Genomic DNA, 72,089 nt, shown 5'->3' with positions numbered 1-72,089 from the left:
CTTAATAAGCACCCTCTTCCACTGGGCTCCATCCTCTGTCCTTTTTCACTTTTCAGTTTGAGACTATCTCAGTTTGATCCCTAGAACCAACATGCCAGAAGGAGAGAACTGACTCCTACAAGTCATCCTCTCACCACCACCTCACCTGCACTGTGCATGCACCCCCATTAAATAAATACAGAAAAGAGGGAAATGTGTAGAATGAGAGAATTCTTTCTTTTGCATCTTGATGTTCTCATCTAGGTTAATTAAAAAGCAGGAAATTATTATATATCTACTGGGTTCTGAATGCTAAGAGGGCTACAGAGGCATCCTCGAGGGCCTGAGTTTGAATTCCTAGGACTTACATAAAAAGCCAGGTGTCGCTACCACCACACCTGCAGCCCCGGAGCTGTAGGAGAGGAGGCAGAAGTATCACTGTACTGCAGCTTGCTGAATGCCAGCCTAGCTCCAGGTTCAGTGAGACACTGTCTCAATGGAATAAGACAGACAATCCTCCTCTGGCCTCCCCATGCAGGTATACAAACCCCCAAACTGGGGCCAGGAGAATGGTTAGAATAATTAGCAGTGAAGCTCGAGTGAGATATTGTTACAAAAATGATTGAACATGTGACAACATTCCCTTTTAAGGGGGAGAACATTGTTAGGCTTGGAAACAAGACCAAGGTAATATAATGCAAGGGATGTAGAAAGGAAATAGGGTCCAGGAGACAAGGGAAATCCATTAATGACCTAGGGATATGCCAACAAAACAACTTTATGGTTAATTTTCCCCTCTCAGCCTCTGAGACAATCAAAGTCATGCTGATCCTTTGCCATGCCATGGGCAAGGCCCTAATCCAATCCTGCAGCATTGCTACCGTACCTCGGGCAATGGTGGACAAACAGAGGGACCAGCCACCAAAGGTGCTCTCGTGTCTTGAGGTCCACTCTCTATTCATACATCTGATAAACTGCCATCCCAGGCCTAGACATCCAGGAAGACCCCTCCATTGTTCTCCACAAACTCTTCAGGCTTCCTTCCCAACACCCCAATCAGGGTGAGAATGAACCGGAGTCACTCAGCTCCCCACACCCAACTGCAAATAGCCAGTCCCTCTGGGAACCCTGCCAGCACAAAGTTGCCTCCATTTGAAGACAAATTATAAATTAGTAATAAAAAAGCTCAGACTCTCCTGTCTGCCAAAACATATCATTCACTGAGAAGTTCCTGAGAGGGATTCAGTGATATATTGCAAAGAAAAGGCCAATCCTCCAGCGCTCTTTCCACATTCTAAGTGCAGACTGGCTAGTCCTCAGCACGCACTGCAGTCCCTTCCCTGGCAGCAGCAGGGTTGTTCTTGGAAAGAGAACACTGTAACACCTTCCCGCTGCCTTGCCACCTGCAAGGCTCCTTCTGCAGTGCCCTCCATACCATCAATAATCCAGAGAGCAGGTTCATCACCTACAGCAAGGCTTAGGTTGCATTGTGGCTGTTCTGGGGTAGCAACCATGCTTGGCAGGACTTTTCAGAGTTGCACTGCTAAACTCATTGCAGGAAGCAGAGGGTTCTTGTCTATTGCTGGCTTTTATTTTTATTTTCAGAAACAAGTAAGTCAAGCATCACCATCCCATCAATTCAATTCCTGGGGAACATAAAAATACTAATAATCTGAGAAATGGGTTTCTGGGGACAGTGAAACTGATCGTACTATCCAGCAATTTGGGTTTCCTTCTCTACATAGAACATTCAGGATTTTAAGCACTATTAATTTCCCAGCCCTCCCTTTTTTCTGGAATGATCTCATCACAAACACATCTAGTTCTCCCAGGGAATGTATATTGAAACGATTTTGATCTTGCATGGCAGGTGTTGTATATTCCTTCATCCCATTCATTCAAATTTCTACAAGTAGCCTGATTTGAAAAGCCACACTTCTGCTGGTTAACCTGTACGTACAGTTCTGTGTCACATGACATTTAGAAGCATTGCTGTCCTTTTCCCCCCAGCACATTAGTAAGATGTAACAACATTGTGGAAGTAGGACAACTATGAGTTAGAAACTTCAGTAACAGGAACACACCCCCAAAGTTTCTCGGGCGCAAACCTTGTATATGGAACATGAAAAGCTTTTACTTACAAACACATCCATAAGCAGGTGCTCCAGCGTCATCTCAAAGTCGTCCAGTCTGGCTGCTAAAGTCATGGTCAATGTCCCAACCTGTTCTCGGGCCCCACAGAGCTCAAAGCTGCAAACTGTTCAGCTCACAGAACACCCTCAGTGTCAAATTCAGTCACAAGGCTGGGCTGCCACTAATGGGAAGTGGAAACTTTTAAAACAAAGCAGAACATTACAGATGGACTGGGAGGGCTTCCTAGCAGAAGTTATAAAGGATTTTAAAACAAAATTCTGTTATTCTAGGGGAACAAACTGGGCACAAAGTAAGAAGCTAGCCACTGCCTTTTCTTTACAACTTCACAGTGTGAGGAACCCGTCAAGTGCAGGGAACCTCCACAGCAGGTGAACAAGGAGACAGCGAGATGGGGCGAAAATGAGGCTCGGAGAAATGCAGGAAGCCTTCTGACTCTGATACTTATAGGGCCGCATGTTTTCAACTCGAGCCCATTTTCTCAGCTCATTTCTGACCTTTCATAAATGGCTACACACACTGGAGTGTATTGTCGAATGGGGGCAGTGGGTTCCGCAGAACTTGGCTGTGACCAATGCCAGGGCAATTCACACAGACATGCCATCAATGGTTCTTTGTGAAGAATGTAGCAGATCTTGTTCTTTACACCACGACAGAGAAGTGCATAGTCTTGTGGAAAACAAGGAAATGAAAGCTGGAGGGCACTACACTTTCCCCCAGAATATTATTAGCTCTCACACGCTCTTCTATCCTCCCTTGTTCACACCCCCACCTTGCAAGGGTAGATCATCATGGAAATATAATTACTGTGTCCAGTCCTCAGTGTCTTCCAGGCAGAATATCCATGAAATCTCGGAAACACAGACATTTAAAAGAATTGTGATAAAATAAGCGTAACAAAAAATTTTCATATCAACTTATTTTGCGTGCGTGCGTGCGTGCGTGTGCGTGTGTGTGTGTGTGTGTGTGTGCGTGTGTGTTGGCCAGAGGTGGACATCCAGTTTTCTCCTCTACCACTCCTTGTTATTCTTTTGAGACATGATCTCTCATTGAATCTAGAACTTACTGCATTTTTTTCAGTTAGACTGGCAATTAGCCAGGTCCCAGGGATCCTCCTGTCCCTGCTCCATCCACTCACCCTCACTGTGCTGCGGCTACAGGTAAACATGGCCACACTTTGCTTTTTTTATATGGTGCTCGCTCATCAAGCTTCCTTACCCACGGGGCCATCTCCCTACTCCCATTTCAGCTATGTTAATGAGAGTCCAGAGGAGTGAAGCACTCACACTTTTTCAGTTGTTCGTTGGTGCATCACTGCCATCCAATCCCAGAAACTTTTAGTTTTCCAAATTGAGCCCCCATACCCATTAAACACTTGTTCTCAATTTTCAATTGTTCCCAATCGATCTCAATATTCCCCCCTTCTAGCCTCCCTCACCCACCATTCTATATTCTGCCTCTGTGCTTCTGACTACTCAAGGGATGCCCATATAAGTAAATCATACCACATTTGGCTTCTCATGACTAGCTTAATTTATCAGAGTGTCCTCAAATAGAAGGCGTATTGTATAGCATTTGTCAGAGTTTTTCTTTTCTGCACATGTATGTGTGTGCCTTGTGCATGTGTGTATTGTATGTTTGCATGCATATGAATCCAAGTGAAGGCCTGGGGTTGATGTTAGATGTCTTCCTTCATCAGTCTCCACCTTATTTATTGGGGCAGGGTCTCTCTCTGAACTTAGAGCTCCTGTTTTGGTTAACTACTTTGTACTGGAGATTTATTCCATGTCTCTGCCTCCTATGTTCTGGGATTACATGTGGGCTGTCATGCCTGCCAGGCTTTTATATAGCTTCTGAGGCTCTGAACTCAACCCAAGTCCTCACACTTCTATAGCAAGCACTTTACCCACTGGGCCATCATTTCAGTCCAGAAAAGACTGAAATCATACATCTTAAGAAAGACCTCTACTCTGAATAACTTTTCAGACCTGAGAAAATCTCTTAGAGATACTTGGTGACCAAGACTCTAGTAGCCATTTGTGCTCTGTCTGTAAAACCAGACATGTCCTCCGAGTTATCCAAACAAGTTCTAGGCTGCAAAGTCTAGTCTCTTGACTCTGAACAGGGAAAATGACTTACCAACAGGGAAAATGACTTACCGCCTTACTGCTGTCAGACAAGGTAACTCACATGAACTCAAGGAGAAATGTGTAAAATCATTCTGCTCTAGAATAATTCAACTTTCTGTTCCATCACAGTTTTCAGAAATGTGAATACCAAAACTCTTAACTCAGTGTCCATCACAAAATTTCATTTTACCAAGGAAGACACACATGGAAAGGTTCAGTATGTAAGCACTTAAACAAAGCTACCATAAAAAGAAAAAGAAAACACTGATAAAAAGCATCAAATTATTTTAAAAGCAGATTTGGGGTCTGTCGAACTAGTTTAGCTTGACAGTGCATCATCAATCATACATAAACATTTAGCATGCTGCAGTTTCAATTCTGTTTTTAAGTCTCTTGTAAGGGAAGGAGAACAGATGCCACAGCAGGTGTGTCTTGTTAGGTGATAGCATCTGAGAAGGTGTGATGGTTTGAATGAAAATGTCCCCCTTAGGCTCCAAGTATTTGGACATTTTGTCCCCAGATGATGGCACTGTTTTGGGAGGTTTTAGAAGGTGTGGCTATCCTGGAGGAAACATGTCATTGTGGGTGGGCTTAGAGAATTATTAAGCCTTGCTGGATCTCCAGCTGCTCCCTTGCTTCCTGTGCCTGTGTGATGATGTGAGAGCTTAGCTTTTGCTGCTCCTGCTCCAGCCACCTCCAGACACCATGCCTCCCTGCCATGATGGACTGTCATTCCCCTGGAACTGTAAGCTCAAATAAACTCTTCTTCTATAAATTGCTTGGGTCAGTGTTTCTATCACAGCAACAGAAAAGTGACTAATATAGTAATTGGTACCAGACAGTGGGGTACTGCTGTGACAGGGCTTGGTGTTTTCAGGAGGATTGTGGAAGCATTTGGAACTTAGGGCTGGAAAAGCCATTGAGTGCTTAGAGTTTGTTGTCGTGGAGTTTAGAACAGTTATGCTGAAAGAGTTGTGAACAATGGAGGCCTGGCTTGTGAAGCTTCAAAGGGAAGCAGAGATTATCAGAGCTGTGATGGACAGTATCAGGGGCTGAGAATGTACAGAAAACATGTTTCCCTGACAGGGGAAGTGGTTCTCAGGCCTTCCTATCAACTGATATGCTAGAATATTTGACACTGATGCAACAACTACAGCCACATCAGCAACTAAGACCCAAAACAGATGACTTCTAGTCACACAGCTGCCATCCTGTGTTAAAACTATAGTTACTCTTTTTGTCACATGAGTTCTAGTCCTGTGGTTGCCATTTTTTGTAAAGACTATATCCACATTTCTCACTACATAGCTGCCATGTTTTTGTTAAAACTATAGTTTCCCTGAAGGTTCTCAAGGAGCCAGCTATCTCTTACCAAGCAGGACAATGATGTAGGGATCATTGACCATGTCACTGGGAGGACAGTTGTGTGTACCATGCAGTATTCTAGTCTCCAAGAAATCTCATGGGAATGTTCAGAGTAAAGTTTGCCTCAGTTTCTTCCTCTGTGAATTAAATTTGAAAAAAGTGCTTTTTAAATTTATTCTAGTGTGTATATGTGTAGGTTTTTGTACGTGTGGGTGCACATGTGTATGTGGGTATATACCTAAAGGTCAGAAGTCAATCTTGACCCTTGAGTGTTGTTCCTCAGATGTTGCCCACTTTTTTGTTGTTCTTGTTGCTTTGACAGGGTCTCCCACTAGCCTCTAACATATCAGTTAGGCTATGTGGGTGGCCAGTGACCCATTAGGATCCACTTGTCTCCATATCTTCAGTGCTGGGGTTGCAAATGTGCCACCATATGTGGATTCTAGGGATGAAATTCAGATTGTCATGCTTGTACAGTAAGCACTGTTCTGACTGAACTATTACCCTAGCACCTTCCAGCTAATTTTTTTATCCTAGCTTATTTTATCAGCCCTCTTTCTCAAATGAACAAGGAGTTAGTCAACGGAGAGTAGTTGGTTAATGTTAGTTAATATGAACTTTAATATTCCTCATTTAAGGAGTCAGCCTCCCAGCCTCAACAATGCATTTCACGGTTGTTTTATAAAATTGTTTGGGCTTGAAAGACAGTTTAAGGCAGTGATTTCCTTTTTAATATAAACAGCAAACTTCAAGGTCTGGGTAGGCAAGTGGTTAGTACTCTAGAGCAGAGGCATTAAAGAGGGTGTGTGTGTGTGTGTGTGTGTGTGTGTGTGTGTGTGTGTATTGTGTGGGCAAGTGCTACATGGTAGGCACTGAAGGTCAGAGGGTGACTTTCCAGAGTTGGTTCTTTCCTTTTACCATGCAGATTCTGGGGACTGAACTTAGGTCATCAGGTTTGGTGGCAGGTGACTTTACCTGCTGAGCCATCTCCCTGAGCAAAGTTGTCTCTGCTACAGGTTCCAAAATGGAGAAATTAACCAGAATGGAGTTAGCCTGAAGGGAAAATAGGAAATAGGTAGTAGGTTATGGATATCATCTAAGAGGTCATCAGAAGGACCATACTACTATTATGACCAAGAAACTATTGAAGATAACACTGTTAAGGCAAGTTCACTGATGGGTGCCAGGTTCAAGTTCATATGTATCAGTATTTGCCTATCTATGGGAATATGGTAACATAGAATATAGCAAAGGAAATGGCTTGAACAGATCAATTATAGAATTACAGAAGTTTTCTTTTCCTTTCTTTTTTTTTTTTTTTTTCGGTCTTTTGAGACAGGGTCTCCCCGTAGCCCCACCTGGTCTGGAACTTGCTATGTAGACCAAACTGGCCTTGATCTCATACAGATCTACCTGCCTCTGTCTCCTAAGTGCTGGGATTAAAGGCATGTCCCAACACACTCATGCATCCTTTTGTCACATACTTATTATTTAGTCTCTAGGCTAATTCTGGGACACATAATAGTGCCTGACAGGAAGATGAAGACATAGCGCCTTTAAGACCTTAAAACCTGAAAAAGTTGAGGTAATAATGATTTAACTTTATAACCTCTTTTCTTGGGGTTAAGAACATAGAATGTACTTTCTTCACAGGGGACTCAGTCTGGGACTTGGGGGAGGAGGGAGTGCTCACTGACTAAAAAGGAAAGGAGAATGTCACATCCATTGGAAAGGCAGTGAGCAGGAATGAACAGGGTGGAATCCATCTCCTTAAGGTGGGAAATGTAATCCATTGTGGGGACATAGGGTTGCGGAAGTGATGGATTCTAGGCATTCAGAGGCATACAAAAAATTGGGTTTCAAAGAGGGACCAGCCAATATTTTGACTATTTACAGACATCACTTTGATTGAATAAAGCTCCATTGTAAAGAGGTACACTTCAGCCATTGAGCAAAGCTTATTGGCCAACTGAGAAAGATCTGTAGTAACCATGAGTAATGAATTGGTGATTGATTAGCAGTGTATCTGTTATGGTGGGTAAACACTGAGAAACACTGTACACATTTAAAATAGTAATATTTGTGGGCATGTTTTCAAATCTAGAGAAATTAAAAGGTTCATTTTTTAGGGTTGGAGAGATGGCTCAGCAGTGAAGAGCACTGGCTGCTTTTGCACCCACATGACACCTAACAACCATCTCTAAACTCCAGTTTCAGGGGATCTGATGCCCTCTTCTGATCTCCATGGGCATGGCACAACATGGGTGCACTTACATACATGCAGGCAATACACTTAAAAATAATAAACAAGTCACGATTTATCTGAGAATATTTGTTTTTTTTTACCCAAGTTTTATCTACATAGCACACAGTAATTAAAAGTACCAGACTGGTAGAACCAGCCTTATTTGATGTTTAGCAGCCATACTTTGAGGCCTATACTAATCTGGTCAGAGAGACCTAAAGGACAGTTTTTGCCCCTTGCTGTACAAGGTCAACTAAGTTCCAGGGGACTATGAAGCATCCTTCAAAATGTCCTGTAACTGTGGTGAGTCACCTGTCCTCTTGTTCAGGGAGGACATGGAGACCCCATCAGATGGACTTGAACCAATGTCCAGTCTACAAAGAGGAGGGTCAACTCAGAGGAAACATCTCATCCATGCTTCCAAGTGAAGCCAGATATGGTCAAGCAGGACCTTTGACTTCTCTTCACATAGATGGAACTGGTAAAAGAAAGGAGCCAGGGGCTCCTCCCAAACCCACGTGACCCCTGAGGAACGGATCCACAAACAACATTAAGTGTAATAATAAATTGATTTATTTGGGCCAAATGTATGGTCTTAAACACCCAAAAGAAAAGTATGACCAAAGAGTAAAGTCATCAGTATATTTCTTTGAGAGTTCAAGGGATTACACTTTCCAGACATTAGGCTTAAGTCTATATAAAAAGTTATTTAGACAATTATTTCTCATTGATAATTTTGTTCCTAATCAAAAAGTGCTGCTCAGACATAAGACTTCAAATCTTGGTCTGTAATACTGTAGTGCTTACCTGTAGCTAAGGGGGGTAACCCACTATTGTTCTAAAATTATGGATAAATTTATTTTCTCCCCCTATCTAGAAACCTTTGAGAGGAACTGACACTGATTCTAACCACTCCAACAGCTATCAAAATATCTGAAAGCAAATCCTGAATCCATCTCTAGAGTCCAGCCTTGGCATACAAAATAAAAATGAGGAGGAACCCAGTAGAGGGATGCTGTTGGAAGCCCTTGTCAAGAAATCCCAGTGGACTCTCATATGAACATTTGAAAATTGCCCTGTTCTGACTTTTTCTAGTTCCCTGTCTAGAACTTGTAATGCTAATTTCTCTTGCCTTTACTTCTCCTTCACATCTCCTATTCACCAGTCAAGGTCTTTCTTTTTCCCCTACAGATAAGGGTTATGTAATTTGGGAGTCTTTTAGATAAACCCACTGAAGAGGTTCTACTCCAATTGCCTCACCCTGTGTCCCTGTTCAGCATGGAAGAAGCCAGAGCGTTCCGTGTCCCTATTCCCTATCCACATGTAGGGTAACCTCTTCAGAGGATGGTGTGATAAGAATAGGAGGTAGGAATTGGCTAGGCAGTTAGGGTAAAAAGACCCCAAAGAAAAGTAGCCAGTTTCTTGGCTAAAACTCACAATGTTCTTGGGCCTCTTAGCAACATACTCTGTTCTGAAGGCCAAAAGAGTCGAAAGTATTTGGGAGTTTTTTGTCTAATCCCTAAAAGATTTTGGGTTTACCTCTTCAGAGGGTGGAATGTTAGAATAGCAAAAAGCCCCATAAAAAAGTAAAAGAAGAAGAAAGAGTACATGAGTTATCAGAAAAAAGTGATGGGGAGATAAGGGAGGAGTTGGAGGGGAGGGAATGGGCATGGATGTGATCAAAACATCATATATGCATGTATGAAATTTTCAATAAATTATTTAAATAATAATAATAATAAACAAGGGGTTAGAGAGATAGCTCAGCAGCCAAGAGCACTGACTGTTCTTGCAGAGGACACAGGTTTGATTCCCAGCATCCACATGGCAGCTAACAACCACCCATAACTCCAGTTCCAGGGAAATCCGATGCCCTTTTCTGATCTCTAAGGGACCTTACATACATGCAGGCAATACACTCATAAACATAAAATAAAAATAACAAATAAAAATTTAAAATAATAGAAAATAAATATAAAAAATTTTGTTTCTTTTCCCCCTTTTGTGTGTGGATGTGTAGGTGTGTGTGCATGGTCATATGTGTGCACACGTGTGTGGAGAACAAAGATTAATCTCAGGTGTCATTGCTCAGGAGTTGTTTTGTTTTGAAAGATTTATTGCTTTTATTTTGCTTTAAAACCACCTTTATTTATTTATTTATTTATTTGTTGATCTTTTTAGAGACAGAATCTCACTATAGCCCCATGTGGCCTGGACTCACTATGGAGTCCAGCATGGCCTCTATCTCACAGAGATCTGCCTACCTCTGCCTCCCAGGTTAAAGGTGGGTGGCACTAAACCCAGTTAGATTTATTTTTAATTGAGCATATGAGTACGTGTCTGTGTGGGCATATGTACCCTGGGAGGCCAGAGGTATCAGATCCCCTAGAGCTGTAGTTATAGGCAGCTGTGAGTTGCCTGATGTGGGTACTGAGAACTGAACTCTGGTCCTCTGCAAGAGCACTGCATGCACTTAACTGCTGAGCCATCTCTCCAGCCCATATCTTGTTTTGTGAGACAGGAGCTCTGACTGGGACCTGAGTATCACTGAGTAGTCTAAGCTGGCTAGTCAGCAAGCCCTAGGGATTCACCGATATCCACCTCCCCAGTGCTGGGATTACAAGGATGCACCACCATGCTTGGCTTTTTACGTGGGTGCTAGGGATGGTACTTTATTGACTGAGCCATTTTTCTAGCCCTTAAAAATTTTGTTTCAGTTTTAATTTTGGATGCTTAGTTAATTTTCCTACATTATGAAACATCTCCCCAGGCTTATGATGCTTGGGCAAGTAAAATGTCAATCTGTAGAAGACAGAATTAGCTGAGGTCCCTATACAGACATGAAGTTGATCTTCCCTCAGTCCTTTTTCCTAGGACTAGAGGCAAGCTACTCTTTTAGAAAGCTCTAGAAGCCCTGAAACTAATCATCCACTTTAAATGCTCCATGAAGGTGAGGTCCTCCCATGTTATGAAAGCATACTTCAATATCTAGCAGCCCATTTCCATTATAGGCAACTGTGTGCAAGTCTTAGGCTGTGGGAGGTAGAGTATGCAAAAATATTTTCTGGAAACAGCTTACTCTCTATTCAAGAGCAGCAATTTTCTATTCAACTTCATTTATTTGAAGACCAAGTATAAAAGAGCAGATCAGATTCCCATACAACAGATCAGAATTGGTCTGTAAGATAACCTAGTAAACCATTTTATGCTTAGATTGGTGAATATAATTAATTTGACCCAATATTGGACAATAACTGACTTTTAAAAAAATGTTTTATTTATTATTTTTATTTTATGTGCATGTGTGTAAGTGCACCCTTGTAGGGCAATGCCCAAGGAGATCAGAAGAGGGTGTCAGATCCCCTGGAACTGGAGTTAAGGACTGCTGTTAGCTGCCATGTGGGTGCTGGAAACTGAACCCAGGTCCTCTGCAAGAGCAGTTAGTGCTCTTAACTGCTGTGCCATCTCTCCAGTCCCAATAACTATGGCTTTTTAAAAGCCAAATCACTGGCTTTATTTTCTCTCAATTATGACTCATACAGCTGGTGTATAATGCAATAACCCTCAACAATAAACTTTTTATACAGTTTCAACAGATTTCTATATATTTTGCAAGATAAAGTTTCAATTTCATTCTTTTGCATGTGAATACCCAGTTTTTCCAGTTTATGTGTTTATTGAAGAAGCCATCCTTTCCTCAAACCTGAAGGACATTGTGCTGAGTGAAATATGGCAGACAAGAAAGACAACCACCAATGGGTTCTCTATACAGGGAATCTGAAACAGTAAAACTCATAGAAGGAGAGTAGAATAGTGGTTTCAGGGGTCGAGAAGAGGGGTATGGGAAGGTGATGGTCAGAGGGGCAAAGCATTAGGTATGTAGGACGAAGAAGTTTGAGGGATCTAAAGTCAAGCAGTGTGACCACAGTTAACAATGCTGTATTGTCAGCTTGAAATTGACTGAGCTGGTTGAACGTGAGTCACTCAGTCAAGTCTTTCTCTCTCTCTATTTTACACACACACACACACACACACACACACACACACACACACACAAACAGGAAAGAGCTGGGCCTATAATCCCAGCACTTGAGAGAGATAGAGGCAGGAGGATCAAGAGTTCAAGGCCAGCCTTAGTTACATGGTAAGTTTAAGGTCTCAGGCTACATGAGAGACCCTATTTCAAAAAGAAAAGAAAAGAAAATAGTAACAATGTGAAATGATGGCTAGATTATGAGATAATTCTTTCATAACACATATATAAAAATACCAAATTTTATTCTTTACATGCATATCATTTTTATTTGTCAATTTTTCCTCTGCAAGGGTAGCGGTGGGATGGGAAAGCTCTTAACAACACATGGAAAGGTAACTGATGCTAATGGCCTGTTGATGACTTGTGTCCAATGTCTTCCTCACCTTACATCTACACAGTGAATGAAGTCTAGAGATATTATGTGTTAGTGAAACAGGCCTTTCTGAGAGCCATACAGACAGCTCCCTGTCTGGGTGGAGTTATAAAAGCTAGCCTGTCTGCTCTGGCCATCTCTGGGAGGACAAATGTGTTACTTTAAAGGCTTATGTCTATAGGCCCCCAGCAGGCTGGCACTGGCTGCGCATCAGGCTGTGGGGATCTCTTGGTGCCTGTCTTCATTTCTTCCCCCTGGGAGTCAGCTGACTTACACAGCCAACCTCGTCTTCCCCACTCACACTGCATTTTCAATTTTCATTGCCTCTCTGACAAGCACAAAGGGTCTATTCCTTTAAGTGTTCCCAGACCCTGCTGCCACCTCATTGCCTTTACCCACAGCCCCTACCCTCTCACAAGGGTGAATCTGAACACAAATGGGCAGTGACTTTAGTGTCAGGCACTGGTGGTGGTTCCCTGGGCTCTGATAGAAAGAAATGTACAATAACTTGTCTGGTCTTCTCTTGTACTCACTGCCTATCCTGTGCCCTTTCACTTGGAGTAGAGGAGGCCTGGAGGGATTCTGAGGTCACTAGCAGAAGGGCACATTTGGAAGCATGAACAACAATCATTTCAGATTTTCCATGTGGACTCTCTAAGGCACTTTGCTTTCTAGAGTTCAGATTCATATTGTGGAAACAGACCTTTACCACATTCTTCTGACTCTTCTACTGACACAGAGAATTTCAAGATTTCCATACCTTCCAGGGTGGTTTTGAGAGTGAACATGATTTTTCTGGATAAATTATTCATTGCTAATCTGAAAGAGACAGAAACTGCAGGTGCCATCTTTGAGTGAGGGAGGAATTGTTCTCTAGCTCTTTGCCAAAATGAATAAGCTGTCTGATGGTAAAAGAATACCTCAGTAAAACCACCATTCATTTCAAATAACCTTGACAGGTGTCTTTCCACTAGCACATTTCTCATAATGACTTACAATGATCAATGGCTTGTAACACTGTTAGAGCCAATAGTGCCCGGTCTAACAAGTATAGAGTGGATGTGTGTGTTATATGTATGTGTGCATGTGTGTGCAGGTACACTCATCTGTGCATGTACATGTGCATATAGAGGTCAGATGTCCACATCAGTGCCTTGCTCAATCACTTTCCACTTTATTTAATGAGGCAGAGTCTCTCACTGAACCCAGGGCTTACCAGTTCAGCTAGTCTAGCTAGCCAGCTTGTTCCAGGGATCCCGTCTTTGCGACAGAGTGCAGGGATGACAGATGGCCTCCATACCTTTCTGGCTTTATGTGGATTCTGGGGATCTGAATGGTGGCCCTAATGTTTTCATAGCAAGTGCTTTATCTGCTGTGCCATCTCACAGTTCCCACAGTCACTCTTCAACCAAATTCTGAAGATCAGGTATGAAACACAAAGATCCTGGCCAGCTCAAAAATTTAGAAGCTGTGAGAGCCCGTCTCTGGATTCTGATCACCTCTGAACTATAAGAGCTGCACTTACATGTGGCCAGCCTGCACAATTGACGACTGTGTTCATTCTCTGCAAGGTAGACAGCAGGGCCAGCATACACATAACACAGCAAAGCATTTTGATGTACACATGGCAAAAGTCATGGCTTCCTCAACTCTCTTTAGCGGGACCTTAGGGATCAAAAGAAAAAATACCCTAGTGCTAACAGGGAACCCGTGGTATTGGAGGACATGGTATCTCAGGAACACAGTGGAGATGGACAGATCTATCAAAGGTCCACATAGTAATGGCCTTCTGCCTTATTCTTGGGTTTGTCTGGAAATACCAGGCAAAATTACAAAGAATGAAAAGACTGTGTGAGAGTCCTACCACCTCGCTCTATTACAAAAATGCATATCCATGTATGCACACAACCATATGCATACTAAGCCATATTTCTTTCCATCCTGAATCTCCCTCATCTTTTATCACTAGGCAATCCCAAGGATGGTGCCCTCCTAACAGATGAGGTAAAGATGAAGGCCGGCAGCCACCTGAGGGGTAGTGGTGGGCAGAGGATTCCCGGGCAATAAGAGGGTAGGGTGGTGGACAGTGGGTGTGAACTGTGGGCTCTGCAGTTCTTTTTTTTTAAGCACTTACTTTCTTGGGAATGCAGCTGTTACACAGATCAAGGGGTAGCCGTGCTTTGTTCCAGTTGAAACATCACAATGATTTATTAATGTTGCAAAAACATCACCCTACCAATGGCAATGTTCCAGTACTACCTGAGTCTCTGACAAGCAGGCCGTGGAGAGTAAATTTTGTAGTTCTGGTATTCATAGTAATTAACCAATCCATTGTATTCCATGACTTCTATTATAGTTTTATTATATGTAAATAATAATAAATGTTAATTGGTGTTAGATTACTGTCTTTTTATTCTTGTTTTCGTGACAGAAAATTGCATCAATATTGTGGTTTTATTTATTTTTTAAGCATATGAGTATTTTGCCTGCATGTATGTACATGTACCTATGTCGTGCAATACCCATAGAAGCCAGAAGAGGATATCAGTTATAGATGGCTGTTAGCTGTCATGTGGGTGCTGGGAGCCAAACCCAGGTGCTCTAGAAGAGCAGCCAGTGCTCTTAACCACTGAACCATCTCTCCAGCCCCATGTGCCAATATTTTAAATAGATTACAAGAATGCTGTGCTATCCATGATAATTTTTAAGTGTTATAGCTCCAACCCAGGCCTTTGCACATGCAGCATACTAGACAAGTGCTCTATCACTCAGTTATAATCTCAGTCTCTATAATTCATAAATTTTATTTGAAGACAGTATGAGGCACTTAAAAATATTTGTTATAGAGGCTGGGGACATAGCTCAGTAGATAAATTGCTTGCTGCCCAAGCATGAGAACATGAGTTTGCACCCCAGAACTCATGTGAAGCTGTATCTCTCATTTCTCATCCATCCTCACACTGCTCCTAAAGATACCCAGAAACTAAGGGAGTCACGGAAACAGAGCCCTTCACCTTCACTTCCATGTGCCTTCCTCTTTTCTCATCTCACTTCCAATCCACTGGAGAGACCATTGCACTCATCTCATCCATCCTCACACTGCTCCTAAAGATACCCAGAAACTAAGGGAGTCATGGAAACAGAGCCCTTCACCTTCACTTCCATGTGCCTTCCTCTTCTCATCTCACTTCCAATCCACTGGAGAGACCATTGCACTGAGAGAAACAGAAATGAGCATCCTGCCCTCCTTCTCGGGGGCTGCAGAGAAAGGATGAAGCCAAACCCAAGGATGGCAGTCCGTAGTGTTGCTTGCTTTGCTTCTCGTGGTGCTAGGGACTGAATCTAAACACAGATGCTAGGCAAGCACTAAACTACTGAGCTACGCATCCTTGGTTTGCTTCTTTTTAAAAATATGTATGTGTGCATGTGTGCACATTCATGTGTGTGCAGGAACACATGCATATCGCTGCCAGAAGACAACCTCAGGAACAACATTCCCATCGTTTGATTGGCTTGGAACTCACCAATTAGGCTAAGCCCCAGGAATCTCCCTTTCTCTACCTCCCCAGTGCTCAGGTTACATGCATGTGCCACCACATCCAGCATTGTTCTGTTTCTTGGTCAGCCCACACTGCTGGCAGGCCTGTTTGGCATGCCATACACCACTTTCTGTAGCTCCATGCTTCTTACCATAATGAATTCACATGAATTTTTATTCTCTCTTCTAAAGACAAGTTTGAGGGGCTGGAGAGATGGCTCAGCAGTTCAGAGCACTGGCTGCTCTTGCAGAAGACCCAGGTTCAAATCCCAGAACACACACATCAGATAACAACCATTCCCACAAGTTCCAGATGATCTGACACCCTCTTCTTACTTCCCCAGACATTGCACAACACAGGTGCAGGCAATACACTTATACACATAAAATGAAAATGAAATAAATTTTAAAAATTAGACAAACCCAGTATGACAGAAAGTCACACAGCTTTTCCCCATAAGACTGAGGCTCTCTTTATCTTTGTTAATTATTTTAAAGCTAACAAACAATGCGGATGATATACAATTTAAAACTAACAAAGACTACAGATAAGAAGTAAATTTCCCTCATATTTCTGACCTACAGTCACTAAATTCTTAGTAGAAGCAACCACAGTCACATGTTTTGGGGATTTTGTAATACGATTCAGGCATGAAATGTTACTTGTATTTTATGCCCACATGCACATATAACATACAACTATAAATTGTACTTATTTTTTCTGGAATAATTTACCTAATTCACCCCCCCAAACTGGTGAATATATGCCTATGTCACTAATGCAAAATGAAATTTTATTTTACAAGAACTATTGTGTGACCTAGTGACAGCACTCTTGGGTATGTATCTGAAGGCATCTAGGACAATATACCACAGAAATACTTGCAAATCCGTGTTTATCACTGCACTATCCATAATAGCAGGAAATCAAACCAGCGAAGATGCCCATCAACAGATGAATGAAGAAAATGTGGTCCATATATGCAATGGAATGTTCTGTGGCCATAAAAGAAAATGAAATTGCAACACTTCAAGAAAATGAATGGAACTGAAATAAATGTGTTAAACAAAATAAGCTGGACTCAGAAAGACAAATAGTGTATATTTTCTCTCATCCACTGAATCTAGCTTAAAATTATATATGTGTATATATATTTATAATGTAATATATAATGCATTTATTGAAAACAATTTAAAAAGAAAATGTATTTTGCCTATCTACAAATAAATGTGTCTTTGAGGTCAACTTCTCTAGTGGAAATGTTGGCTCAAAAGTCACAGGTATCTTAAAAACTAGATCATTTTCAGCTTGGCTCTCCACAGAGGCTGTGCCAATTTAGCATGGCATTAAACAGCACTTGACTCCTGATACCCTCAAGCCACTCAGTGCCATGGTAACTTTTGAATCTTGGGCAATGTAAATGATAAGTATCCTTTCATCTACCAAAATGCTGGTTCTTAAAATAACTTTTTCCCTGACACAAATGTAGCAGAGGCTGGTTTCAAGTTCTCAAACTGACTGTGATGAACATCTGATCCTCCTGCCTCTACTTCCTGAATGCTGGGATTACAGGACTGTCCCACCACATATAGTTTTATGCTGTGCTGGAAATCAAATCCAGCACTTTGTGCATGCTATGCAAGTGCTGTACCAACTGGGCTTTGTCCCAGCCCACAAATTCTCTTTTCTAAACAAAGATTTCAGTGATCCAAATGAATCCAGCTGTGTCCCATAAATAACGCAATAATGGGCATAAGTGAGTGGTTAACACAAGATGCTAGAACCATCTACACAATGAAGTGCACATTTAAAAGCATCTTAATAAAATCTTTATTAATGGCTCCCTTATGTATTTCTGTATTATCTACCCAAAGCACACCTGTTACGGGGAATGAAAAATTAAAAGAAAGCCTGACATGGTGGCACAAACCTTTAGTCCTAGCACTCAGGAGGCAGAGGCAGGTGGATCTCTGTGAGATAGAGGCCAGCTGGGACTACAGGGAGACCCTGTCCCAAAAAGACAAAAATTAAAATCACATTAAACAAGCACAAAGCATGAGTCATTCAAACACTCTTTGTTGCTAAAATTCCTTCCCTAGGGGAGAAGCAAATAACACCTTCCCTTCTCCCCCAAGACCCCAAGGACAAACCAAGGTACAATTCTACCAAATGTTCACCCTGGGGAATCAATTAATTTTTGGGCTTGCTCACAGAGCATAGCCAATGGGCTATTTACAAGAGCGTGGGTGCTTCTGGGCTGCACCAGACAGTCTTTATGCAGCATGGATGATGGCTTCCCTACAGTTACATAAATGGAGCCCCCTTCCCCTGTTTTTCCTTGGTCTATATACTCTAGACCCTCCCTGAGGCCAAGTGCAATTAGGGCAGAACTACATATAATAGGTTGGGGAGTAACTGAATACTCAGGTGAGGATTCCATGACTTTCCCTACTCTTCCTTCTGTGAGGCGAAGTCAACAGTTAACAAGCCCAGCTTTGATGATCTTTTGCGAGCGTGCACAGTCGAACTACTGAAGATGAAGGTTGTTTGGCTCACAGGATCATATGCAACACTCCCCTTAATAAAACTTCCCTTTAGCCTTCAGGAGACATAACCAACCCATGAAAGGATTGAATACTGAATGACTTGGGACCATAACACCTGGTCAGATGCAGACTGTATGAAACTGATAACTGTTGTCAGTTACTCAAACTTAATGCACCAAGCTAGACACTAATTTCCTAAATGATCTGCAATGCAGCCAACAAAGACCCTCAGATTTTCCACAGTGTTCTAAGGTATACAAATAAACTATGACTCCAAGAGTCTACTGATTTCCCTATGATTATGTTGAACAAAGACTGGTCACCAATAACTTTCATCTGTCAGACAGACCTTGGTGCCTCATTAAATTCATGACCACATTTTAGTTTATTACTGCTGCAAATCTGTGTCAGTTTCCTTTTATTCTTAAGGTCACAAGCTGGATTTAGATAAAACAACATCATCAACCTGCTGGACAACAGTGCTGGAGCATTTTTTGCAAGGGACAGTGTGGATATCATTAATTTCCTGGACATGCAAGAAAAATCATGGCAGAATAGCAGCCAAGACACTAAATAATTGATTTAATTAATGTAACATAATTAAACATATTAAATATTTACTCAGCTTGCTGTTTTCTATTGAATTTGCATTGCGGTTGTAGTGATTTTTGCCATGTACTGCAAGCACCAAGCTATTAATCCTGTGACTGGAAAGCTTAGGGTCATGAATTGCTGAAACACTATTCTGCAGAAAGCAAGCTGTATTTGGACTGTTTACTTATAATGTTGCTTAATATTAATCTTTTTGCTCACAATGATATATATATATATATTATATGGGAGGTAGGACTTTCACATCTGTGAATTTGTATTTCACATCTCTTAGATTTTATGGGCTGCTCTATCAAATATCTATACCTTTCATCAATTATCATTTGTCATCTATTCATCTATTTACTTATCTATTATCAATCTACTATCATCTTTTGTTTGATATGACTATCTTTTCTTTCTAATCTTTAACCACTACAAGTGTTGTCATGGCTGTCTAAAGTGTGAATTTATGTGTGTATGTGTTTGTATCTGTGAACTGTGTCTTAAGGTGTGCATATATGTGTGTGCACATGCATGTGGAGGCTTATCTGGCATGTATAAAGTCCTGGAGGATAACTTTGTCTGTCATTCCACAGGCACTGTTTGCCGTTTTTGAGAGAGTGTCTTGCTGGCCTAGAACTTGACAAATAGTCTAGGCTGGCTGGTTAGCAAATCCCAGGAATCCGCCTATCTCCATCTCTCTAGCACTGAGATCACAAGCATGCATCACCACACTTACATTTTTTTCCCTAGTAGTACAGGGGATCGAACTTAAGGCCTCATGTATGAGAGGCAAGTACTTTATCACTGAACTACAGCCCTAGCCCATGCCTGGCTTTTTTTTTTTTTTTTTTTTTTTTTTTAATATGGGTTCTGTGGATCAAATTCAGATACTCATGCTTGCAAGATAAGATTTTGCCAACTGAGCCACCTTCTCAGCCCCAAAATATGAATTTATTTAGTTTTCATCATAGCCCTCTAAGGTAGTTGTCATTCTTATTTATTTTTATTTTAAATTAGATTGGAGTTTGCCTCCAATATGCATGCGTATCACATGTGCCTGGTGCCTGTAGAGGCCAGAAGAGGGCATTAAGTCCCCTGAAACTGGAGTTATAGGTGACTGGGCGCTGCTATGTGGGAGCTGGGAACTAAAGCCAGGACAGGGAATAGGACCCCGGGGAGCCCTTAACCACTGCACCATCTCTTCGGCCCCCAGTTATCATTTTTATCATGCTCATTTTACAGAGGGAGAAGCTCAGGAACAGATTGGTGAAGTCACTTGCTCATAGTCATACAGCCAGTCAAATTGTGGAGCCTAAATAGGAACCCCGGCAATACTGTCTCCAGAATCCACACTAAATCCACTACAGGGCTCGTGTGGGTACAAGCATTCTAGTTTCTTGAGCCATCACTTGCTCCTTGTCACGGAGGAAAGATCATTCTTCCATGAAATAAACAGAGAGTTCTTGTGGAACAGCAAAGCTGGTTGAAGAGTGTGCAGCAGGGCCACGGGGGAGGGGCGCTGGAAAATGTTTGGTATTCATCTCCAGATTATCTTAATAGCAAGTCCATTGTGTAATGGAGAAATTCAAGAACAGGACAGAAAGAATTTAGCTGAAGTTAACGCTGGGGCACAAAAAACACAGAGTGATGCAATGCTTAAAGTTGTGAGGACAAGAGTCATGAGAGACTGGCTGCACTGGGGGGACAGGGAATAGGCCCCAGGAGCTTTGGCCTCATTTAGTCTGTTTGCTAAAGGTCAGGAATGAGGCTGGCGACCAGAGGAAAGACTTGGATGCCCAGGTGGAGTGCTCATTCTTACTCACTCCCTGGTAATACAGCAGGATTCCTCAGATACCCAGACCAGCCCAACTTGTCCCCGCCTCCCCGGAGGCCTCGGCAAATTGGGTTCCAGGGAGACCAGAGCTCAACCCCACAGTGGTTGTGTGTGTTGTGGGGGGATGTTCAGTCTTCAGGCACACAGGTATTCCCAGTAATGAGGTGTCGATGGGAAAGCAGTTGAAAGAGAACTATAGCACGGGAGAAAGAAGATATGTACTCCCAACAAGTAGACAAAATGCACTCCTAAGGTTTGCAAAGTAGCAGGTGCTAGGCCTTTGGAGTAGAGCGAGGTTCTATTTCTTAATTAAAAGAACTATAGGTTTCCCTTTGGGAAGACTAGGTGACTTATTCTATCACAATGAGGTTCTAAAAACAGCAGCTTGGAACACTGAAAAATTCCCGGAGTAGACAGAGTTATGCTTGCCCTCTTTTCCTGTTTTTGTTTTCTTCGTTTTCACTTTGAAATTGGGCGATCAGAATACTTCTGCCTTCTCTAAATAAAGCAGAGCTCTTTCTGCCCTTCATCTTTCTCAGAGCTGCTTTTAAGGCAGCCTAACTAGGCTCCTTATCACATTTTTTCAAAGTGTTTCTTAGGACATTCTCTGAAAAGCCTGGCTCTGTTGTCCTGTGCCAGTATTTCATAGTTTTATTTCCCACATTAACTTTCCATCATGAAAATTCTGAAAACCTTTCTTTTGTCTGTTTATAAACTAGTTTGTTTTCTGCACTGAAGGGAAACCATTATAATCTTTCTACCTGAGCTACTTAAATAAGAGTTCATGATAGGGCTGGGGAGACGGCTCCGTGGATAAAGCACGTGCTGTGCAAGTGTGAGTACCAGAGTGGATCCTTGGAGTCTGTGGAAAAATCTGGGCAGGCATAATAGCCACCTGTAATCCCAGCCAGCAGCAGACAGAGAAAAGAGGTTCCTGGGAGGTTCCTAGCTGGCTAGCTAGCCTAGTGGGAATTGTCTGGCTCTGGGTTCAGCAGGAGACACTGCTTCAATAAATAAAGCGGAGAGTGAAAGAATAAGATATATGATATCAGCTTGAAGCCTCCATATACAAGCACACTTGCACATGTATGACCACACAAATCGGTATTTTCATAGCAGTACTATTCACAATAAATCCCAAGCGAAAACCACCCAAATGTTCATCGGAGAATGAACAGATACACACATGTGTATTCCTATTGCATTGCCATCTGATGGAATGAGGTCCAGCAATGAAAGTGAGTGAGCCACTGTGGAACTCAACAGCATCAGTCCATCTTAGAAATGTATTTTTGAATGACAGAGACTGTCTAGACATGAAAAGTATGTAGTATGCGGTCATATGAAGTTCAAAAACAGCAAACACCATGCTGAGCAAAGTGAGTTCAGGGACTGTTTGGAGAAGGGAGTCGGCGACCAGGATGAGTATGAAGGGGGCATCCTGTGTTCTGGCACTGTTGCCTCTGAACATGAGAGATCACTTTCATCGTTCACGTTGTACAGATTTATTGTGTGGGTTTGTGTTCTTTCTTGCATACAGGCTGTACGCCGTAATAAGGAATTCGATGCAAAACCAGACAAAACACAGAATCCTCCCTGGGGCAGAATGAGGAAATCAACTTCTATAATCCCATAGCAAAATTTATATATAGTTGGGCTCCATATATGTGGATTATACATCCTTGGATTCAACCAATCACAGACCAAAAAGTTAGGTAGGCTGAGACTACTAAACATGTGAACCTTATTCACTTTTTCCACCATAAACAATGGGATAGCAACTGTCCACACTGTTACATTGGGTCAGTTATTATTGGGTCAGAGGTAACTTTTTTATTTTATGTGTCTGAGTGTTTTGCCTCCATGTATGCAAGTGTACCTATGGACACAGTGCCCACAGAGACCAAAAGAAGTTGTTGGATCCCTGAAACTGGAGTTGCATACAATTGTTAGCTGCCATGTGGGTGCTGGGAACCAAACTAGGGTCCTCTGCAAGAGTAGCTAGTGCTCTTAACTCCTGAGCCACGGCTTATTCCTACCTCTCCACAACCTGCTATATCCTCTGTCTAACACTTGAGCCTTAAATGTGTAGCTTCTGGATAGCTGTTGACAGTCAATCTTTGCCAGCATTACAAAATGAAGCACGAAACAACTAATCTCTCACTAAACTAACTATAGCTTTCTAATTCCCGGGGTTGGCACCATCATTCTCCAAGATCTACGTTCCCAGATCTTGAGATCTTGAGTCATTCTTTTGTTTGTTTGTTTGTTTGTTTTGTTTTGTCTTTTTAATACAGAGTTTCCCTGTAGCCACAGCTGGCCTAGAACTCACTATGTAGACCAGGCTGGCCTTGAACTCACAGAGATCCACCTGCTCCTTCCTCCTGAGTGCAGGGATCAAAGGCAGGAGCCACCACGCCAAGCTTGAGTCATTCTTAAATTCCCTTCTCTCAGTTTCTAATTAGTCACCCAGTGGTTGACTCTGCCTTTTCTGCTCCTTCTCACATCCATCCAATCTTCTCCAACTCCGTGGCTGTGACTGGAATCTGGACCCACAATGTTTTGTCCATTGGGTTCTTGCTGATCTTCTTGTGACCATATTTCCCATTCTAATTCTTCTTACGTGTGGCTCCTTAACTAGATTGTACAATGCTACCCACAACCCCAACAAATTCATGTTAATCTCTTATGAACATGACTATTTGGACAGAAAGTTTGTGCTGCTATAATGAATTTTAGATTACCCTGGATCAGGCTGGACTCAACTTAATATGAATGATGTCCTTATAAGAAGAGACAAATTTGGCATAGAAACAGAAAGCACAGCAGGTGAGATCTGAGGTAGAGGCTGGAGTGATCTATCTACAGGGTAAGGCATCATGAAGATTGCTAATCATAAGCAGAAGCAGGACAGGTGGCACCTGGGTGGGTTCCCCCCGGCCTTTGGAAGCAGCCTGGCTCCACAATGCCTTGATCTCTTTCCACCTTCAAAATCACTGGCACCAATGTGTTTCTATCATTTCATGCTGTCAATCTTGTAGTGTTGGTTAAGGCAGACTTTAGGGAACCCATTTAGCCACCATGATCATTTTCATAAGTCCTTTTCAACCATGATGCTTCCCTGCTCAGAAGCACTTGATGGCTTGATCATCTAGCTAATAACTTTTCCAGGCAGGCTACAGTCCCTGACTCCTGCTGCTTTAACTTTATGTAAACTATGTTGGCACCTAACAAAACAACTTCTTGGTCTTGCTCCAGTACACCCTTTCTGTTTCTACTCATGTTTTCAGTCAGTGTCACCTCTCCCTCTGAACTCTTCCTGTTGAATATATTCTACTTTTCCAAGGTAGTCAAATGTCACCACATTTGAACTTCCTTGGGTGAGCCAGGTATGAGTGTTATGATTTGAATCTTGAATGTACCCCACAGGCTCATGTTTGGAACACTTGATCTTCAGCTTACGGTATTATTTTGAAAGCTGTGGAACCTTTAGAAGATTGGCCTGGCTAGCAGAAGTGGGCCACTAGGGATGGGGCTTGGCAAGTTATACCTTGCCCCTGGTCATAGGCTTTTGTCTTCTTCCCAATCTGTGCCTGACACTCTCATTACCATGATGGAGCCACTTCTGCTACCATACCTTCCCCTCCATGATGGACCGAAATTCCTCTGAAACCACGAGCCCAAATGAGGCCTTCCTCCCTTAAGTTGTTTCTGTCAGGTATTTTATTAAAATGATAAAAGTTGCTAATACAATGATCATTCCCTCTGTCAGTGTCTACCACTAGCACTTCCTTTATATACACTTTGCCCTGTTAATTTATTTTAAAATTTAAAAATTAAATTTAAAAATTTTCATTATGAAATGTTTCAGGCTTAGCTATAAAGCAACACTGTTTTAGTGACTGCATCATTGAAATTGGCTTTTAACTTTACTAACTAAAATTAGATTGGATAAAAGTTAAATAATCAATCCCACTGAAATGAGGCAATGGCCAACGGAAAACAGATGATGCAGAGACCCGAAATTTCAGTGCCTTGCCACAATGGCAGGAAGATCATCCCACACCTACCACCCCCTCCAAGGCTCAGGGATTGTTGTGGAAGGGGCTGGCAGAAAGAATATAAGAGCTGGAGGAAGGGGTGGAATGTTAACAGGACGTGTCCTCCAACCACTACGCAAGTTATAGTCACACCCCCCTTCCCACGCTCATCAAGGATTCAAGGGGGGGGGAGTCAGTTACCCCTCCCACCCAATCAGTCAACCTTAGTTGCATGTGGGGCAGGAGATAAGGATATATAAGCCTAGAATGCCAGGAGGCCCCTCTCACCATTTTGTGCAGCTGTCTGGAAGTCACAGGATCTATATTTGAATATCGACTTTCCAGTGCAGCTGTAAATGCAAGGGGGTGCCCACTCTTCTCTAAATAAACTCCCATCCTATGCTCTGTTAGCAAGTTCAATAAACTAGTTGGGATTTAAAAAAAATAAAAAAGAACAGAGCTAATGGAAACCTTCATTATCCCACCAAAGTTGACCACATGTTAGCAAATCCTTTGGTCTTTGATTTTTTTTTTTCTTTTTTTTTTTGGTCTTTTTGATGCAGGGTCTCCCTATAGCCCCAGCTGGCCCTGTGTGGACCAGGCTGGCCTTGAACACATAGAGATCTGTCTGGCTCTGCCTCCCAAATGCTGGAATTGAAGATGTGCACCACCACATCCAGCTTTGGTCTTTGCTACTTTTCCACTCTTAAACTTCATCATATATATATATATATATTATCCTGCTTCAAGTTATTTCTCGGAGAAATGTGTTAAAATTGCCTTTCTTTGGAATAATAAAAATATTCTTAAAAAGTTAAATAATCAACTTTGATTTAGTCTACCATATTTACAAGTTCTTTTTTTTTCTATATGTGTATATGTGTGTCTATGTGTAGGTAACTGCCAATACGCAAGGATGGCTGTGGAGGCCAGAAAATGGTACTGGATCCTCTGAAGCTGGAGTTACTACAGGTGGTTATGAACCACTCAACCTGGGTGCTGGGAACCAAACCTGGGTCCTCTGGAAGAGCAGCAAATGCTCTTAACTGCGGAGTCACCTCTCCGGCACCATATTCACAAATTTTTATTTACTTTCCTTAATATTGCTGAATAATTTACTATAATAAGTATATTGTGTGTTTTCTTGTTTTGCTTCTGTGATACTAGGGATTGAACCAAGGGCTTTGGGTGCGCTTAGGCAAGTACACCACCATGTAGCTACACCCCCTTCCCCAGCCTATAAATGTATTAACATAATTCAAGTATTTACTTGAAATACACTGAACATTGCAATCACTACTGCTCTAAAATGACTACAATGATTAGCATTGGAACATGTGCACTGTATAACTCTGAGGTATTTGTTAATGAGATACAAGGAGCCACTCTTTCCTCTTCCATCCTATGCAGTAGGAATGTTTCATAATACATGAAGATGCAGGGAAACATGGAAACCTGTTCTGTGACATTTCCAAAATCATCTCCATATCAGCTGAGCTCAAAAGCCCTGATTTGATATACTTTTTTAAATGGAAGTCAGAATTTATGCGTGTGCTTGTTTTTGCATGGGGGTGTATGCATATGTGTGCACATGTGCATAGGAGGTACACTCAACTCTGTGTGCACACATGGAAGCCAGAGGTTAACTTCAATTACCTTCTTTTATTCCTGTTTATTTTAGATTGTGAGACAGCATCTCTGACTGAACCCGGAGCTTCAGCTAGAGTGGCTGGCCAGAGGACCCCTGGGATCTGCCTGTCTTTACCCCTGCCTCCATTTATTAGGGTTATAGGCATATGCTATCATGCCTGGGTTTATATGTGGGTGCTGGGAATTCAAATTCTCATCCTCATAGTTGTGCAGCAAGTTCTTTACACACTGAGCCATCTCTCTGGTGCATGAATTATTCTAATACTTACAAGAGTAGGGTTCATTTTTTACTATATTTTTTTCTCTGATTTCTTAACCAGCATATCTGTTTCCTGACTTAGTATAGGACAGCATTTCTGTTCACCAAAGTGATGATCAAGCCCTTGATCTTCACTGTGGTACTCATAGCTATAATGCTGTGATGGACAAGGACTAAATATCCTGCTGGGCTTTGCTTCTGAGCAGCCTGAAGAGTGATTGCTAGGGTGAGGCTGTGGGTACTCTAATGAAGGAAGTCCACATTGATCCACCCACAGGGATATGATATTCCCAGCAAGTGGTTATTCTGTTAATGGGAAGTAGGCTCATCAGGGCTTGTCACTAGAACTGATCTGGAGAAAAGAAAGAGCTAGAGTTTTATAAACTGTGAAGTTATATCCAGAGACTGTGGCATCCATGCTGTCAAGGGGAGCTTCTGTCCCCCAATCCTGGTCTGAGAAGATGATGAGATGACTCTTTCAGGCATAGTGATATCTGCTTTGAAACTAATCTTGATGACTCTTGTGTCCAAACTGCAGTTCTATGAAACAGATTAATTAAGTATAGAATCGTCTTCTCTTTCTTTCTTTTCTTTTTCCTTCTTCTTTTCTCCCTCCCTCCCTCCCTCCTTCCTTCCTTACTTCCCTCCCCCCTTCCCTCCCTCCTTCCTTCCTTCCTTACTTCCCTCCCTCCCTCCTTCCCTCCCTCCTTCCTTCCTTCCTTACTTCCCTCCCTCCTTCCCTCCCTCCTTCCTTCCTTTCTTCCTTCCTTTCCTCCCTCCCTTTCTCCCTCCTTCCTCCTTCCCTTCCTCCCTCCTTCCTTTCCTGTCATTTTCCCTCCCTCCTTCCTCCTTCCCTTCCTCCTTCTCATCCTTCCTGTCATTTTCCCTCCCTCCTTCCTCCTTCCCTTCCTCCTTCTCATCCTTCCTGTCATTTTCCCTCCCTCCTTCCTCCTTCCCTTCCTCCTTCTCATCCTTCCTGTCATTTTCCCTCCCTCCTTCCTCCTTCTTCCTTCCTTCCTTCCTTCCTTCCTTCCTCCCTTCCTCCCTCCCTCCCACCCTCCTTCCTTTCCTTCCTTTCTTATTTCTGCATGTGTGTATGTGCATGTCTCTGCATATGTGCTTGCATGTGTGTGCACATGCATTTGGAGGCCAAAGGTCAATCTCAGGTATCATTTTTTCAGGCATCATCCAACTTGCATTTTATTTGAGATAGGATTTGGCTAAGCTGCCTAGTCACTGAACCCCAGCGATCTGTGTGACTCTGAGTCCCAGTGCTGGACATTATGCCCATTTGTAATGTAGGGTCTGGGGCTCAAACTCACGCTCCCATGCTTCTTCAGTAAACGCTTTACTGAGTTAATCATCTCCCTAACCCTTAAGCTGCTTTTGTCAGGTATTTTGGTCATAGGAACACAAAAAACAACTAATATAGTCTGGCTACTAATGCATAGTTCATTCACAGCTCTCCTTTGATCTTAACTGGGGGAATTTTCACATTTAAGGTACTCCATAGGATCAGCCCTTTGGAGGTTGCTGGCTAATTTTATCTGTGGGAAGCTGAAGGTCCCAGCCTTGAATACTACAAAAGGCACTAGAAAATGACCTTGGGTTTGACATCTCATCTCCCCAGATCAAGCTGGCAGATTTCCTTGGGTTGTTGGCTTGTACCCTCTGGGGTCCAGGCCAGAGGTAACTAAGCTGGGATTACTCTTGAAAATGACTAGGAGAGAGAGAAGGTCTTAAGGCTGACCTCACACCATATCCATGGTCTGGGCCTAAACACCACCGTCTGATTGCTTTTGGAACATCTCCTTTTAAATAACTGTTGCTATATTTATAGAGATTTGACCCCTTAAGGGGCTCGGAAAACATTATTCATACAACTTGTGTTAACGAACACATACACATGACTCTAGGTAGAAGGACCATTGGTTCATCAGCTTATTAGGAAGGAATAGACTCAGACTCAACCATGTTAATTCAGCCCTTCAGATTGGAATACGGTCAGTTTTCAGCCATTTGAGAAGCCAGTGTTTGTAGGGGCTTGAGGTTAGCTGTGTGTATTTTATCCATTTACTCTCTAATGCTCACCAGCTGATTACCAGTTGATGAGGAATGGAAGATAATTTAAATAGTCTTGAAAATTTCTTTCCCTGCTGTGTTCTGAAAACCCAAAAAGAGCTCCTTTTATGGTCCTGAATAATCTAGAAAGCAAAACTAGCTGTAATACAGAAGTGCAGCTTTAGAGCTGAAAAGCATTTTCTATTTTAGAAGTCTTTCTTTCTAAGGAATTTCCAAGTTGACTGACTATGGGAGGATGTGATTCTCTGGGGTTTTCGTGCCAATAAGTGGCAAGGTAATGACAAGGAAGAGAAAGAAGCCCTGGGGTTACCCTGAGCAGGGCTAGCCTGGGGCAGAGTATACATGAATGGGCGTGTGTGTGCATGTGTCTATGTGTATGCACACATGTGTGTACATGTGGAAGGTCAACACTGGTTGTCTTCTTCAATTATTCTTCGCTTTTATTTTGAGACAGCATGTCTCATTGAAGCTAGAGCTAGCAGGATTCAGACTGGCCTTATAGCAAGCCCCAGGGTCCCTTCTGTCTTTGCATCCCCAGTGTTGGGATTACAGGTATGCACTCAGCCAGACTTTTTTTTCCCAATATATCTTTAATTGAATTTTTGTGCATTTCATACATCTTAATCATATTTAGATGCTCTCGCCTAGCTGTATCCCTCCCCCATAGCTTGCCCATCAGGTTTCATGCCATGCATTTTGTCATGTATGTCAAGTTTGAGTACCCAGATGTCCTTTGTTGTGAGTTCATCCACTGGAGCCTGTTTACCCTACCTAGTATCACTTCCTTAAAGAAGATCAATTCTCCCTCACCTAGCAGTGATCAGCTGCCAGTAGTTCCTCACTTATGACTGAGGCCCCCTATATTAAACCTCACCCATCCTGGTCTCAGGGACCATTGTGAAAGAGGGGTTGGAAAGATTGTAAAAACCAGGGGTGGTGCATGACCATGAGGAAACAGAATCTTCCAGGCTCCTGGGAACTTGCCTATGTGTATTTACAGCAATGATGGCAGCATGCACAAGACTCATGCAAACTCAATCATACATTTTTATTAACATGGATGTTGGCAACTGAACTCAGGTCCTCAGGCTTGAGCAACAAGCGTTTTACCAACTGACCCATTTGCCTAGACTTTATCCTTGAGCCATCTGCCTAGATTCCTGGGGCAGAGTTTTGGAGTGAGGTCTCACCTTCCCTACCCAATGGCAAAAGAGAATCCACCTCAAAAGCTGTTCTGAGTATTTAGTTAAAAATGTCTAGGGCATTTAGTATTTAGCCTAGGGTCTAGTCATTCAACATATAACAGACATTATGTTTGTCTTGTTGCCAGTAAGGTAGTAGTTTTTCTGATGCCCTTTTTCAAATTAAGTTGAAATATGGTAAATGGAGCAATTAAACCAATTAAAATGATATATGTGGAGAGATTGTGGGGAGTGAGAAAGAGCCTCTTTGGCAGCAGAGGTGAGCGAGGGGTGGTGAGGTGCAGTTTCACTCAGATGATGTCTTCCAAACAGGAGGAGGGCAGGAAGTTGGAGTGATGAGCTGGCAATCATCCAGGAACTTTAGAGCCTAAAGATGGGAACTTCTAAAATTGAATTCTCCCATGAGCATTATTGGTGCTTTTCAAGGAGGGATTGGGGGATGGGCCAAATTGTTGTGCTTCTCATAAATCAGAGTGGTTTGAAGAATTTTTTTTTTTTTCCTTTTCAATTTCCTTTGGGGCTTTTGGACCTCTTCTTTAAAAAAAAAAAAGTTGCGCCTTAACTGTGAAAAGATTTGGTTAAAATGAGGGAAATCTTTGTATCTATGCATTGACTTTGTTTTCATTGTGGTCCCACCCAGCAAACTTGGCATATTTTTATCTAGAAAATCTTATGTTAACAACTATTTACTTATGGAAGCAAAAGAGTGTAAGTTTGGGGTGCAGGCTCTTTCACTAAGTAACCTCCTGATGGTAGGGGCACTGTAACTTCTTTAGGTCTCAAGTTTTTCATGTATAAAATGGGATTAATGATATCTCTCTCATAGAATTGTTAAGATTAAATAAATTCATACACAGAAGGCATTTAAAACTGTGCATGACACAACACAAAAATCACTTTAAGCAATGATTGCTGCCTCTCAGTATACCATTGCCCTATGTCAGGGTGACCCGGAACTTCCTCTGATAAGCCATCGTCCCACCTCCTTCCCAAGCTCTGTGGGAGGAGTCAAGCCCATTAAGGGGCAGGGCTATGGAGATATAAGCCAGGAAAACCACAAGGCTTTTCTCTCTCTCTAGGGGTGGGGCTATGAGCCAGGAAAACCACATCTCTCGCCTCTCCACCTCCCCGCCCCCCCCCCCAGCGCAGCCTTTGATTTATGTTTGCTTCTGGACTTTCGAGCACAACCTTAAATGGGGTAGTCCCCATTTTTGGAATAGAGCAGGGCAAAAGGCAGGGCAGGGTGGGTGCCTGGCCCATCTCAGTGGCTCCTGGGCAAGTGGGGGGGGGCAATTGGACATGGAGCACACTGGGAAAAAGGGTGGAGCTGCCACCATATTGAGCACAGGTGAGTGAAGACCACGTGGGAGATGGATGGGGCATGCATTTCAAATATGGAAATATGGAAAAGGAAAAGCCTGTAAGAGTCTGTGTTTGTGCAAGTCACTCCCTACCAAATGTCATATAAACTATGCAAAATCCTAATAGGATGCCTTGTGTTGGTTTGTCAATCCATGTCAGGACCTGGAGACACTGAGTGTGTGTGTGGGGGCGGGGTGCTCCCAGCAAAAAGGGAAAAATTGAGTGAAACAGTCAGGCACCACTTAACTCTTTTAATTCCCACAAAGACGGTGAGGTAAATTCTATATATATTACCCCACTTGCAGATGGTGAAACTGAGGGTTAAAGAAATGAAGTGATACTCTGGTGACTGTAAGGGTTACCAGATAATAAAAGAGTAGCTAATAATGTAAGAAATACAAATCAGTATTGTGGTATAAGGTAAAACAAATATAGTCTGGTATCCCTTCATGATGGGGATATTGTCTGAGAAAAGTGCTGTTAGGTGATATCATCATTGTGTGGCCATGATAACATATACCTAAACAATTCTTGATGATGAACCTACTGCTTATTGAGGGGGCATGGTCTCATGTATAAGCCTATGGCTCTTGGCTACAAGTCTGTATAGGGCATTGGCATACTGGCTACCATAGGCAACTGTAACATAGTGGTGTGTTACAGTTACCTAAATATATCTAGGGCTGGGAGTAGCTTAGTTGGTAGAGTGTTTGCTGGGCACAATGGATCCTTGGATTTGATCTTCAGCACATAACCCAGGTGTGGTGTTTGCTACCTATAATCCCAGCACTTAGGAAGTAAAAGTAGAAGATCAGGAGAAGATCATCCCTGTTACATAGCAAGTTTGAGACTAGACTGGGTTACACGAGACTCTCAAAAAAAATGAAACAAAACAAAAACAAAACAATAGCTAAAAATAGAAAAGTTATTATAAAAATAATGTATAAAAAATTTAAAAGTATTGTCTACCAGCATGAGGTCTGCACCAAAAATGGGGTTTTTAGGTCTGGAAGTTGCTCTGGGGGTTGGTAATTGAGTGAGCACAGAGAGACAGTGAAGGCCTGGGACATAACTGGGCACTGGGGTAGACTTTGTAAACACTGTACACTTAAGCTATACTAAAGTCATAGCTTTTTTCTTCAACAATAGATTAGGCTTAGCTTATAGCTAGTTTATAAACTTAAATTTTTATTTTATTTTTTATTTATTATTTTTAAGTGTATGAGTGTATTACCTGCATGTATGTAAGTGCACCCATGTTGTGCAATGCCCACAGATGTCAGAAGAAGGCATCAGATCCCCTGGAACTGGAGCTATGGCTGGTTCTTAGCTGCCATATGGGTGCTGAAAATCAAACCTGGGCCCTCTACAAGAGCAGTCAGTGGTTTTACCTGCTGAGACATCTCTCCAGTCTCAAACTTAACATTTTAAACTTTTTGGCTCTTGTAATAATATAACAATAGTAATAATTGAATTGAGTTAGTCCACCCAGTTGGTGCTAGAAAATTGGAAGATTTTATATATATGTGTGTGTGTGTGTGTGTGTGTGTGTGTGTGTGTGTGTGTGTATGTATATATCAAGATATATTCTCCTTTTTAAACTGAATCTTTGCCTCTTCTATCTTGGAAGAATTCCTCCTTGTTGAGCATCAGCATCTCTGAAGTTACATTACCGGATGTGTACCCAGAGGTACTGTTGTTCCCAACCATATCCTAGATTCACTTTAGTATTTAGACCTTTCTGAACATTTGGAAGAAACAATGTCATAGCCCTGGAAGGTGTTTTAAGAATCATGCCAAAGGCAGAGAGCATAAGTTAGTTCTACAGGAGAAAGTCAAGATGAGAGGGTTGACAGTGAACAAGCATATCCACTCTGCAGCTCAACGTGTTCTCTGTCTTCTTCCCTGTACCTCCCCTTGGACCCCAGGGAGCAGAACTGGGGATGAAATTGTAGCAACCACAGTTCCCTTCAAACCTCTTCAGTTGACTGTAGCCATTTCAGAAGCCAGGGGAGCAGAAGTGACAGGCTGTTTGTAGAGGGTATGGGTTGTACAGGGTATAATAGTGTGGGAAGGAGGCAGCACTGTAGTGTGTAGTGTCAGGCAGTGGCACAGGCTTGTACAACACAGCAACAACTTTGTTAGGGACTCAGTGTCTTGAGCAGAATGCATCTCTGTAGGACAGGACCCTGAGCAGGACATGGGGGGAATATCAGATGCCAGGTAGGCGCTGAGAAAAACACGTCATTTCATAGCATACTAATCAGTGTCCCATGCCACATCCTTCCTGGAACCTCAGAATTTGAGTTCCTTTGGAAACAGCATCACGGTAGATACAATAAAATTGAAGACATACAGAATTGGGTGATTCCTTAATGCATCCGGCTGGTGTCCTCATAAAGAGGGATTTAGAGACAGGGCCACAGAGGGGAAAACACATGTGCTGGTGGAGATAGAAATTAGAGTGATACACGATCCCAGGTCATTTTTCTGTGCCTATCCCAGAATACCACAGACTAGGTAATTTATAAGGAAAACAGTTTATTTGGGCCTTGGTTCAGGAAGGTGGGAAGTCTAAGCACATGACTGTCTTCTGGTGAGGTCTAGTGAGGATCTCATGCTGCATCCAGAGACCATAATGTAGTAAGACAGAGCAAGCATGCTAGTTGGGTCTCTCTTTTTATAAAAGCTGCTGATGCCAAAATAGAGGCTCCATCCTCATGACCTCATCCGATTTTGATTATTCCCCCAAAGTCACACACTCACATATGAATATGGGAGTTAAGTTTTCAACACATGAATTTAGAGGATGCATTATAACCCTACAAGACAAGGAATGCCAAGGCTGGCTAGTTACCACCCAAACTGAACAAGAGGCTTGGAGTAAGACCTGCCCCACATTCTCAGAAGTTGCTAACTATGGCAACACCTTGATTTCGGACTTCTATCCAATAGGGAATGAATTTCTGTTGTTTAAGTCACCTGCTTTTTATCATAGCCACAGGAAATGAATATCAAGTCCTTAGAAATCTGGTGGCTAATATTGATCTCCTCAATTTGACAGGATCTAGAATCATCCATGAGACAAGTATCCAGGCATGTCTATGAGGGAGTTCTAGACAAGTTTAATTGAGGTGGAAAGACCCATCCTAAATGTGGGGTAGCTACATTCCATGGACTGGGGTCCTGGCCTAAATGGAAAGTAGAAAAAGTTAACTAAGCACCTGCATGTATCTCTTTGCTTCCTAAGTATGGGTATAATATGTGACTAGCTGCCTCACACTCCTGTCACCATGCCTTTCCCACCCTAATGGAATGCACCTTCAAATTGTGATCAAGAATAAGCCTCTCCTTCCTTAAGATGCTTTTGTGAGGTATTTTGTCATAAGAAAAGTAACTAATACCACACCTCCCTAAGAATTCCCAAACTTTGTGGGTAAAATTTTTGAAGGGTTCCTGTACAGAATGTGGGGTCAGGACCACATATCATGAATGCTGTCCTGTGATTTGCTCTATCAAAGCACAAATTTTCTCTTTCAGGCTAGTAACAGCTATGAGGAAGTGAGGTCAGAGAACTCTGTGTATCTGAACAGCAGCATGTTAACAGAGAGCCAGAGTCACTGATCCATGATGATGGAGCATGGCTGATTGGCTGTGCCGAAGGGAGGTCACACACCAGTAAGCAATTACTTCTGCCTGAGTCAGCACATTCCAACCTGAGATCAAGGCGCTGAGATGTGGCAGAAGTGCCTTGTACAACCACAAAGTCCTGTCAATCACATGATTTTGTTATCAGCAGAGCCCAGGCCTGCAAATTTCCCCCAACCAGAAGTTAGAATGCTCTTATTTTTCATTCCCTTATTTGCTTAGGATGTAGCCTCAGATTTACCTTTTCCAAAATCCTTTGCCTTACTCAACGCAGGCAACTCCTTCATTCTGCTTTCCTAGTGTGCTTGCTTTTAGTTAGGTATTGTCACCCTTGTGGCCTAGGAGTGACTTGTAAGCAAACTTTCACTTGCTCTTTATGCCCAGATTGTTATGGTATCAGCCTACTTCCATCAAAGAGCTCTGTTTTCTCCCAGTCTTTCCCAAGGCCCTGTCTTCAGCACAGTCCACGCTAAAGCACTCTGGTCCTTGGGGCCAGCCTTTGTTGATTCATTGCTATGGCCTTGCTACCTCCTCTGTTGTTAGTAGCCCTGGAGAGATTGTCTGTCTCACCCCAGCTAACCTTAAGTCTGGATTCAGGAAAAGGGACACTGCTTTTCTGACCTGCATAATTCTGCCCTAAGAATGGACACAGCCTCACTCTAGTTTCTTAAACTATGAAGCTGAAAAAAAGTAGTAAGGCCTTGTTGAAGATTCTCCCTCAGGGCAAGAGAAAGAGTGGAAATCCATCCAGGAGTCTGCTAAAGATTCCACATTATACTTGGTCGTAGAACAGTCTAAATTGAGCCAGGACAGGCTGCTCTCCCCTCTGGAGCCTCAGGCATCTTAACAATTTATTTTAGGAGATGCTGCTTCCCAATGTCCAAGGGACAGAGCCCTGTAAATTGAGCCAGGACAGGCTGCTCTCCCCTCTGGAGCCTCAGGCATCTTAACTATTTTAGGAGATGCTGCTTCCCAATGTCCAAGGGACAGAGCCCTGCAAACCCTGGCTCAAATCTACTTTGTTGTGGCTTCAGTGTTTGCTTTTTTCCAAGAAGAGACAAAGTGAGGGCACTGATTACTCCAAACAAAACTGCACTGTATGTCTTCTCTGTATATCTTCTTTGTGGTGCCAAATTTTTATATAGATACATAAAATCAAGTGTGTTTGGAGCTAGCAAGGTGCTTTAGCTGGTATGGATGCCTCATGCCTTGTGTGATGACCTGACTCCAATCCCTGGGACCTTATGGTGGTCTGAATGAGAAATGTTCCCCATGGGTTCATTTGAACACTTGTCCCCAGCAGGCGGTGCAGTTTGGAGAGATCAAGGTACCTTTAAGAAGTGTAGCCTTGCTGGAGGAAGTGTGCCACGGGGGCAGGCTTTGAGCGTTCACAGCCTTACCCCATGCCCAGGTTACTATTTTCCAAGTGTGGTTAAAGATGTGATCTTTCAGTTTCCTGATCCAGCCACCTGCTGCCATTCCTCCCCCTATAGACTTCTCCTCTGGAACTGTAAACAAAAATAAACTCTTTCTTCCATAAGTTGCTTTTGGTCATGGTGTTTTATCATAGCAACAGAAAAGTAACTGATACAGATCTACTGATAGAAGGAAGCAATCAATTTCCTCATCTTGTTCTCTGACCTCTATACACACATGCATGTGTGCATTCAAACAAAAAATTTAAAAGTGTAAGAACAAATAAACATGTGTATCTGACATGAAAATAGAATTGAAACTAAGGAAACAAGGGGACCACTGGGAGGGGCAAGGATAAAAGGGGGGGTAGGAGGGTTTGGGGGAAATGTGGTCAACACATGTCATATACTTACATGAAAATGCTCTGTGGAACACAGTATGCAAAGAAAAACAATTTTAAGTAAAGTAAAAGAAAATCTCATTTTCATCAGAAACATATCTCTAGAAACACATTTATGGTTTCTATGCTGCTAACTTAATTAACGTATCAATGTTCTGTCTCTTTCCTAAGAAAAATCAAGAACCAGAGCCATCAGCATGCCCGATATGAAAGTGCACTGGGTTGTTTCTTCTAGGTGACAGAGTAAGGTCATAGTCTCTTTCTCTTGACCTACTGGGTTTCTCTGTCTTAGGCTGTTCTGTTTACATAGGTGTAGACACATGTACACACTTATATACATATGTACATGCACAGAGTGTGCACACACATACTCATACTGAATACCTATGAGCTGCATTCTCATAGCTGGTGTTAAGGGACCACCAGAGTTGTGTCTCAAGGAACTCAGGAAACAGCAACTGAAGGATTAAAAGACTATAAATGCTACCTGCTACTATGGTTTAGATATGAACTGGCTCATGTTCAAGGGTTGGGTCCCAGCTGGTGCTGCCTTTTCAGAAAGTGCTGGAAATTTTAGGAGGTGTGGTATAGCTTAGGAAGACAGGTCTCTGTCTCTTTCTGTGTGTGTCTCCCTTTCCTCCTGGCTGTCATGGAATGAGCAGCTCTGTCTCAGTACATACTCATAATATGATGCTCCTATTCACCATGGCTCAAGAGGCCATAGACTGAAACATCTGAAAAGTGAACAAAAATAAATGATCTCATTTTTTTGTCTTTGTGTGTATGTATGTGCATATATGTGAGTGTTTTATATGTGTGTGGTGTATATGTATGTGGTATATGTGTGAAGGCCAGAGGAGGCTGTGGGGTGCTCTGCTCAATGTTATCCCTTTGAGATGGGTCTCAGCAAGCCTGGAGCTATGCTGATGGCTAACAGGTCCAGCCCTCTCCAGCCACCGCAGTACAGGGGTTACAGATGTATGTTGCCTTGCCTGTTTTTTATGTGGGTGCTGAGATCCTGGCTCATGTCCTCGAGCCTATGCAGCAAGCACTCTTATCTGAGCCTTTTCTTCAGCCCCAATCTTCCTTAAGGTTGTTTTCCTTAGGTACTTGGTGCAGTGATGAGAAACTGAGTAACTCATCTGCTTTCATTTAAAGATATTTGCCTTATTCAGTTTCAAAACATCAGTTCCTAAAGCACTACTCACTCATTTCCACCCTCTCCATGGTGGGGGGTTGGGGTTGGGGTGGGTGGAGGTGTGTGTGAGGGTGGGGACCTCCTAGCCATCTGCTATGCTTCATTCACATGCAAACATTCATTTCAAATGCATTGCTAAGCTCTTTTCTGCTTATTTGTGAAAAAGACCTTGATAGACTTCTTGTTCTCTGCCTCTTCTTACACATTAAAAAAAGACAGACTGGAGAGATGTCCCAGTCAGTAAAGTTCCTGCCATACAAACATGAGGACCTGAGTTCAGATCCTCAGTACCCACCTAAAAATACTGGTACATCTAAAAGTCAAAACGTCCTTGGGCCTCTTAGCAACATACTCTGTTCCAAAGGCCAAAAATGATCAAAGCATTGGGAGCTTTTATCTAACCCCCAAAAGATTTTAGGGTTATCTCTTCAGAGAGGGGAATGTTAGAGTAGCAAAAAGCCCCATTAAGAAAAAGAAAGAGTACATGTTGTCAGAAAAAAGTGATGGGGAGATATGGGAGGAGTTGGGGGGGAGGGAGTGGGCATGGATTTTATCAAAACACCTTATATGCATATATGAAATTCTCAATAAATTAAAAAAAAATCCTGGCACATCAGTGTCTGTAACTCTTGTACTATGAGGAATGGACATTAGCAGATTCCTGTAGCTTTTTGGCCAATGTAGCTGAATATATGAGCTCCAGGTTCAGTAGACTCTGTCTCAAAATTTAAGGTTGGAGGGGCTGGAGAGATCGTTCAGTGGTTAAGAGCACTGACTGTTCTGGCAGAGGACCGAGGTTTGGTTCCCTAACAACTGTCAGTAGCTCCAGTTCCAGGGCATCAAACGCCCTCTTCTGACCTCCATGGGCAGAAGTATACTTACATAATGCAGGCAAAATACTCATACACATAAAAAATAAATAATTTAAAAAATTAAGGTGGAGAGTAATTAATGGAGATACCAGACATTGATTCCTGATCTCCATATACACATACACATAGGTACACACCCACACAAATACAATTAAATAGACACATGCACACACCCACACATTATAAGTTAATGAATAATTCTTTTAAAAGATGTTGCTGGTGGGATACTTTGGAAAAACCACTGTGCCAGTCATCTCCTCAAGTATCAAGCACATTCGTATGGTTATATTTTGTATTACTAAGTCTGGCAGACTATGCTTTGTCACTAAACTTTGACACCTTAGTCAATAGATTGACATGTTCTACATCTCTTTTGATTTGTCATAGCTAAGCATCAGCTGATCATAGAAAATGCAGTTAGGCTCAGGGGATGAGGCCTCAGAGAGCCTTGCAATTAAAGCACTTTTCTTCTTGGTTCCTGGAAGTTATGGAATGCAATATTGTCAAGATAATTTCCTACACTTGCGATTTGCCTTTAAGTTGTGGCAACATAAACAGAGAACAGACAGCTACCTGACTTTTCAAATTCCAGTGAACACATTCTTGATTGAGAGCGATCCCCATTCCTCTGCACAGTCTGAGTGTAGTATCTCCACAGTTTCTTCCTCCTAGAGATAGATGTTCTCTCCTGAAAACATGTCATGTTGACAAATACAAAGAAATGACAAGAACTGTGCTCTATGGCTATTTTGCATAGTTGCAACAATCCGAGAGTTTAAAGGGGACAGGAATCCAGGAAGATAAAAGTAAATGGATGGGGGTTGGTGAAGTAGCTCAGTGGGTAAAGTCACTTGCTGCTAAGCCTGATGACCTGAGGTCAGTCCCTAAGACCTACATGGTAGGAGAGAAATGATTACTGAGAATTGTCCTCTGACCTTCACATGCTTGTGCAGGAGCGGGCACGTGCTCATGCGCGTGTGTGCACGCGCGCGCGCACACACACACACACACAAATAGATATTCACATGCTTGTGCAGGAGCGGGCACGTGCTCATGCGCGTGTGTGCACGCGCACGCGCGCACACACACACACACACACACACACACAAATAGATACTAAATAAAATGTAATGAACTTTAAAATGTGGCCATTGAAGTCATCCCAATTGTGTGTGTTTATACCCCGGACTCTCATATGGGATGTCAAAATCAGTTTACTTGTCTGTTCTAGTAGATATGATTTCAATCAATCAATCAATCACCCAATCTCACCCAGAAACAAAAGACAGGTTTGGGTCAGGGATATAACAGCTATTTGCTGATGAATTGAACTATTCATCCACCCCACCTGGCCTTACATTGAGCCTGGCATAGATGTATGCATTTTTTAGTTCCTCTCAAGAGTAAAACTTGCAGGGAATGCTTAGAAAGTCCAGGCTTGTAGGAAGGAGGTGCTAGTCACAGTTTTGGGAGGGGATTCTTCTTATCAAATATACTAACTTCTTAGATGATTATTTCCCACGATCTTGCTTTTCCCAAGTCCATAGGGATGAGCAAGCTGAGGCGATTTTTACTATCTCAACGTGAATTCAATCTTACACCAAATCCACTGATTTAGGGTGAATTTGAAGTCTGAGCTTACCCATGTCTTGCTTTTTGAAGGACAAATTTTCCTTTGTTATACAGTTTAAGGACATATTTTAAATTTCAATTTCTTTCTTATCAGAGAATTGTCCCCATTTGTTTAGTTGCCCAAAATAGGTAAATATATACAGATAGAAAGTAGACACTTTTGGTTAGGGCCCAGGGTTGGGAAGGAGATCAGTGAGAGAAGGACAAGTGGGAAATGCCAATCAATGGCTGCAGAATTTCTGTTTTATGTGATGAAAGTGTTATAAAATTATATTGATGCCTGCACAACTCTGAACATACTAACAAGGGTTGGAGTCAATACGTTAAACAAGTGAACTGTATATGTCAATTATATCTTAATGTTTTTAAAGAGTATCTTTTAAAAAAATAATCAATGTTACTCTTTATATCTATAGCTGAATTTTGTATAAGGTAGTGAAAACTAGATCAGAAAATTGGACTGTAATTTACAGAAAAGATCAACATAGAAAAAAAAATCAGTGTTGCCTGTCGACCTACCTAGGTAGGTACTCATACTCCATTCTCTCCTCCCTACAGAGCCATAAGGGGGCAGATAACCCATGTGTCTCATCAACTGTTACCCCATACATGAAGTAGATTGCAGAAATCAGAGGTAGAGTGTCTTAGAAACTATTTGGAATGGATGGAATAGTCTTCCTAAAATCCTTATGTTGAAACTCTAATCCCCAGGGTCACTATATTTGGAGATAGGACTTCTAAGGAGATAATGAATGATAAATGAGATATTACAGGTGATACTATGCCCCAATGGAATTAGTGCCCTATAAGAAGGGAAGCCATAGGTTGCCCTTTTCTCTTTCTTCTCTCCCGTGCATGTAAGCAAAGAGTAAGTCAGTGACCATCTTTAAGGCCAAGAGGAAAAATCCTAACTGGGAGTCATGTAGTAGATACCCTGACCTTAGACTCTCCAGTCCCCAAAACTGTGAGAAATAGTTTTCAGTTGTTACAGATTGTGATGGTGGCTTGAGCAGATGAAGGCACCATCCCTTTGCCCGTTCATCTGAGTGGTTCACTAATGGGAAGTTCCCAAGACCTTAAGATTGTTCTCTACCCTCCATCTCAATCTGGCAACTGTCTGGAATCAAATGACGATATCCCTTTGGTAAGAAGAACTTAGACTATATTTCTTTTCAGGTACTGAATACCAGGCACGCCTGTGTGTCAATTATTTTACTATTTGCAACTCTATGAAGCAGAAGTCAGTATTACTGCCTCTATAGTATAGACGGGGAAAGAGCAGCATGGTGGTTAAGCAGCAACTTAAAATTACTCAACTAGTAAATGTGGAAAGAAGGATTCTTACCCTTACAGACTGTTTCCAGAGACTGTGCCTTGAACCGACATGATGATCTATATCCACAACAAAGTGATAGCAGGTACTGATCACCCTCTCCCTTTGGGACAGACTCGAAGGATTTTATACGAATTTGCTTATTTAATTATTACATAAAACTGTGAAATAGGTTCTAGACTATTATTATAGTCCTATTTGGCATAGAGAAAAATTGAAGCAGAGAGAGGGTGAGGCCCAGAAATACGGAGCCAGTGACCGTGAACCGAACCCTCTGAGACCATGAGGCAAGATAAATTTTTCCTCCTTTAACATGTTTCTGTCAGGTATTTAGTCATAGCTATGCAAGAATAATTAATATGTGCACCTAAGAAGGTGTCATTTGATAGTGTATGCATGCTGTTATCCACCAGTTCAGAACCCCCAGTTTTACATAGTAAGGAAATGATCATCTCACATAATCTCAGTCCTGAGTTGAGCGCTGCTCAGCTGTGGTTGACTCAGGCATCATTGACTGAGTTCATCACCAAAGACTCAGTCCTCTCCAGGACCTTCCTATTGGACTTCTGAGTCACCCCATTGAAATGTTCCCATTTCTGATCATAAACGAATTACTTGTAGGGGCATAGAGTTTCCTTAGCCCAGGTGAGTTTGACTGGGATGAGTTGGCTTTACCAGAGCGATGGATATCTGCATAAAATCAGGAGGAAGTGGCAGGTATATGGTGGTAGATGGGCATGATGTGGTGCCTACTAGTTCACTGTGCTGCTCTTCATTTCATTCCTTCAGCTTCTTGTTTTAGCCACTAGTTTCGTCTATGTGCTATAATGATCATATAGATAAATAAGTGTTTTCTGCTTCTTTGACAGTACTTCTCACAATAACTCTAGCAGATAATATGGACAAGAAAGACAAAGACAATGCTTTCTTTCATATAAAGATCCTTTAGTGTGTGTGTGTGTGTGTGTGTGTGTGTGTGTGTAAGTCATGAAACTAGAAAGTGAACCAAATATCTTAAGGGAGGGCTGAGGAGGAGGGGAAGGAAGGTAAGAGAATTTATGTAACATGTAAAAGGAAGGAGAGTTGATGGGGACAGCACTGCATGTGGAGAATAGGGGAAGTCGAATAAAGCCCATTGTTTTTATACCCATCTAAGAGGAAAAAAACCCCCAATAAAACAACAAAACAAAACTATTATGTCTTATACTTTATGCATAAACTTCATTTAATGATATACACCTTGTAATTTTGTGGCAAGCCACCAGGGATCAGTGAATGTTGGGCACAGAGTTCTTGCTTAACTATCTATTAATCCAATCAAACAAGATTAGCCTGGGGAACCACCATTTGAACCTGCACAATCCTTTATGTGGATTTTGCCGACTCCTGCCTGGTGTGTATTCTCCCACCTTTGCTTTCTAGCCCCTGAGGAGCCTCGATCTACTTCAATAAATAACATGAAGACCCTTATTCAAACCATGTGAATAAAATCCTGATATATATTACATATAATATATTATATCATATATATATGCCATTACAAAACTGCCCCCAGGAGTTTGAAGCACATTAAAAATCAACACTCTGAAAATAGAAATTTTACAGCTTTCTTAAGGCTTTTGAGCCCAAATGAATGGCTTAAAGGCTTCGGAACAGTATTGTATCAACCAAGGGATTTGAAAAAACAAATCTGGTTCTTCCTGCTACTTAAGTCAATACCAACTGTAACGATTTTGCAATCAGAAGCTCACAAGCAATTTTTCCAGGAAGCGCTCACTGATGGAATTCTACTCAGCTTCCTCTCAACTGGCTGGGAGATGCAGCCCAACAGTGGCTGAGTATGTTGCCTTTGTAAAATATGACTCACAAGCATTCATGGATGAGATATTGAGATCCTAAAAATAGGCTGTTTTTATATTGGTATTTTCCCTAATTACAGCCTCACTGAAAGAATGTGTGTCCCCAGCTGCACTTTCCCTTCCATAGTGCTTTGGAATGACACGTTGTTATGGCTACTTCCTGCAGTATCTGAAATATTCCTCGTGAACGCTGCCTCAAGTTCCCCCATCCTACATTGTCAGGACCACCTAAGGGGAAGGCTTTGGAAAATATTAAAAGCTTATTCCTACAAAATTGCGTGAGCCTTTAAGGTGCTTTAATAGTTCCTATGACTGGTAAACTTTGGCACTCAGAAAACTGTGCTTGTTTTTAAGCCCAGGAAAATGGTTCCTTCATTGGAATGGCAGCAGAGGTAAGATAAGAATGCAAAACTGCAGTGGTAATATTATAATGGGGCTGGAGAGACGGTGTTAAGTGGCAGGTTCCCTTCAAGCACCAACATGGACACTAATAACTGTCTGAACTCCAGTTCCAGGGGATCCAACCCCCTCTTCTAATCTCTATGGGCATTGCACCCACATGGTGCACCTACATACATGCAGTCAAAGCATTCATATGCATAAAAAAATATAAATTTTAATAAGTAATTTAAAAAAGATATGTTATAATAATGGCACCCCACATATATGAATTATCATATTGGTTTTAAGCAACATGCCTTCTAATTTGAGTTGGAGGGAGTCCTACTTCCATCCTGCAGGTTCATTAGGCTCAATTTTTCATCATACCTGTCACTGGTCACAGATGTCTTATTCTTCTTCTAGTAATAGGAGCTCTAGATGGAGAATGGTTACCTTTCTTATGTCTGTGGAGGATGATGGTCTCAGTGTAGCTCTCCCAATTCCCCACTGAGATTCCTAAGATAAAGTAGTAGGGAACCACTCAAATCCTAAGCTAACAAGAAACTAACTGACTGACTGACTCCTAAACTAACAAGAAAGAGAGTCCTGGAGAAATGTCCACTATCAAATGCTAAATAAAGGGCTGGGGAAATGACTCAGTAAGAGTTTGCTGCATAAGCAGGAGGACCTGAATTCAATCCCCAGAGCCCCTGTAAAAAATCTCAGCATGGTGGTACATACTTGTAAACCCCACCCTGCGGTGGAGTGGTGGAGACAAGCTGATCCCTGGATGAGCTGTTGCTGGCCAGTTAACCTAACTGAATCATCAAAGCTTTGGTTCAGTGCAAGACCCTGTCTCAAAAAACAAGGTGGATGGTTCCTTAGGACTTACAGCAGAGTTGGCCTCCACATGCATGCACAAACATACATGCTTACTCCTCCACACACATGCACACATTCAGCACAAGTATGTACAACACACACACACACACACACACACACACACACATACACATGATACATAAACAATGGTCTAACCATGCTTAACTTTATGAAACAAGGACGCGGCAAATTATGAAACACAACAGGAGTACTTTGCTCCTCTGGTGCTCCCTAACTCACAGATCCAGGGGCTGAATAAATAGTCATGATGCTTTTTTTTGGAGGGGGGGGAGGTCTTTTTGAGACAGGGTCTTCCTCTAGCCCCAGCTGGCCTGGAACTCACTATGTAGACCAGGCTGGCCTTGAGCTCACAGAGATCTGCCGGCCTCTAAAGGTGTGTACCACCGTGCCCCTGCCTTTTTTTTTTTTTTTTTTTGAGACAGGGTCTCCTTGTATAGTACTTTTTTCTACATATAATGGCTTAGAGAGGACCAAAGTCCTAGACTCTAATTCTCCCCTCTGACATCATTATTTCTTCCAAAGGCATTGTGTACCTTCCGTAAAACAACAGAAGGGTGTGTGTGTGTGTGTGCGTGCGTGCGTGTATGCATGCGTGTGTGTGTGTGTGTGTGTGTGTTGGAGGATGTACAGAGAGCAGTGGTAGCCAAGTGGCTTCAGGCAAGACTGTTATTTCTGTGTGGACTGTCATGGCAGAGGCTGGTAGCAACACCGAATTAAGAAGGCTTCAGAAGACTGCACCGCGCTGACTTCAGAGTTGCAGAAAAGTGGGCATCTGGAAAGGAGGAGATTCATCTGAGTAAAGAGGAGCTGTTCTGGGACTTGGTAGGTTCCCTAGTTTGCATCTCCAGCAGTGGTAGTTGGGGGCACCAGAAATAGGTGGACGTGCATCAGTACCAGAGCCTTAAGCTCAGGGACCTTGCTGAAAAAATGGCTCACATTGTCTCTCAATATTTGGTGAAGAACCAAATGAATGCATTGAGTTTAGATAGAGGACAATTAGTAAGGAGGATAAAGTGTGTGTGTGTGTGTGTGTGTGTGTGTGTGTGTGTGTGTGTGTTGGGAGCAGGAACAGAACTGTAAAGAAAGTATACAGAACAAGCAAATAAGAAAGGTAGCATCTGAAGGATTCAGAGCTGGAGTTCATGTCTGTGCTGCATGCTTTGTTCATGGCAAAAAGGCTCCCATAGGACATATCAGGAAAGGATACAGAATGAACAGTTGCAATAAAATTCATGAAACTTTATGCAATAAATAAACTAGCATAAAAATACACAAAGCAAAATTTATTAAAGCAGAAGTGAAAGAGAGATGGCTTAGTCGGTAAACTGCTGACCCTAAGTTTGAGTCTTAGGACCCACATAAGAAAGCTGGGTGTAATGGTGTTTGCTTATAATCCCAGTGCTGGGAAGAAAGGTACTGGAGGATCCCTAGTGCTTGCTGGCCAGCCAGCCTAGTTTACTCAGTGAGTTCCAGGCCAGTGAGACCTGTATCAGAAAATAAGGAGGACTGCATCCTAAAGAATGACAGCTGAGATTGTCCTCTGGTCCCATACACACACATGTGAACATACATGCATACATATACACATAAAATATAAAGAGAAATTGAGAGAAATATGATCCTTATCGTTATGAAAATTAAATGTACACCTCTGAGCTCCTGGTTGATAGAACATACAAAATGTAATAGTAACAGAGCGTGTAAACTGACAGAGTAGATCAGTAGATGTGCACTTAACCTTGTATCCCTCAGGACACATGCCTTCTTCACAGGGCATGAGAACGCTAGTGAAGCAGCAACAAATGCAAAATTACCAAGAAATTAATAACTATTTTTAAACTAATAGCTTACATCACAAAAGAGAAGAAGGGATGTTTGATAAAACTTGAAAGAAAAAGTAAAACTCAGAACAATCAGTCTTATTTATGGCAGCAGATCTAGCTAACAACACAGAGCTATCAGCTCCCCTGCCTGCTGCCTTACTAATAACTCTGCTGTGAACATACTCAGAAATGTGTGTATACAAACAGAGTTTCCTCCTCAGCAAGAAGAGCAGCACCAGCACTGATTCAAAGAATCAGAAGTCAAAGGATGGGTAAGACTTAATTTGTACCAGGAAAGTTTTTGTCCACTCGAATAGCTTTTCAATCCAAATACTTTTCTATATGAAATTCTGTCATTAGAAGCTCATTTACACTAATCCAATGGTGTGTTTTGTCAGGTCATGCTCTGGAGCATCAATAGCCCAAGAATAGTAAAATCTGTAGGCACTAACACCTTGGCAGGGTTAGGGATTGTGTTATGAAATCAGTGTCTCCTATTTGATTTCCAGGAGTGAGCAGAGGCTCGGTTTTTGTCAAAAGAAGGGGCTGTGAGCCATTCTGCTGTTGTTTCTCCACACTCGAATAGCTTTTCAATCCAAATACTTTTCTATATGAAATTCTGTCATTAGAAGCTCATTTACACTAATCCAATGGTGTGTTTTGTCAGGTCATGCTCTGGAGCATCAATAGCCCAAGAATAGTAAAATCTGTAGGCACTAACACCTTGGCAGGGTTAGGGATTGTGTTATGAAATCAGTGTCTCCTATTTGATTTCCAGGAGTGAGCAGAGGTTCGGTTTTTGTCAAAAGAAGGGGCTGTGAGCCATTCCGCTGTTGTTTCTCCAGGCTGGGGTTATATTTATACCATGTATTTAAAGGGAGAATGATCCAGTTATGAGCAAGAGATGATAATATGGGGCTAGGAGTTGTGGCACACACCTTTAATCCCAGTGTTCAGGAGGCAGAGAGAGGCAGGCAAATCTCTGTTAGCTGGAGGCCAGCCTGACCTACATAGCAAGTTCCAATCAATCAGTGCTACATACTGAGACCCTATCTTGAGAAGAAAGGAAATGATCATATGCGGCTGGAGAAATGGCTCAGTGGTTAAGAGCACACGCTGCTCTTGCAGAGGACCCATGTTCAGTTCCTAGTTCCCATATCATGCAGCTCACAACTGCATGTAACTTCAGCTCCAGGGTGATCTGATGCTTCTGGCCTCTGAGGGTACCTACACACAGATGAAAATACCCCCATACATACAATTAAAAATAATAAAAATAAATCTTTAAAAAGAGAAATGATTATATATCAGATCCTTAATATTTATTTCCCTATGAATTATGTATTTTATCATACAAGTAGTATATAGAAAAAAGTATAATTCAATTCAATAAAACTTTGATTATTTTAAATCTGGGAAATGTATTGGTTGTTATATTTTTCTCATTACACTTACATTTCAGCCCAGCCTTGGACTGTGCCAAGTAGACATAATCAGAGTTCTTAGCCTTTGAGAATATGAACAGATTTTGTGAGGCCAGGAGGAATCCACTTCACCATTTCTCATAGTAATTAGTCAAACTATGGAAGCAATGATACCTTCTTTTCATATTGCTATGCATGCATGCGTTCAAAGTTTTCACACGTATCTGTCTTTGAACTACCGTGTAGTACTAAACTTAAAAGTGTTCACATATCAAGACATTCATTTTATTAGGGTTAATGGGGGCACCTTCGTGGGTTTTCTAAACCCTGCCCTGGACTAAGTGGGAGGGATAGGAGGCTGTCTCACTTAGTCAGCTCTCCCTCTCTTCAACACATCCTGAATGATTTGTGGGTGTATTAGGCCCTCATGTCAAAGTACATTACTTCTGTTCTCTCTCTTGAGGCTCTCTGTCTCCAGGGCCTCCACCCTAACCCAATCTTCCGTCTGTCTGCTCGACATACACAGAGTGGTATTGAGGATTTGCTTCTCTGCAGTGTTGGGAAAGTATCATTTGCTTGCTTTGTGATATTCTTGGGCTATTAAGTACTTGATTAAGTCAATGCTGGACTTGGGTCATTCGAATGCATACCTTGTTCTGCCACTAACTCAGGTAGGGACAGTAAGCTGCCTGCCTTAGTGTACACAGCTGTAATACATGACTTAATGGCTTGGCCTATTGAATTCCTGTGGCCAATCCCTAGCAATGGGGTTGGTGCTCCACACAGGTGCTCATCTTAGGGAGGAACTCCCTGAGATCCTTTGCTGAAGCTGGCCTCCTTATGCCTATTTTCTTAGGAGGGAATTTCTATGTTAATCAGAGTTCCCAAGAGACTGTGTACCCCAGAGTGACTCTCATATACAAATCCTAGCTTCTAATTTTTATATGTGTGCATTTATGTGGGAGTAAGCTCAGTATGTATCAATGCCAGGAAATTAGAAAGAAGCTTATGAGAGGGAGAAAAAAGGCTTCAAAGGAGAGGAGTGGTTGGGTAGAAGACCACAAGTGATAGGAACGTAGCAGGGGAGTACTGAGGTAGAAGGGTAGCGGGGGGGGTAGGAGGCAGGGAGATGAGTCCAGAAGAGGAGTGGGACAGGGTCAGCCAAAACTCAGTCTGTATGAAAAAGCCATAAGGAAATTTGCCACTTTGTAAGCTAGTCAGAAAAACCAAATCAAGGGGCCTAGAGCAATGGCTCAGGGTTTAAGAGCACTGGGTGCTCTTGCAGAGAACCAGGGTTCAATTCCCAGCACCCACATGACAGCTAACAATGTCTGTAACTCCAGTTCTAGAGGATCCTATGCCTTGTCCTAACCTCTGTAGGCAGTGCATGGCACAGGTAGACTTACATATATGCTGACGATACACTCATATACACAAAATGAAACAAAATAAAAAATAAAGTTGATATTGACGTTGGCCTCTGTGTAAATCTACTTTTTCACAGAACGTTGGAAAAATGTTGGTTTAATATGGATTGTATTTTAAGAATGAAAATGGAAATATTTTCCCTATAAATTACACTAAACTATGGTCATTTCCATCATCCGAAAACAATTCATATAAAGAACTAATTTTAGAAGAAAGATCTACTTGGGCTGGAAAACATTTTTAAATTAGGAGAGGAAGAGATGGATATTGTATGGGGCAAAATGTTATACCCAAATCATTCTTGCCCTTGAGCTTGATTCTTTAGCTATACTAGAGTGCAATCTGGGTGTTCTTGATAGTTTAGGATATGGTGGCAATGGAACAGAGAGGACCAGACGTTTGTGCCAAATGATATGCATTTTAATGTGCATCTTCTCCAAGTATGGAATGTACAAGGCAGGATTTGGTGAGAACACTGGGCAAGAGGACACATGGATGGCGGGGATGAGAGAGAGAGCGAGAGAGAAAGCTGTTAGGGAGGAGTTCTCTATATTGCAAAATGACTCATCTTAATTCTATGGCTTCACCACAAAGCACCAAGCACTGTAACCAACTTTTAATAAACCCTCAATAAATGTTGATTTTGGTTCCTGAAATTCCACCCAGTAGACATTGATTTAGGTTAACAACTTCCTTCATTACATAAAAATTCTCTTGGGATGGTTCAATCAATTGGCCATTCCTTCATTATGATGAATGTTTGATAAGACCGCTTTCTTCTGCACATCTGGCGGAGATCAGGTAAGCAAGGAGAAGTTGATGACAAGTCGATTAGAGACACAAGGCAATTTAGGGTCACAGAGTTGAGTTCAGGCACAAGTGGGGCATCTCAGGAAGTCAGAAGTGTTTAATTCTCTGCAGTGAAAAGTGAAGGGGAGAAAGGGAAAAAAATCAGCCAAAAATACTATCTGTGGCTGTGCAATGAGGAGCAGACTGTAGCATCCTTAGACCCCTCTCTCTTCTGATTTCTGAGCATTTTAATTTGGAAAATTAAAATTCTAAAGAATAAGTTGGGGTCAGCTCATCTCTTATTTCTGGTTTGCTGAAACTCTGAGCATCACACAAGCACTCAGGCTTGCTGTCTGGAATTGTGATGCACACCCTAACCAAGATGCCAGCAGACATTCAACAGCAAGGGAAGACACATTGTGCCCATCTCCACAAAGGACTATTTATCAGTCATTTTGGGGAAGGGGATTTTTTTTTAAAGAGGAGAGCTGGGCATGGTGGAATGTGCCTTTAATACCAGCACTGAGGTAGGTGGATCTCTGTGAGATCAAGGCCAGCCTGGTCTACATAGCAAGTTTCAGACCAGCTGGGACCACAAGGAGACCAAAACATAAAGAAAAAGAGGGGAAACCAAAGTAATAAGCTTTTTTTCTACATTCTTTCTCCACTGAGACCTTGTATCTGTAAGCTCAGTTTGCCACATATTTAGTTTTAAAGGCAAATGAGGTGAGATACAGACATGTGAGTCACTCGTATAATAAAGCATGCTTCTAGAAAGTAGCCCCACCCCAGTCCTGTACCTCTCAGGAAGTATTTTTCTTCAATGAAAGCCTTGGTAAAATATAGTGAGGGATGCTGATTACTAGAAAAATGCATACATATGTTTATAATCTATGAGAAGGAAAAGACAGAAAGCCAGAGAAAGGGGATAAAGAAAGCAGGAGTTTCTTTAAAAGAATGAAAAACAGCAAGAACAATATTTGCTCTGTGAGGATACTCTGCAAATAGCATCCTTACCAGCTGCCCAGGCAACCTGAGTGCTCCCATTGTTGGCTCAGCTGTTGGTGCCAAGCAGAGAGTTGGACTCATGGACCCTCTCCTGGAGCTGGTGCTGTTGGCTGCACTTCTTGTGGTTTCTTTAACTGGCTTGGAGTGGGAATGGGAATGAGGGTGAGATGGATGCTGGGGATGTGCTGATTGGTAGACTGGAGAGACTCAAGCTTGGAAGTTCCTTAGGTGTGAAAGGAGATTTTCTGGGCTCTGAAGAACTAGAGCTATGAGGTTGTCTGCAAGAAAAGCAGCATCCCCGAGTTGCCAGATGATTAACTTGATTGGTCTACCAGTCTTTGTATGTTTGGTTTTGTGGTTTTGTGGTTGAAACCAGACACAAAGACCTTGAATACAGTCTCCAAAACCAAAATATACTGGGGGATAAGGTTATTACCTGACTGGTGTGCATGATGCGAACAAGCTCAGGGATGAAGAGTGATGGAGTGGGCAATTTCTTGGTCAAGATATTTTTCACAGATGCTGCTGTGAGAGGGGATAGAGAGCCAACAAAGCAGGCACTAAATACAAGGATGGGCAAGCTGAATGTAAAGGTGAGTATTCTAGAATGGGGATTCAGTGGACAGAGCAAATTACAAGTGATGGAGTTGGGGTGCACCAACTCCCCCCTGACCAGGCTCTGAGTTCCAGCCTTCCACTTCCCCAGCCACTGAGCATCAGATCCAATAAAGTACACCCCTTATGGCTTGGATCTTCAACATGGTAAATTCTCAGCTATTGGATGGCTGGATATTGGACTCACACAGGTGATCAAAGCAGCAACAGTCAAAAACCAATAGTTGAAAAGACATCAGCGCTCTTAATGAATTCTGTAAACTGCTGTGGAGAGCAGCAAGACTTCTGTGTCTTGGCACAGCACTCTTGGGGATTAGTGCTTTCAGAGTTCATGCCCAGTGGATACACAAAAGAAGGAATGTCTGTTCCAACAGGACACTGATCTATTTTGATCTGCATGTTCATTCGGTTGGAAAACAAGTTCCTCTTCCTTTTTTTTTTCTTTCCTTTTTTGAGTGACTACGACTCTAGAAAGAGTCCAGGAATTAGCTGATTGGCTAGCATTACGGTTCTGTACAACTGGAATGAGAAGGTAGCAGATAACACCAGTCAGCCATGGTGTACCTCGTGGGACTAGATAAGTGGAAGCGGCATATGAGAAAAGTCTTCAGCCCTTCTTATTCATGGTTAAACAACGTTATTATAGAAGCTTATAAAAACATCAAATGCTGCACTTTGAGTGAGAGGATTCACCAAAACGAGTGGACTGTCCATAAATTCTTCAACAAAGTCAAAGAAAGACATCCTCAGTAATCATAAAACCTATAATAATTTGGGCCAATTTTAAGCACCGACAAAGTACTTTAAAGCAAGGTTCTGCACAGTCATCACCAAGGACTAGGTAGGGTTTATTAAAAATAATAATTGCATTTGCATAGAAACAATAATCAGCCAATATCTTTTAAAATGTTTTTCTTTTTAGCAAGCCCTTTATGCTCTGGTAAAATCCTACTTAGCTGATCACTTTACTGCTTAGTGAGGAAATATTTCCTTTGTACCTGGTTAATCCTGGCAGATTTAGACACTTCTGTGATAACATTTAATCATTAGAACATTATATGTTTTTTTTCTTTTTTAAGTTTAGTTTAGTTATTTTTTCTTGTGGAGAGGTGGTTAGGGAAATACTCTATATTGAGCTTTATTCTTAGCCTCATAATTTCATTTAAAAAATTTTTAGATTACTTTCTGAGGTGTTGGGAATTTTATTTTTCATCAACACATAACATGTACAAATTTATGGGGCACATTGTAATATTTCAGTATAAGAATAATATGTATATAATGATCAAATCAAGGTAATTAATACCTATTTATCATTTCTGTGTGGTGAAGCACTAAAGAGCCTCTTTATTTTAAGATATACAATATATTATTACTCTCTATATTCATCAATAGAGGTGGTGTAACACCAGAACTTACTCCTCCTATTTCTAGGTTGCCACAGCATATCAACAACCGCCGAGAGCTAAGTTCTTCAGAATTCTTTTTTATTCAAGATTTATTTATTTTTATGTCAAAATTATTTGCTTTTATTTTATGTATATGACTGTTATGCCTGCATATGTGTAAGTAAGTGTTCATGAGGGCAGAAGAGGTCCTTGGATCCCCTGAAACTGGAGTTACACACAGTCGTTAGCTGCCATGTGGGTGCTGGGATTCCAAGTCGGGTCTCCTGCAAGAACAACCAGTGCTCTTAACTGTTAAGCCGCCTCTCTAGCCCCATTTTTTTAAGTTTTACAAAAATTTCATTGAGAATTTCATAATGTATATAAGGTATTTTGATAAAAAGACCCTGAAGAAATGTAGCCAGTTTCTTGGCTAAAAGCCAAAATGTCCTTGGGTCCATTAGCAACATACTCTGTTCCAAAGGCCAAAAATGTCAAAAGCATTTGGGAGCATGTATCTAATCCTTAAAAGATTTTAGGGTTACCTCTTCAGAGGGGGGAATGTTGGAGGGGAGAGAGTGGGCTTGGATTTGATCAAAACATCTTGATCAAGATTTATTTTATTTTCAAAATACGTGTGTGTGTGTGTGTGTGTGTGTGTGTGTGTATGTGTGTGTGTGTTTGTCTATGCCTGTGTGGGTATGTACATATGAGTTTAGGTACCCACAGAGGCCAGAAGAAGGCATTGGATCTCTGGAGTGGAGTTATAGATGGCTGTGAGCTGACTGACATAGGTGCTAGGAACTGAACTCAGGCCTTCTAGAAGAGCAGTGCAAGCTTTAACCACTGAGCAATCTCTTCTGCCCCAGATAGATCTTGACAAATTTAATGTTTCACAAATGCAGATGTTAAAAAAATATAAGCAACTGGTGTCTCCTTATTTGCTGAAGAAGTCTCAATGGCTTCCACATATGTCCAATGCTTACTTACAAAATCACTACTGGGATAATGCACTTTGATGAAATCAAATTTCTAAAAAAAAAAAAGAAAAAGAAAAACAAAAAACCCAAATTAATTAGAACCATCAAAATTGTTTGTTTTGCCAGGTCTCTAGATATTTGTCTTCTTTAACATGATGCCACTCAGCCTACAAACAAACAGAATACACCAACCCCTTCTCTAGAATTTGCCTTCCTACCTCGCTTATACAACATTTCCAGTGCAAATTATAGTTAGTTTTCAGGACTTCCATACTTGTTACTTCAATCTTTTGGTATTGTGATTTTTAGGTTTTAGGGATTTTGATCTTTCAGGTTTTATCACTAAAGATTGTAGAATTTAGGGGTGGATTATGATTGGCACTGGGTTTCGATTTTGGCTACCTGGAATTTAGGTCCTTCTTTGATTCCCTGAATGCTTAGGAAACCAGCCTTTGACAGGAGATTAACTTTTGGAGGTCTGACTTTCTCATTCACCAAGGAAGGATAAGTAATAATTATGTTAGTCTGTTTTCTGCCACTGTGAAAAAATACTTGGCATAAACAACTTAAGCACAGAATAGATTTATCTAAGCTCACAATTTCAGAGGTTTCAGTCCTGTGGGGAGGAGGGCATGCTGGAGCAAAAGTTTACTTCATGGAAGTTAGGAGAGAGAGAGAGAGAGAGAGAGAGAGAGAGAGAGAGATTGAGAGAGAATGCCTGAGCTAGATGGAGTTCTCCCCTTTTATTGCTAGCCTATGGGATGATGCTACCCACAGGCAGAGCAGGGCTGTCCTCCTTAGTTAATCCTCTCTAGAAACACCCTCACAGACACAGCCCAGCTTTACTAATCCAGGTGAATCTAAAGGCAGTCAATTTGTCAATCAAGATTAATCATAACTATAATAATAATTAATATTAACAATGATAATGCCTACCTTGCCGACCTCTGAGTATTTTTATGAGCCTAAAATGGAATGATATATGTGAAGGTCATTTTCAAATTCTGAATATGTGCTGTAAGTATCTGCAGTTGTGGTTATCAGTATCGGCAGGATGCTGGTTTCTGCATCCGTTCTGTCCGGGTATAGTCTTTCCCTTACCTTGCTGTCAGCAGGTCACCTGTGTTAGTTCTGAAGGCCCCATCACAACATTAAACTTTGATGCTGCTCCTTGTGAGACATCCTTCACGTGCAGCAGCTTCTCATTACGCTTTGGTGAATGCATTAATTTTAGAAGCAAACACAAGGAGAAGCAAATCTGATTGAATTGAGACTTTATGTCTGTTTCTCAGAGGATTACATAATTGGACCAGAAGTGCTGAACTGAGCTTTCTGAAACACCGATGAAGAGCCTTATTCTCACACAGTCTCAATGTCCTTCTTGAAAAGTCTCTTGCTTCTTACTGGAAAATATCTATGTCAAATGTCATGTGTTTGCTCTTGGGTCCTCCTTCAGACATCAGGAAACAGGTGGGGAAAGAGATTGGAAAAAATGCTTTATGAAATGAATCCACTTATGAAAAGTATTGCATGGTGGTGAATACTTTCAGCTTTAGTCTGTAAGATGATTACTCTGGCTTCAAGAACTCAAGACCCGCTCTTAGGTTCTTAAAGCAGACAGCATCTCATTTTGAGAGACCACATTCATAATAAATGCAAACAGCCCAGGTTTCAACATTCTCAGAGGCACTCCTTTGGAATCCTAAGAGTAAGAAGGACCTCGAGGATCATTCTGCTTTGTCTTCAGGGAAGTCTATCCTGAAGTCAAAGCACATGGGGATAGGAACCTTCTTGATCCTCCCTTGGGAACATATTGGAGGCTGCCCTGAAGTCTCCTGACTTTGTTGTCAGGGCCTAACCAAATATATCTGGAATAAAGGAGATGGCTATCCTCACTCTCAAACATACTTGGGCAGTGTCGTCAATGATCTACTGTCCGAGTGAAAATGGTCTCTTTTAATAATACTTTATTGAACATCTATTACATAGAAGGTGTCATGCACACATTGCATTGTACAGCATTTGACATCTGTTTTCTTGTTCAAACCTCACAACAACATTACATGTTAGGTATTCTAATAGTTATTTTTCTTGTTTCTGTGGCAAAATACCTAACAGAAGCAACGTAGGAAAGAAAGGATTTATTTTGGCTCACGGTTTCAAGGGATTTCAGTCCACTGTAGCAGGGAAGGCCTGGTAGTGGGAGCAACTTAATCTGTGAGGTTGGGCATGTGAGATTGGTCACATCATGATGGTGGCTGACCAGGGAGCAGGGAGTGTAACAGGAAGGGGCCATGGACAACATGTCCCCCAAAATCTGTCCCAGTTGACCTACTTTCTCCAGGTAGGCTCCACTTTTTAAAACCTCTCCAAGCAACACCACCAGTTGGGGAACAGGTGTTTAAATACACGGGCTGTGGGGGATATTTTACGTTCAACCCATAGCGAGTATGGCAGGGTTGTGATATCTATAAGGTAGATGAAGAAATCAATGCTCAAAGAAGTTATTTAAGTTTCCCAAAGTCCAAAGATGTCAAAGTTCAAACTCAAGTTATTTGGCTTCTAGTTCCAATGTTTTCTGCTTCTCTCTGGTAACTTCTCCCTGCCGCAGCCTGCCTCATGGTGTCATTTTTCCCCTGTAGATGGACATTTCTGCTTCTAGTCTTTTCTAATTCACTCATGCCTAAGTGGAGACTATATTCTGGAAGGGGCCTGGGAATTCTCCACTGGAAAATGGAAGCACATTGAATGCTATGATTTGATGAATTTCCCTTAGAGCCTGAAACAGATAACGGGGTTGTTTTCTAAGGATTGGTCATCTCAGTGTCCATGGAATTAAAGTCTGGGTTTTCCTTTTCATAGACCAAGTGTAACAGTGTAGAGGGGCTGATGGGTCATGATGCTTAACAGGGGGGAAGCTAAAAATAGATCCTTGGGCTGGAAAGATGGCTCAGTGGTTAAGAGTACTGGCTGCTCTTGCAGAGGACCTTGGTTCAGTTTCTAGCACCCACATGGCAGCTAAAATCCTCCTTAACTCTAGTTCCAGGGGATCTGGCATCCTTTTCTGGCCTCCCCAGGCACTGAACAACACCAGTGCACTTGCAAACATGCAGAGAAAATACTCATACACATAAAATAAGGAAAAATTTACAATTAAAAGTAGATCCTAAAAGGTGTTCAAATTCCAATTCTGCCACTTCCCACATACATAGGTAAACTCCCTACTCTTCTATTTCCTATGAACTAAATATCTTTTGACGTTGATCTGAATATATAACTGCAACAGAAAGCACTCAATAGGACCTAGCACTCATCAGACACAAATTGTGTTTATACCTCAAACTTGAAATTCAATCAGCCAAAAATGATTGACATTTTTTCTAGTGTTTTCATTAATGAAAATGATGATTCCTGATTCTTTATTTTTGATGTCCAATGCTGATTTTCATTAACCAATTCAGTACCATAATGGCATTCAGCTATTTTAGACAACAAATCTCTGCATCTAAAGAGTCTCAGTCAGTTACCTGGTTCCTCAAATGCCTGTGTAGAACCATGTGACAACATCGTGGAACAACCTGAGAACAGTGTGGCCCAGTGGCCAGTGCACATAACAGGCATACCTACTTTTTACATTCACCTCCAGTTATGTGGAGAAATGGTCATGGAGGTGGGTAGGGACAGAGCAGAGAACTTGCTTGTTTAAAGATAGAAACAGGGATCTAGACCCTAGGTCCTAGGGTAAGGGACATGTAATTTTTGTCCATTTGGCAAGGGAAGGGGTGAAATGTGATCACTCCCTGGGTCCAGATTTTAACACAGACATTTCAAACAGAAGGAAAAGACCAAAACTGTCAGTAGCTCCCCCTGCTCTGTGGGAGAACTCAGGGAGCAATGTCCTCTGGGCCATCCTGGCCTGGGTCTGGGCAGAAACAGGCAGCTGTGACAAGAATCTTGCAGGTCAGTCCCTCACAACACATGAAACAGCAATGATGATGGCAGGGCAGGTACCCCACAGAGGTCCCCAGTTCAGTTCTCCATACCCACTCTGTTCCTAGAGTGTCCATAAAAAAGCATTTCCAAATTAGCCATTTCCTGCCACTTCCCCATTCTTTCATTTATTACATGACAGCTGCAGTCTTTTATGAGGGTGTCATGGTTCACCCAAAAGGAGACTTTATTTATCACCTAAAAGAAATAACAGACCTGCATGTTCCCATTCCCCTCACGTTTGTCCCATAGGTACACAGTACACACACACACACACACACACACACACACACACACACACACACCAGCTATTCAAATGGTAAACAAGGGGTTAATTGAGAAAGGAAACCCTACCAGGGATGGTGGAAGCCCTCCAGCACCTCAACCCTCATTTACACAATTCTCAGGAAATAGCAGTTTAACAAGCAGCAAGCCATCTTTTGTTGGCATCTTGCTGTTTTCTCAAGACACATTATTGCACAGACTAAGCCGACTGAGCTCCTGTAGGTTGGGGACTGTTTGCCAACAGTTTACTGAACCAGATGGACTTTCAAATCCTGGGCAAATGGACAATTCCACAAGGGGCATTGCAAGCCACTAATCCCATCCCCTTTATTTCACAGTTGAGAGGGGTGACATTCAGCTTCACCCCTCTGTGGGATGACGGACTGGGAAAAGAAGCCAGGTGGTCAATGCTTGGACCTCGTGCTGTCTTCCTGACTGTTTGCCAGGCTTTGTACCATTACAGTAAAGAACTGATCTCAATGAGATTCATGTGTTAAGTGAATGGCACAGAGATAATCTGAAAAAAGAAGGCACCTGGGGTGGCAGAAGGAGGGCACTCCCTGGGAACCCAGACTGTCAAAGACTTATGGGTCATCATCATCTCTGTAGAGACAGCCACCATCATCTTAATGAAATCACAGCTTCTTAGAGCTTTTATATAAATATGGCTCATTTAGTAATAATAGCCCATAAATTAATAACTACTATTAAGTTTATGGGGTTTCTCCTAGTCAGAGACCTTTTGAGATATCAATTTTATTTATATTTGTAATAAACGCTTCATGACTTATAATACCACAGCAGTCAGTTTGGGGTTATGCTGAAGTGGTTTCTGATTCTAACTTCTTCCTGCTCAAAGCATGCTTTGAAGGTAAAAGGACCAGCAGCAAACAAAAATAAGGTCAGAAGACATTTGTCAGTTGTCATATTAGGTAGCTGGATTAAGGTCAGTGTACCTTTCCTGGAATCTGGGTGGGTACAAGCACTGGGGTTTCACAAACATTTATGTGGAGAGACAAACAGAGAAATGCAGACAGAAGATCTGCACCAATGGAGATCTTTTAATGTAGGTGACACTGTACAGTGGCAGAAATAGGTAGGACCATGTCTGGCTCAGCAAGGATCTTTACTTGCATCCAAAACATCAGGCCTGGATGCTCATTAAAGGCGTTGAGGATAAGTGAAGATTCAGCAGTAAGTTCAACTGCACAGGGAATGTCAAAGTACAATTACATAAATACAATAACGATAAAAAGAAGCTATGAGCAAACACATATTTTCTCCACACAAGGCTAGTTATTCGGTATTGCTTTCAATACTGCAGTACTCTTATAAGGCAGAAAATCAGAGGCTCAGAGAGGATGGGTAATGTGCCTGAAGAGACACAGCAAGTTTTCTGGGATAAAAAGAATTCAGTCTTTTTATTTTTATTTTATGTTTATGAGTGTATTGCCCGCATATAAGCAAGCGCACCCGTGTCGTGCAGTGCCCATGGAGGACAGAAGAAGCTGTCGGATCCCCCTGGATCTGGAGTTACAGACAGTTGTTAGCTGATATATGGGTGCTGGGATTCAAAACCCAGGTATTCTGCAAGAACAGTCAGTGTTCTTAACCGCTGAGCCATCTCTCCAGCTCCAAGAATTCAGTCTTTTAATGCTGGATAATTGGCTCCAAGGTCCACAGTCTTCCACTGCCCTAGGCCATTCAACCTGTAAAACTTTGAAGTTCTATTTGCCTTCATTCAGACTCTACTTCCCAAAGAATTCTCTCTTAATTACTAAAAGCACAGATACCAGCTAGGAATATTTTACTAATGTTTTTGTGTGGATTCTGAAAAAAGCGTGGAATAGCTGCTTGTAACAGAAGTTGTTTCATGTGGGACTTGACTTTCTTTCCTGAGAGCAGCTAGAAGTCAACAGCCTGGGATAGTGATGCAGATCGGGAGGCCATGCCTGTGTCCTTTCCTCTCTGCTGTCTCTTAGGCTCATATGGCCGTGGTCTCTGGTGTTTCAATGCAATAATAGCTTCAGCAAGGAAAAGCAGAGACCTCAGTGTTAAAGCTGGTTGAAGAAGAGGTTCTTGAAGCTCAACTGTGCCTGAGCCAAGGTCTTCATGATATTACTAAATGTAAAGAGAATGGCTGGTAGCCCATAAATTAGTCTACTAATCACCTCTCTCCTGGCATTTTCAGATCTACTGATGACTGTGATAGGCAGTCATTAGCAGCAGGTGGCTTTGACTGTGAATAATCTCCAGTGTTCTACAATGGTCTGGAAAAGATCTAAAGAAGCCAGACATGGTATCTTATGACTGTAATCTTAGGACTCATGAAGCTGAAGCTGGAAGATTTGACGTTCATAACCAGCCTGGATTCCTTAGTGAGATCTTGTCTAAAGAAGTTCCAGGACTGTCCAAGCTGTGGCTCCTGGACCATGTGTGGCCAAGGATAACTATGTATGTAGTCCAACACAAATTGTAAACTTAAAACCTATGAGGGTTTTCGTTTGTTTACCCTCCCCCCTCATAACGTGATCACACAGTTCTCAAGCATGACCTTTGTAGAATACGCCATCATTCTACAATGTTAAAAGGTTCTAACCTAAACAAATAGATTTTCAACAATAGTCACTATTATACCTCAGTAGCTAGCAGAGTGTCTTACAAACAAATGTTGTTGAACAAGACATAATATCTCATTTTACTGGAACAAAGTTTCCAAATACAGTAGATATTTTTCCCATCACATAGATCTAAGAGGTGAGGTGAGATTTGAAGTTAAATCTACCTGTTTGCAAAGTCCTTGCTCCAACCACTGAATTGGATGCAACCCTAACTTCTAAGGTAGGGATTTCACAAATCATGGCCTGGGTATGTGAAGGAATCAGCTGAGGTCTGAGGAGATGGATCAGTGGGTAAAGCACTTACTGCACAAGTGGGAGGACCTGAGTTCAGATACCCAGACCTATGTAGAGCCAGGCACGGAAGCCCATCTGTAATCCCAGTGTTCCTATGGCAAGATGGGAGGCAGAAATAGAATTCTTAGCTCACAGGCCAGCTAGCCTGGTGCAAGTAACAACAAATAACAAAGAGACCCTGCTTCAAACAAGGTGGAATGCAAGGACCGACACCCAAGGTTGTCTTCTGATCCCCATATGTGCACCATGAAACAATCCCCCCATATATAATGCATACATCATACATACATACATACATACATACATACATACAATTAGTGCAAGTTTGAGGCCAGCCTGGGCTACATAGAAAGGAAAATACTGGAGAGAGAGAGAGAGAGAGAGAGAGAGAGAGAGAGAGAGAGAGAGAGCCAGAGGCTCACAATTCTGGAACCCTCCCTAGAGACACTCCTTCTGTAGGGCCCTTGTCACAAAGACCTCAAGTAATTTTGGTACAGATGAACCACAAGTCACACTTGGAAAAATACTGCTCTAGAAATCAGCTGACATTTTTGAGCCTTTATCCTGTCATTGACATAGTGATAAAATGCTCTCCCAACTCTAGGATATAGCTTCATTGGTTTTCTAGAGGTTGGAAAACCAAACCACATCAAATCAGAAGTACTGAGAGATTAGATAATCAGCCTGACTCATGAACACGTAAGACAGGGTCTCAGAGGTTTTTTTTTTGTTTTTGATTTTGTTTTTGTTTTCAGAGCCCATGTGTAGTCCACAAGCTCTCCAGGCTTTGTAAGGAGGGCAGGGGGCGGGGGTTGGAGTGCTAAGGACTCTTTTGCTCTCTGTTTCAGTTTTGTCTCAGCATAAAAGGATCTGAGTCCTTGGGCCCATCCAGATAGGGGCCAGGCTGATAAAAATGGCCCCCTTCAGCTGTGGCTTCACTCTAGACAGAAGGATAGAGCTAAATTGTGACACTGACAGAGGAGTTGGACAGTGTCTCCAATTGCCCTGGTTAGTGCTAATATTCAGTGTCCACCCATGGCTGGGAGATATGCTGAGCAGATTGCTCTCTAAGCCACAGCTTCCTTGTTTAGGATAGCAAAGTCAGAAGACTAATACAAAAGATAGAGATGAAACAGAACAACTTGGCAAGAGTCGATCCCCACAAAATGCAAGGAGGATCTTGATAGCTTTGTTAGGAGCTACCTACCTCTGTAGAGCTACAACTTTAGCTAATAGAAACTGTTTATTATAAAAGTAGATTAGATGATCAAATTTCAAAGAAAATCATGCTGTGATTCTAGTTCCTATGTAACTAGAAGGTGGTTATAAAACGCTATGCTCAGAGGAGCACATGGAATCACAAATGGTTCAGATGCAATATGCTTCAAAGACTGGCAAAAATGCCCATGAAAAATGTGCATAACCATGACTTCTGCTTCGGTCGTCATGAGAGAAAGTAAAAAGACGGATACACAAAAGGATTTTCACACTTTCTTATTCTTATTATATCTTGTAGTTTCTAGATCTCACTTGACCTATCAGGGTCTTGAAGACTGGAAGAAAGATGTTCTCATACAGTAGCTAATTCCTAGTTAGAGCAGATGACTAGTCTGCGAATGTACTTGATATGTACTTGATGTGTCGATCAACCACATTGTACTCCACTCCTCTACCTGACCTCTTTATCAACTCCTGCAGTCTGACACTACCGCTCTGCTGCAGATCAGGTATCAGAGAACTGCGAACTCCCCTACAGCCCAGCGTCTACTACATTATGAAAACTTTTAGTCCTGGGCCAGGACGGTCACATTGCCTCATATCACCGCCCATGAAAATCACCATAAAGGCTTGAATTTCCATTTGGTTCTCTCTCCTCCTGTGTCCTGACCTACCCTTCCTATGCAACTCTGCACAGTGTGACAGGCCTCTTCCTCTTGGTAACTGTAACAGAACATCTTTTCTTTTCCTTACTTTCTTCCCTCCCTCCCTCCCTCCCTGTCCTCCTTCCCTCCCTCTCCTCCTTCCTTATTTCCATTTTTTCCCAACATGGCCCTAAGCTGTCCTAGAACTTGCAACCCTTTTGCCTTAGCCTTGAAGATGCTGAGATGACAGGTCTGTGTCACCACATTTGGCACAAAGTATCTTTCCAATAGCAATCATTTTCAATCTACTGGCCTTCCTGTACCCGAGTAACATGGAAACTTCCAAGAACGTTGTGAAAAAGTTCTTTAAAGCCAGAATCAGTTCTCCTGATTTTTAGTAAAAGAATAATTCCTCCATTTGTCTGCAAATCAGGAAACACCCCCAGATTCTCTGAAAAGCTTCTCACCAAGAAGGTCACTTCATACCATTATGAAATAGTGCTGCAGAGAGTGGATGCTATTGCAGAGAAGCAGCCGAATCCTGGCTCCTACTGATTAGCTGTGCAACTGCGCTCTTTGCTCCTCTGCCTTATACACCAGTGGTAGCTTTGGACAGTTGCACTTTTCCTCTAACCAACAGCCTCAGTACTGTCACTCAACACCCTCTGGATGAGGCTCTGACATTTTGTGGGGAACGTGTTCCCTTATCAGTAAGCCTCAGAAAGGCAGAGAGATTGAACAGGTCTCAGAAATTCACCCTCTGAGGGCTTGCCTTACAACTCAGTGCCCCGGATATGCTGGGAAAAACGGTCTGCCTCACACAAAGGTACAAAGAACACACTAGCCAGCAGAACAGAGCAAGCTGTGGGCCGCTATCTCTCCATCTATTCATTTGTGCTCACTGTCCTGTGAAAACTTCCACTCTGTGAAATTGGTGGAGTCATGATTTTGGGGGTGGACCATCTGCCTGGTTCAAAATGGGATTCATGAACTTGGAGGGATTTGCATTAACTGTCCATTGCAGCAAGAGGAATTATTAATTTGTTTCACAGCTTTGAGATTTTGTACTTTTTTGGATCATAGCCTGTATGGCTGGGTGCTTGCTTTTTGATAAGCACTATGGTCCCTTTTGTTTTATTTTGTTTTATTCTTCTAAAATCTGCCTTCGACTTTAATTGGCAGCAAATATACTTGCCTTGGAGTTTCCAGAGCTCCTCATCCTAATTCAAAGCATTCACCCTCTATAGGTAATGTTGTAGTACTCACAGCATAAATGTAAATAAATGAAAATGGTATGCTTTTCTATTTTTCTTCAAAGAAGGAAACCTAATTAGGCAAACGGGGGAATGAGATATGCTGATTAATTTAATTTTCTGTTTAACTGAAGCCTAAAAAGAAAGCTTGCTGTGATTTTGAATCCTGGAAACAAGCACATCTTTCAACTGTACTAGCCTACTTTTTTCCTTATTAGACTAAAAATATGATCAGTTTAGATAATTCAGCTTTTGACAGTACTTCAAAAGTTACTAATATGAGTATCAAGCCTATTGATATCAAAGATTTGATTGAACTTTCATGTATTCTCAACAAATGTTGGGGGGAAATCTATTCTTCAAAATTTATTTTTTAATGATTTGCATCTTAGCAAGGCCTGATAGTACAGGCCTCAAATCCCAGATACTTGGGAGGGTGAGGAGAAGGACCACCCGTCCAAAGCCTGCCTAAACAACTTAGAGAGACACTTTCTCTCTCAAAAATATCAACTAGTAAAAGAGATGGGGGTACAGGTCAGTGGTAGAGTACCTACTAAGCATTCACAAGGCCCTAGGTTCAAGACCTAGTTCCAGATTTGCATCTTATACTTTATATTTGGAAAATGAGGTTTTTAACCAACTAACAGAATTTGAGAGACTCAAATATTGGAGACTCAAATATTGGAGAATATTTTATCATGCATTCTCTCCATCCTCAGCTCACAGGGATATGGCTGCTTCCAGTACTGACTTAATGAATTAGTTTTTCAGGACCAGCTTTTGAGCAAAGTTTTGGACCCTCCTTAACCAATGTATGGCATAATACGGCAAAGAAAGTCTTTCTTGAAAATCCTTTATGTATCTATCTCCTGTGAGAGCTAACTTATACAGGTATGCTTTCTTAGAGCCGTAAGTAAGCACCAGGACAAAAAGAAACAGCATCATAGCTGGGTGTAGTAATGTGCTCCTGTGATCCCATCACTCAGGAGGCTGAGGCAGAAGGATCCAGAGTTGAAGGCCAGTCTAGGCTCTGTAGTAAGACCCTGTCTGTAAAGTCAAACAAACGGAGCAGACAACACTGATGTTCTTTCTAGACTCCCAGCCCCGCCTCTGCAGTAGCCGGTGGAAGACGGAGAGATGCCTCAAATTTGACCTCCGCTTCTTCACTTCTTTACGTGTGGCTTCGGGGTTCCCCCACCCCAACTCCAGATCACAACTCCAGAATTATAGGATTGTATGGCTCCTGATGATAGTGCTGTGTGCATGTGTGTGAGTGCTGGTGACTGAGTCATTCGGGTTTTCCTGGAACCGAAGATGCTTCTTGGGGCTTGGGAAATTCAGTGCTAACCCAGGGAAAACCCAAAGCAAAGCGGGAGCAGATGGTTGAGAGTGAGGCTCTAAGTTATGCAACCTGTCTACTTGGATTGTACACCAGCCTCCTTGGGGTGAGGGTTGCAATGACAGTGCAGGCTGATGGAGCACTTTCTGTACTACCTGGCACCAAGCAGAAGGAAATATAGACTATTTTTTTCTCTTGGGTTTCTTCAGCTCTCATTGTACTGATAGCAATTCTGTATGAGGCTGAAACACTTATATGATGCCATCAGTAAACTTGTTCTTGGTGGAATTCAGCAGGGACGACAAATGTGCTGGGTTGCGGGGCTACAGTGAACATCAGCCATGCCTCACTGACTTGAGCTTACCTTCGTGAGAAATAGGCATCAAATGTGAAAATTTCTTCAAATGACACCTAACTCAGAGAGGGCTGTAATTTAATCAGTCTATACACCACATGGATTTCAAAGTCACTTGCAATCAATAACTAGTTTAAACAACAGTACGGTGGATGCCACATTATTAAAATGGAAGAGGAAACAAAGGAGAGTAAGAATTACCTTTGAAGGTTCCTGTTGTGGTTTCTGTTGGCTACTAAAAGGAGAGGCAGGGTTATTTGTCATTCACAGGGGGATAAATAGGATTCCTTTATGTTTACAGAGTTACCTTGGTGTCTGAAAGGACAATAGAAGCCATGAAGGCTAATTAGCAGTAAGATGCTAATTCATTTCTCTTTTTCTTACATTAATACCCTTATCTATAAAGGGGGGAAGACAAATGGGGCCCCTATAAGGAGATCTGAAATAAGAGACAATTGAAAAGGAGGATCAAAGACTGGGCAAACCAAACACACCTGGGTGTTCAGGAAGTTACCTCCTATGGGCTTACTATCTTAGCTAGGGGCCCTAACCTGCCTATTCTGCCTTTAGGAAGTATGCCAGGGCTAGCCCTCGCAGCTATGCAACCTATAGATAAGTCTTAATTCACTAGTCTCCCTAGAGTAAGATTAGTCATCATAGACTTATTTATTTGTTCATTGTATATGGATGTGAGAGGAGAGAGAGAGAGATGAGAGAGAGAGAGAGAGAGAGAGCAGGCTCATGCATGCCATAGCATGCATGTAGAGGACAACTCTGGGATTTAATTCCCTCCTGCCCCTTGTCAGTCTCAGGATTGAACTCAGGTCTTCAAACCTGCCCACAAGTGCCTTTATCTGCTGAGCCATCTTGCAGGCCTAGGATAGATTTTTATGTATTTGTTTCTATTAGACTCCATGTCTTATATCCATTCATCCATCCATCTGTCTGTCTGTCTGTGTATCCATCCTTTTCCTCATCTGTGATTTTAATATGGTTTTTCTCTTCTGAAACTTAGCTTGAAATCTGCCAGTTTGGCAGGCTGGGAAGTGGGTCCTGCTGGCAGTTACTTGGATTATGGGGCTGGAGCCCTCGGGAATGTGAATGCCTTTCTTTCAGAGGTGGGATCAGTTGTCACTAGAATGGGTTGTTATAAGTTTAGCTTTCCTGGCTCTCTCTTGCCTTCTCTCTACCTTAGCATATGTCTATTCCTTTTCTGCTTTCAACCATGAATTGGGTACAAATCTTGTACTCCTGGATTTCCGAGCCTCTAGAACTGTGAGCCCAAATAAACATCTTTTCTTTATCAATTTCCCAGCCTCAAGTAGTCTACTACAAGAGAAAATAGAAGACACCATCTACCTGTGTGTCTAACTACCTGTCTGACTGCCTATCATCTATTTAGCCATTCCTGACTGACTGATGACAAACACTATGTCTCTCTGCACCCAGAGGAAGGAAAGGTGCACTTATGCATGTTTGAATTCCCTCCACGGTTGTTAGCACATACATCAGTGCCCGGGGTAATAGAGAAGGCCCTGACCTGCCAAGTTCTCCAGGAATCCAAGTGATCTTTGGCACATTTTGATGATAGGAAAGGTCAAGAATTTGCACGAAGTTTCCTCCCATCAAGCCTTCCCCCATCAGCCTCACCATTTTCTCAGAGGAGAGTCCTTCAGCTATCTGGAGATAGTTGCTCCAATCATCTTTCTGGTCCTTTCTCTAGATGAATGTCTCCAGCTCCTTCCTATCCACATTGGATTTTCTCCTCTGAACACAACATTCTAGGTATACAGTGGGAAGGAAGAGCCTCGTGACCCCTTCTTGTTGGTGTGTGTGAGTGTATGTGTGTGTGTGTGTGTGTGTGTGTGTGTGTACATGCTCATATGTGAAATACATATGTGTATGTGTGTGGGGCGGTGTGCATGTGGATGGTTGCAAATATATATATGTATAGATGTGCATGTGGAGGCCACAGGCTGATGAGTTTCATCCTCTATCATTACTTTTTTGAGATGGGGTTTCTCACTGAATCTGGAGCTCACTGATTAGCTAGACTAGCTTCCAACAAGCCCCAGTGATCTTCCTGTCTCTGCCTCCCCAGTGCTGAGATTATAGGCAGAATACTACTGTTCCTGGCTTTTTGCGTGGGTGCTAGGGATTGAATGCATGTCCTCATGCTTGCGTTGCAAGCACTTTACTACCTGAGCCATCTCCTAAGCCCAGCCACATAAACCTTTATGAGATACCTAAGACTTCAGAAGTGACCAGGTTAGCTTGGACAGCTTCCTACAGTGTTCATAACAGATAGTTTTACACATGGAGCTGGAGTACATCAGTATTTTCAGTTGTTTCAACTATGTGGTGACACCATGGAGCTTACTGTCAGCAAACACCTGTATGCCTTTCCTTACCCACTGAGTGTGCACACGTCTCTCCTTCCTTGTGCTCATTCCACCTTTCTAGCCTATGGTAGTTCCCCCCGAGATTCATTCTGTCATCAGTAGATTCCCCACTCTGCCTGGCTTTTTGTCCTCTGCCAACAATGTCACCAAAAAGAAGAGTGATTCTGTGATGAATGAGACAGTCACTCTGAAACCTGCCTCTGAAACCAGCATGTTTGAAAACTTTCTGAAGATGGAGAACGGGGGTGGCCCTGTTCCTAGTGTGCTGGGAGAGGATGTGGGCAGTGAACACAATGCTCACTGGGAAAAACTGGAAATTCCTACTGAGAGCACCCTGTGTGCATTGCTCTAGGTAGGCACCTTATAGGCATCCACTCAGCCCCCACATCAGTGTTGTGAAGCAGGCACTGTTAATCTTTCCTTGTGGCAGCTGTCTTTTCTGGTACCCCACTTTGGTCTACTAGCCAGCCCATGTCCCAGTTTCTATGGACTTTGCTGCTTACAGCTCTCACTGGCTCATTTTTAGGGTTTATCTTTGGGCCACTGCAGCTATTTGGGTCACAGAGACAGCCATAGATGCAGGAGTGGGAAGCTTAGGTTCATCCCATCACCCTCACTGTGACCTTCTGGGTATAGAAGCCCGAGTTTACCACACTGCTCACCTTACACGACTTCCTTTTCCCATCCTTTGTAGATGCCTGTCCTTTGAGCGCTTCCTTCTATTCTAATCCTGAAGTTCAAGGTCTGCTTTTGGGGGTTCCATGAAGACACTAGTTTTCACACGGGAGAAGAAAGGAGGGCTCTCTTTGTAGGAGAAACCACCATCCAAGCTTGCATGGCTGAAGCAGGACATGAAGTAGCCAGGGGTTGGGCTCCCATCACCACTCTATCATGCCTATGAAGTGAAGGATACCTCAAGGGCAAGGTGGGTTGGTGGTCTTACCACAGACCTGCAAGAGAATTCTTACTGAGGAAGAGGGAAGTGGGGCCTACCTAGTAACCATGCTCTTCATTAAAGTCTCTTTCTTGGAGTATCCCTAGCACCTGGAGTTTATTCACTTTCCCACCTGATCTTACTGCCACAGTTTGTTTCCAATGTCATATATTTCCCAGTGGCTCTAATGCTGACTCTCTAGAGGGTCTTGCCAGTGGGGGAGGGAAGGGTGTCCAGTGTGACAGTTGCTGGCCAGCTTCCCATTCATTGTCCATTATTCCCCATGGGTCTGGTCAGCCCCATGTGTATACAGTATGAAGTCACTTATCAGCACATTTCCCACACAGGACTGGCTTAGTCCAGGCCTGAGCTGTCACCTGCTATAGGAGGACAAAGCCTCTCTCTCCTATCCTTTTCCCCCAGTATGCTGGGAATCAGGCCAGCCCTGTTCTATGTTTTCAAACATGCTAGTTTCGATGGCAGCTTTCATGGTGATTATCTAGATAGGGTCTTGGCCTCAAAACACGTTACTTTTTGTGGATAAAGAGTTCACCCTTTCAACCATTAAAAAATAAGGTATAGTTTTACTGGAAAATTTCACTCGTGGGAAAATAGCTCCTTGGCCCCTTGAGGGATGCCATTGGCCACAGTGTGGATTGACTAGATGGGACCAGTCCACTGAAGGGAGCAGGAGCTCATAGTCCAGATGTCCAGGTAGTTTCCAGGACTTTTGTTTTGTTGCTGTATTTATAAATCCATGGATTCAACTCCAGGGCACACAAGTTCCTGAATGCTTTATCTGCAAGACACAGATTTTTCCATGGAAATGAATCTTGTCTGATCCTGGCAGAGCAGAGGTAACATTCTCAGGGAGGGAGAGAACAGTAGAAATGGCTCTGGAATGGATGGCAGTGCTGGGACTGTGTGACTCACACAGCAAGCATAAAACAGTAACACTTTGCTGCAAGGATAGATGGCTGCAGGGAGAATATTTATAGCATGGACCTAAGAGTGAGAAAAAGCCTTATGAGTAGTGATGGGGAAAGACGTTCCAAAGTGGCATCTTGTCTAAGAGATGGTATTCTTATTGCCTGAGGCCCAAGAAGTTGCAGGTCCATCACTATCCAAGAGATAATATTCATGGAGTGCATAAAAGTCATACGTCCAATAGCTCTGCTCTGCACAGAAGGGAAAAGTAGGCACTGGATAACTAATAATAAGGTTATTAAGATGCCTATAAGATGAATTTTGCATGACCATGGCAGAATCCCCAGGAGGAAGGGCCACATGCTATAGAGTGGTAGCATGGAAGCTTGGAACACCACTCTTGGCATGCTGGGGACATACAAGTGGCATAATGAAGACACAGCCTTGCAGGAACCTGAGTAAGACTCAGACAGGAAATGTAGAACCAGATCAAGGAAAATGTGACAGGGTTGGAATTGAGGTGCATCACTTGTCTCCATTGCTCTGAGCTGAAGCTTCAGCAGCTGTGTGGGGATGAAGGGTCCTGAGCTACTATGGGAACTGTGTTGCCAATGAGACCTCGCCACTACCTGAAATGTTTTAACTTCAGGAACTGCATCTAGTATACTTCACAGCCTGGGTTCAGTTTTTTGTATTGCATTGCTTATTTTTATCATGGTTGTGACTTAATGTCCGATAAAGAGGGAGTTAAGGGTGGAAGGATTTACTTGAGGTTAAAATTTAAGAGGAAACAGTCTATTATGGTGGGGGGAGGCTTGGTGGCTGGGGCTCTGTGGGTTGCAAAGAAGTATGTTCAGGGCTTGTTACAGCTCAGCAGACCAGGAAGCAGGGAGCTTGGTCCAGATATGAAGCCTACCATCTATAACTCTTACAGCCCATCCCCAGTCTCAATTCTTCCAACTAAGCTCCACCTCCAAAAATAGTACCAGCAGCTAGGAACCAAGTGTTCAAGCACATGAGCCTATGGAGGACATTTCACATTCATACCACTCCAGTTTCAGATTTCATTGTAGAAAATCACCGTAATTAAGTATCTGAATTAACACTGAAGTCACTATGCTGGGGTTACGACTGAACAGAAGAAGAGCACATTCATACCACTCCAGTTTCAGATTTCATTGTAGAAAATCATCGTAATTAAGTATCTGAATTAATACTGAAGTCACTATGCTGGGGTTATGACTGAACAGAAGAAGACAACAAACGATTATTTTACTTTCAAGGTGTGCATAGGATTTCATGAAAAGAGAATAAAGAATGTTTATGTTTTCAAAGTGTAATTAA

The sequence above is a fragment of the Nannospalax galili genome, unplaced genomic scaffold (assembly GCF_000622305.1).
Source record: "Nannospalax galili isolate Female #2095 unplaced genomic scaffold, S.galili_v1.0 scaffold1540, whole genome shotgun sequence".
NCBI classification, from domain to species: Eukaryota; Metazoa; Chordata; class Mammalia; order Rodentia; family Spalacidae; genus Nannospalax; species Nannospalax galili.
Note: the sequence above shows the minus strand (reverse complement) of the source record.